Below are 72,089 nucleotides of genomic sequence, written 5' to 3' on the forward strand. Positions count from 1 at the left end.
ATCAGTTTGTAGAATTATTTTTGGAGAAGTTTCTCCCAGTTACTCAGCGAGAGGCTCTTCGTAGGCAGTTCGAGCGTCTCCAGCAGGGCTCTATGACAGTCACCCAGTATGAGACCCGGTTTATCGATCTAGCTCGCCATGCTCTTGTCATACTCCCCACTGAGAGGGAGAGGGTGAGGAGATTTATTGATGGTTTGATTCAACCGATTCGTCTCCAGATGGCTAGGGAGATTGGTAGTGAGATCAGCTTTCAGGAGGCGGCCAATGTGGCCCGCCGAGTTGAGATGGTTCTGGCGCAGGGGGGTAGCCATAGAGTGGACAAAAGACCCCGTCACTCAGGTCGTTTCAGTGGTGCCTCATCTGGAGGCAGGGATTCTTATGATAGGGTTCAGCCCTCCAGGCCTTTCCGGTCAGCCCTCCAGGTTTCTCAGGGTGCCCCGAGTGATCGTGGTTACCGTGGGCATTATTCTGATCAGCAGTCCCTTAGTGTACCGTCAGCTCCCATCAGCGCACCGCCACTTCAGAGTTTCTGCGGAGGTCATACAGGTCGCCAGGGCCAGCCACTGCGTTCAGAGGGGTGTTATGAGTGTGGTGAGTATGGTCACATCAGGAGAGCTTGCCCGATATTGAGGGGTACTCAGTCGCAGCAGCAGGGTCCCCGCCCTATGATTCAGGCACCAGATGTTCCACAGCCAGCCAGAGGTGGAGGTAGAGGCCATAGAGGTGGAGGTAGAGGCCATAGAGGTGGAGCTCAGACCACCAGGGGCGGAGGTCAGCTAGCAGCAGATTGACCTAGGGATTCAGTTCAGGGTGGTGGGGCCCAGCCCCGTTGCTATGCACTCCAGGCTAGGCCCGGGGTAGAGGCCTCAGATGCGGTGATCACAGGTACGATTCTGGTTTGTGATCGAGATGCTTCAGTACTATTTGATCCAGGATCTACGTATTCATATGTTTCATCTTATTTCGCACCATGCTTGGTCATGCCTAGTGATGCCTTGGGTATTCCGGTATATGTGTCTACACCGGTGGGTGAATCTATCGTGGTCGACCGAGTCCATCGTTCATGTGTTGTAGTGATTGGGGGTCTTGAGACCCGTGTAGACTTGTTGCTCTTAGATATGGTTGACTTTGATATCATTTTGGGTATGGATTGGTTATCACCCTATCACGTTATCTTGGACTGCCATGCCAAGACCGTGACTTTAGCCTTACCGGGTATGCCTCGCTTAGAGTGGAGAGGGACTCCAGGTCATTCTACCCGTAGTGTCATATCGTACGTGAAGGCTCGACGTATGGTCGAGAAGGGGTGTCTGGCCTATTTGGCCTATGTTCGTGATTCCAGTGCTGAGGTCCCTCCCATAGATTCTGTGCCTATTGTCTGGGAGTTTCCCGATGTTTTTCCTTCGGACCTACCGGGTATGCCACCCGATAGAGATATCGATTTATGTATTGATTTGGCTCCAGGCACCCAGCCCATTTCTATTCCACCATATCGTATGGCCCCGCCGGAGCTGAAGGAGTTAAAGGACCAATTGCAGGACCTATTAGATAAGGGTTTCATTAGACCCAGGGTTTCGCCTTGGGGCGCGCCAGTGTTATTCGTAAAGAAGAAGGATGGTTCGATGCGGATGTGTATAGATTACCGGCAATTGAACAAGGTAACAATTATGAATAAGTATCCACTGCCGAGGATTGATGATTTGTTCGACCAGCTTCAAGGTGCCAGGGTATTTTCCAAGATTGACTTGAGATCTGGCTACCACCAGTTGAGGATTAGGGCATCCGATGTCCCTAAGACAGCTTTCCGTACTCGGTACGGGCATTACGAGTTCTTGGTCATGTCGTTTGGGTTGACCAACGCCCCAGCAACATTCATGGAGTTGATGAACCGAGTATTCAGGCCATATTTGGACATGTTCGTGATAGTCTTTATTGATGATATTTTGGTGTACTCCCGCAGCCAGGAGGAGCACGAGCAACACCTTAGAGTGGTTCTTCAGACTCTGAGGGATAGTCAGTTATATGCCAAGTTCTCCAAGTGTGAGTTCTGGCTGAGTTCAGTAGCATTTTTGGGTCACGTTGTATCAGCTGAGGGTATTCAGGTGGATCCGAAGAAGATAGAGGCAGTCAAGAACTGGCCTAGACCAGCATCAGCTATGGAGATTCGAAGTTTCTTGGGGTTAGCAGGCTACTACCGTCGGTTTGTGGAGGGGTTTTCATCTATTGCAGCCCCGATGACTAGGTTGACCCAGAAGGGTGCCCAGTTCAGATGGTCGGAGGAGTGTGAGGCGAGCTTTCACAAGCTCAAGACAGCCCTGACTACGGCACCGGTGTTGGTCTTGCCCACAGGATCTGGGCCTTATGATGCTTCCCGTATTGGACTTGGTGCAGTATTGATGCAGGATGGCAAGGTTATAGCCTATGCTTCGAGGCAGTTGAAGGTTCATGAGAAAAACTATCCAGTGCATGATTTAGAGTTGGCGGCTATTGTCCACGCCTTGAAGATTTGGAGGCACTATTTGTATGGCGTGGCATGTGAGGTGTTCACTGACCACAAGAGTCTTCAGTACTTGTTCAAGCAGAAGGAGTTGAATTTGAGGCAGAGGAGGTGGTTGGAGTTGTTGAAGGATTATGATGTCACTATTTTATATCATCCGGGGAACGCCAATGTGGTGGCCAACGCTTTGAGTAGGAAGTTAGCCAGTATGGGCAGTCTTGCTTATATTCCAGTCAGTCAGAGGCCGCTTGCTTTGGATGTTCAGGCTTTAGCCAATCAGTTCGTGAGACTGGATGTTTCCGAGCCCAGTCGTGTGTTAGCTTGCACAGTTGCTCGTTCTTCGTTATTGGAGCGTATCCATGATCGACAGTTTGACGATCCCCATTTATGTGTCCTTAGAGACACGCTGCGGCGAGGAGGTGCCAAGCAGGTTACCTTAGATGCGAATGGAGTTTTAAGATTGCAGGGGCGAGTTTGTGTGCCCAATGTGGATGGGCTTCAAGAGTTGATTTTAGAGGAGGCCCATAGCTCCAGGTACTCTATTCACCCGGGCGCCGCGAAGATGTATCAGGACTTGCGGCAGCATTATTGGTGGCGTAGGATGAAGAGGGATATCGTAGCATATGTGGCTCATTGTTTGAATTGTCAGCAGGTTAAGTATGAGCATCAGAGGCCTGGTGGTTTACATCAGAGGATTGAGCTTCCCGAGTGGAAATGGGAGTGGATTACTATGGACTTCGTTACTGGACTTCCGTTGACCCGGAAGAAGTTCGACGCGATATGGGTTATTGTTGATAGGCTGACCAAGTCAGCGCATTTCATTCATGTGGCAGTCTCCTATTCTTCTCAGAGGTTCGCTGAGATCTATATTCGGGAGATTGTTCGCCTTTATGGTGTGCCCGTGTCTATCATTTCAGTTCGGGGTACGTAGTTTACCTCACGCTTCTGGAGAGCGGTTCAGCGAGAGTTGGGCACACGGGTAGACTTGAGCACAGCATTTCATCCCCAGACGGACGGTCAGTCCGAGCGAACTATTCAGATTTTGGAGGATATGCTCCGAGCTTGTGTTATTGATTTTGGAGGTTCGTGGGACCAGTTCTTGCCTTTGGCGGAGTTTGCTTACAACAACAGCTACCAGTCGAGCATCCAGATGGCTCCTTATGAGGCTTTATATGGTAGGCGATGCCGGTCTCCGGTTGGATGGTTTGAGCCGGAGGAGGCTCGGTTGATAGATACGGATTTGGTTCAGGAGGCCTTGGACAAGGTCAAGATCATTCAGGAGAGGCTTCGTTCAGCTCAGTCTAGGTAGAAGAGTTATGCAGACCGTAAGGTTCGAGATGTAGCTTTCATGGTTGGTGAGCGGGTATTGCTCCGAGTGTCGCCTATGAAGGGCGTGATGAGATTTGGGAAGAAGGGCAAGCTTAGCCCTAGGTACATTGGCCCGTTTGAGATTCTTGATCGAGTGGGAGAGCTGGCTTATAGACTTGCGTTGCCGCCCAGCTTATCAGCCGTGCATCCAGTTTTCCATGTATCCATGCTTCGGAGGTATCACGGCGATCCTGCCCACTTGTTAGATTTCAGTTCTGTCCAGTTGGACAAGGACTTATCCTATGAGGAGGAGCCGGTAGCTATTCTGGACCGGCAGATTCGTCAGTTGAGATCCAAGAGTTTTCCTTCTGTTCGTGTTCAGTGGAGAGGTCAGCCTACTGAGGCATCGACCTGGGAGTCCGACTCTAATATAGGAAGCCGTTATCCCCATCTTTTCCCCGACTCAGGTACTTCTTTCTCTTGTCCGTTCGAGGACGAACGGTTGTTTTAGAGGTGGAGAATGTGACGACCCAAAGGGTCATCACCTGTATTCCTACTCGCTCTGTATTTCTGAGGCCGTAAAAACCTCACTTGGGGGTTGCCTCGAGTTTGTGTGCGCAGTCCGGGCGCGTAGCCGGAACGTTTAAATATGAATTTGTGAGAAAAATAATAATTTCTGAAGTTTTAATTGATTAAGTTTGACTTCGGTCAACGTTTTGGGCAAACGGACCCGGACTCGTGATTCGACAGTCCCGGAGGGTCCGTAGGAAAATACGAGACTTGGGGGTGTGCCCGGAATCAAATTCCGAGGTCCCGAGTCCGAGGAATGAATTTTTGTGTGAAATTATTTTCTGATAATAATTAAAGAATTGGAAAGTGTTATTTGTTTAGAAGACTGTGCTATTGGGCTCGTATTTTGGTTCCGACGCCCGGCACAAGTCTTAAATATGAGTTAAGCAATTGCTGTGAAGTTTGGTTAGATTTGGACGTCATTTGACGTGTTTTGAGCTAGAAGCAGTAAATTTGATGTTTCATGGAAATTGGAAGGAAATCCTGGGTCTTGAGGCCTAATTTGATGCTTATGATGTTGTTTGGGCGATTTGATCGCACGGATGAGTCCGTAGGATATTTTTGAGTTTATATGAATGTTCGGTTGGGAGCCCCGAGGGCTCGGGTGAGTTTTGAGTAGGTCCCGGGAGGTCTTAGGATAGAAAGTTAGCAGATGGTTGCAGGTTCAGGGGTTGCAGGCCCCCAGCGGCCGCGGTCATTTCCGCGCGGTCCGCGCTGGAAGCCGCGCGGTCCGCGCTGCCGCGGTGCATTTCTGCGCGATCGCGTGGCTAGGTTCAGAGGGCCAGTGAATTCTAGGTCGACCAGCGCGGCTGCGCACCAAATCAGTATGGTCCGCGCTGGGTAGGTTCAGAGAGTCATTTTTCTTCCCTTCCTCGGCGCGGCCGCGGTGCATTTTTGTGCGGTCCGCGCCAGTCTTCAGCACAGTATATAAAGTCGGGATTTTCAGTCATTTTTCACTTTTTCAAAACCCAAAACATAAGAGGCGATTTTCCAAACGATTCCACTTCTTCAAAACAATTGGTAAGTGTTTTCTAACTGATTTTCTTTACTCCTTAACATCCTTAAACATAATTTCAACTTCAAAACAAAGATTTTAATGGGGAACTTGGGAATTTAGGGTAGAACCTAGGTTTTCTAAAATTGGGGGTTTTGGACCTCAATTCGGGGTCCGATTCCAAAATAACTTACATATTTGAGTTCATGGGGGAATGGGTAAACGGGTTTTGGTTCGAACCTCGGGTTTTGACCATGTGGGCCGGGGGCATTTTTGACCTTTTGGGGTAAATCGATGAAAAAGCTATAATTAGTCATTGGGTTTGATTTGTTTTGCACATATTGATATCATGAAGTCCATATTGCATAGATTTGGTCGAGTTGGAGCCGAATTCGAGAGGAAAAGCGGTTGTGGAGGATTGTATTGGCCGCGGAAGTTGAGGTAAGTGTTTGGTTTAACCCTAGCTTGAGGGAATAGGAGTCGAGTCTTGTTTGCTAATTGCTAAATGATCGAGTACGATGTATAGGCATGGTGACGAGTTCCTATACATTGGGGTCTAGCATGACCGTGAGTCCTTATATGAAGATTTTTGGATATTTTTATGCCTTCCATGCTTTATAGATGGCTTCTATGCGTTGTAGACACCTTGTGAAAGATATTGTGATTGTGGAACTTCGTGGAGCATTGGCTCGGTCTGAAATACAAATGGTAAGAGCATATGAAATGAGAGATGCCTTAGAGCTTGACACGAGTGCTAATGAGAACTAGGATATGAAAATGAAAGAAGAAGAGAAATAACGATTTACTCTTGCATGGTTGTATTGGTTGTTTGTGTACCCTTGTTGGGATTTCCTTCCAAATACTTGTTTACTCCCTTGCCCTTTATTTGTGACTGTTGTTTGGGCAAGGTTGAGAGGTATACATTACGGATCGGGTTGCGCGCCGCAACAATGTTAATTGTGGATCGGGTTGCACGCCGCAACAGTGATAATTGTGGATCGGGTTGCACGCCGCAACAGTGATAATTGTGGATCGGGTTGCACGCCGCAACAATGTTAATTGTGGATCGGGTTGCACGCTGCAACAGTGATAATTGTGGATCGGGTTGCACGCCGCAACAGTGATAATTGTGGATCGGGTTGCACGCCGCAACAGTGTTGAAATGTATTAGGGTCGGGTTGCGCGCCGTAACAGTTATTGATGCAAATGTGTTTAGTGTTGGTATTAGTTTCTTGTTCGCCTTAAATTTTAAATTGCACCTAGATTGATTACTTTGGATTTACTGTTAACGTTGTTGTTTCCCCACAGCATGTTTCCCTCCCATACTGTTAGTTGCTTTGTACTTCGATTTCTGCTGTATATTTATAATTGCACAGGTTTATGTGAGGTCCAGTCTAGCCTCGTCACTACTTCGCCGGGGTTAGGCTAGGCACTTACCAGCACATGGGGTCGGTTGTGCTGATGCTACACTCTGTGCATTTTTGCACAGGTCCAGGTATTGAGCAGCAGCAGCAGCATTAGCACGGGGGCGAACCTTCAGTCCAGAGAGACCCGAGGTAGCTTGCAGGCGTCCGCAGGCCCGGTGTCCCCCTTCTATCTTTACATTTGGCTGTCATCTCATTGTACCCGAGATAAACAGATTATGTTTCTTTCAGACTTTGTATGTAGTACTCCTTAGATGTTCGTGAGTATGTGACTCCAGTCCCGGGGTAGAGATATATGTGATGGAACTTCTGTATTATTGATCGTCTATCTACATTTAAGTCTTCCGCTTATAATTTTAATTCCGCCACCTTTATTTAATGTCGTTAACTGTTAAAAAGGAACATGTGTTTAAGGAATTTGTTAATTAAGTTGGCTTGCCTAGCTCCGTTAGTAGGCTCCATCACGACTCCCGATGGTGGGAAATTCAGGTCGTGACAATGTTTGACCAACAGGCTTGGTCAGGGGTGTGCCAGTCTACTTTATGGCTGGGCATGACCACTAGCCCGCCTGGATTCCCTACCCCCTTTTTATTGCACTTGCACTCACTCTTAGAACTTAGGTTATGCCCCTCTTGTGTGAGCCTTGCCTTGGGACCCTTGAGCTCCCTCTGAACTTGGACACATAAGGGCTGGCCCTTCCACGCTGCACAATTCAATTTTTATGATTAACATCTTGGGTGTATGCACTGCCTGGGGTTCCTAAAATCCCTTGGATCTCTGAAACACCCTAGATGAGAGAAGGCTTGGAAATCTGAATCTCGAAAGTGGCTCAATCTCATATTATTAGACATTAAGTCTGAATTAGGATGCTCGGATGTAGTTGATGATTCCTGATGTACTTTTTAATTCCAGTTTTTATTTCTTTTGGGCTGTAATAATTTGTATAAACTTTGGGATTTAGTAAAAAAGGGGGGATGGGATCTACTTTTATGCACTAAGGGGTATAAATCATGCCTATAGGGATTTATTTATGATTTGTGCAACTCCACGCGTAGAACACATGTCTATAGGATTCGACACTTGATTTCTGCAATAAAGCATATAGATATCATGCCTATAGAGGTTCATTTCTGATTTCTGCAACTGCATACATAGATATCCTGCCTATAGGGTTTAATTTCTGATTTCTGCAACTTCACACATAGATATCCTGCCTATAGGACTAACTTCCAATCGTTCTGCAAATTCACATATAGAAATATTGTCTATAGACTCCTGCATTTCTGCATATATAAACGTCATCAGGCAAACAGTTCGTAGGTTTAATAATAAAAGTTGCATATAGATACCATGTTCATAGGACTTCTATTAACGTCTGAAAAGGTATTAAAACCAGTAAACGTATAGAAAGCATGCCTATAGGAAATCTCGAATCTGAATTGTCTCATTCGTTAAAAGCAATATCAACTGCTGAACTCGTATTATTTTGTTAAAACTGGTATAACCTTTTTCTATAATCCGTTTTGCATCTTTTTCTAAAATCAGTAGATATCATGCCTAGTTCTATCCAACACTTAGACAAAAGGATTAATTAACCAATCAGATCGGTTTTAGTCAACCGCATTCGAGCGAACCTAATGTAGACTTTCCGTCTAAAAATATGCGTTGAACCAGTCCGCTCGTCGCTTTATTTAATTAAGACCAGATCAGTACGTGTAAGACATGCTAAACTCCATGACTTTTATCTGATTTATGGAGGCGTATTTGAGCCCTATTTGCTTGTCTGCTTCCCCTTTATTTGCATTACGTGTTTTTGATTGACGCCTTAGCATTTTGTCCTTTGAAAAACTTCTAAAAGCCCCAAACCCCTCTCCCTTTAGGATTAGTAGTCCATTTGCCTCTAGTACTGATAGGATTGGGACGGGTAATAGCATGCAATAAGTAACGATACTATTCCGCGCTTTAATACCTTAACGGAGTGGGAAAGGGTAGACATGAAGATGATGATCACACGATAACACTATGCGTACAATCGGGTACCGGTGTTGTGTGGATGATCCATGTGATTTATAAACCTAGGACCCCCTCCCTCTTTATTATTTTACTTTTTTCAGAATTTTAAAAGCTGTTCAGTTTTCAGTTTCTTTAACCTCTTCTTTTACTTCAATTCCTTGCACCTATCATGAAAAAATCTCTCTTTTAATGGTCTGAATTTTGGTATTGTTTCTCCTTAAACTTCCGCCTCTTTCACTTCTTTTTAAGTTACTTGCATCAATTATTTGACCCCTTCCCCTTTACTCGTGTATGTTTTCTTTAATTATAAAACTACTTTCTCCCAAGTTTCAGCATTCTTTAAACCATTTTGTATTTTTTTATTATTTGCAACCATTACGTGAAAGTTTCCTAGTATTTGCAATGCTTGCTTGTCTACTTGTTGTTTGTATTTAAAGTCACAATTGTAGCATGGCCGGGAACCACACTATTGGATCTTGAGGGGTGCCTAACACCTTCCCCTCGAGATAATTTCTAGCCCTTACCCGAACTCTAGTTTTTCATCTCAAATTCTTTCTTAAAGTGTCCTAATGCACTATAATCATTAGGTGGCGACTCTCCAAATCCAAAACCCAATTCCCAAACGGGAATAGAATTGTGTTTCCTAAATGTCGTAAACCCGATTTCTCGCTCTCTAGAGGGAGGGAAAAAGGGGGCGTCGACAGCATGACGACTCTGCTGGGGATTCTTTAGGCTTTTACCATTTCATGCTATATGTGACTTTATTGCTTTCTTTTATTGCTTTTGTTTAATGCCTTTATTTGAAACTGACTTGTTCCTTTTGTTTCTTTTTCATTAATTACTTTCATTTACCGCTTTTCCATCAATGATGTTGTAATTTTGAGCAATTATTGTAAACTTTACTGTATGAACGTGAAAATACATGTCAATTTGTTTCATTCTTGTAAATTGCATCTTCAACATCATATTCCACTAGTGCCAAACAAATACTATAGCAACGCTTATAATGAGTAGTTGCGCTCTTCCAATACTATCACCCCCTAAATTTGGCAAAGGCATATTTGCGGTAAAACCAGTCGATCAGCGGTGCAGTCGACGGTTCCGTGCCTTTCCCTCTTGAGTTGTTCGCTCAAGGGTACCTGTCTAATACCCCAATAGAAACCTTACTCCATTTAAACTGTACATGCATCATGGTCAAACCTAGCCGAGTCAGTTATGTTGTCCACATAATGACTCATTAAGATAGCCTTGTCCAAAGTCCATCGGGTTTCCTTGAAATCCAAACGGACACTTCCATGTTCTGTGCATTTATTTGGAGAACTAAAGTGCTTGCTATGCTAATTATTTGTTTAAATAGTCGAGTCCGTTGGGGGTAAGGGCCTAACGCCTTGTTTTGAAGAAAATGAGGCACGAAGTCCCCAGATTTGGCATGGTAACCAACAATCATCCAAGGCTGCTGAATTGGTGGAAAGACCTCCATTCCAGTGATCAGACACTCGTCCGCAAGTACTTAGGGAATTTTCCTTCTCTTCTAGAAATTCAGCCTAACAACAGAATCATAGAGGCTGCGACATTGTTCTGGGATAGTGACAAGTTCGTGTTCCGCTTCGGGGACCTTGAAATGACTCCTTTGCTTGAAGAAATAGGAGGTTTAGCTGGTATTCCGTGGGAGACTCCGGGTTTGCTTATGCCAGTGAATCGCAAAGGAAGGGGTTTCCTTAAGATGATGGGACTGAAGAAGAACCTAGACTTAACATGCTTGAAAGACTCTTACATCCCATTCGACTATCTGTACGAGAGGTACGGCCATAGCAAGTCATACCGCACCTATTCAGATGAGTGTGATGACCCGACCCGTCGTCTCATGAGTTACCGCTCCGTTTCCCCCATTTTATGCTTCTTCATGTTTCATTATCAGTAGTTGGTGTGTTGTAGTTGATTTGGATTGGTTTTGGTAGAAAATGAGACACTTAGTCTCTTTTACGAAGGCTTAAGTTGGAAAAGTCAACCGGACGTTGGCTTATGAGCTAGAGGACTCGGATGTGATTTCCGGTGATTCGGTTAGCTTCGGGAGATGATTTGTGACTTAGGAGTGTGATCGGAATTGATTTTGGAGGTCCAGTGTAGAATTAGGCTTGAATTGGCGAAGTTAGTATTTTGGCGAATTCCGGTTGATAGGTGAGATTTTGATCTGAGGGTCGAAATGGAATCCCGAGAGTTGCAGTAGCTTCGTTAGGTGATTTTGGATGTGTGTGCAAAATTTCAGGTCATTCGGAGGTGTTTTGGTCGGGTTTTTGATCAAATGCGTGTTTCGGAAGTTTTTGAAGAACTTAGGCTTGAATCCGATGTGAATTGGTGACTTTAGTGTTGTTTGATGTGTTTTGATGATTGGAACAAGTTTGTATGAAGTTTTGGGATATGTTGGTGCTTTTGGTTGAGGTCCTGGGAGCCTCGGGGTGATTTCGGATGGTTGACGGGAAGTTTGAAGTTGATAAATTGCAGCAGAAATTGCAACAGCAGTTGCAGACCAAATTGGTCATCGCGATCGCGTGAAAGGCGTTGCGATCGCAGAGAAGGTTTTCCGGGCAAGGTGAGTTTGTTCTACGTGTTCGCGTTATAGCCTCCGCGATCGCGGAGGGATGGGCCCTGGTGCATCGCGCTCGCATATGTAGATTGCGATCGCGTAGCAGTGGAGTTTAAGGCATTGCGATCGCGTAGAGGTAATTGAGGATCTGGTAATTTTGTTCTTCGCGATCGCGTGCCTCGGGTCGCGATCGCATAGAGGAAAAGCCTGGAGGTGGGCAGTGAGTTCATAAACATTTCATCCGCGAGTTTTAGTCATTTTTCCTCCATTGTTGATCAATTTGAGAGCTCCTTGGGAGATATTGAAGAGGGATTCGAAGAGAATGATTTGGAGGTAAGATTTTTGAACTCCATACTCGTTTTTATTGTGAAATCCACCTAGAAATTCATGGAATTAAGCCAAAAGTGGAAGAACTAGGGCTTGAGTTTTGGGATTTTTAAATTGGAATTTGAAGGGCCAATTGAGGTCGGATTTGGGAGTTCTGGGTATGTATGAACTCGTGGCGAGATGAGGAATCCATTTATGTGAATTTTATAATTTTTCGAGAAGTGGGCCCGGGGCTCGGGTTTTGCTAGTTTCGAGATTTTTGCTTTTTTCGATTGTTTTTGATTGGGTATTGTTCCCTTAGCATATTGTGATGTATTCGCTCTGATTTTTGTTAGATTCGACGCGTGTGGAGGCTGATTTGAGGGGCAAAGGCGTCGCGAGCTAGAGTTTTTACTGGTTCGTGGTGAGTAATGATTGTAAATGATATCCTGAGGGTTTGAAACCCCGGATTTGACCCCATAGTGCATATTGAGGTGACTTGCACGCCGGATAGAGAGCGTGGGGTAGAGCACCGTTGGGGATTGTGACTTGGTCCGTCCCGGTTGTTGATTTTACCGCGTAATTGACTGAAACTTATTTGATATTTCATGATTTGGGCTGATTGTCGTATTTGGGCTTCGTGCCAATTATTTGAATCCTTCAGGGATTGATATCACTGTTTTCGCATCATTTTTTTTGCATATTATTGATCTCAGTCCAAGGTTTTAAATACTGTTTCGCAAAATCAACCATCTTTCTAAGATTTGAAAACTTAAACTATAGTTTCTTGACATTTTGAGCTGAGAACTATTATTTTAACATTGCCCAAGTGGCTTATGTGCATTCTGGACTGAGCATGGATCGGGCTGCGCGCCGCAGCAGTGTTATATGTGCATTTCTGGACTGAGCATGGATCGGGCTGCACGCCGCAACGGTGTTATATTGATATTGAGGCCGAGGGCCTGGATGGTTATATGGATATTGAGGCCGAGGGCCTGGTTGATGTCACGAGATGGCTTGATATTGTGCTTGGACTGTAGGAGCCCCTTCGGAGTCTGTACACACCGCCAGTGAGCGCCGTCGACGTTAAATATATGGATGGCTCGGGCTGCACGCCGCAGTAGGTACCATAGTGTACCGTCATATGCATTGCACTGCACTCATGCTTTTGTCCCTATCTGTATTATTTGTCATGACATTTCAGCACTCTCATTTCATTGGCTTCCATGCTACTTCTTGCACTAATTACCTGATATCCTGGTGTTATTTGTTAACGGAGTGCTGTGCCCGAGGGGCTGACTTTTGTGCTGGCTTGCACTACTTGTTTCGCATTCATTTGCTTAACTGTTGGAAAAAGATATTTTCAAAAGAGGTTTTAAACTGAGCCCAGATATTTCTAAAGATTTCACGGTTTCACTGTTTTCTCAAAGGGTTATATTGTCCTATATAGCATGATGGCTTGCTTTACGTGATTTCTTGCTGCTCAGTTATTATTTACTTTTATTACTCACTAAGTTGGAGTACTCACTTTACTCCCTGCACCTCGCGTGCAGATGCAGGTATTGTTCACCCGGTAGCGGGTTTTGAGCTGATTGAAGGTATTACTATTGTAGCTGAGCAGAGTGACCGCCAGCGTTCGCGGCACCGGATTTCCTCCTTTGATTCTAAATTTTACTCTGTATATTGTTGGCTCTGTAGTTGTATTTAGACTTCTCTAGATGCTCGTGACTTGTGACACCCCGGTCGGGCTGTATTAGGTTGTAATTACATTAATTAATATCATTAATTCATATTCGAACTGTTGTATAACTGATTAGCTGCTTTAAAGTGGTGTTCTGAAATGGTCTGGCTGGCCTTTTCTTCACGAGGGGCGCCATCACGACCGGAGCGGAGTTTGGGTCGTGACAAGTTGGTATTAGAGCCTAGGTTACTAGGTCTCACGAGTCATGAGCAGGTTTAGTAGAGCCTCGCGGATCGGTACAGAGACGTCTGTATTTATCCTCAAGAGGCTGCAGAACCTTTAGGAAAACTTCACATTCTTGAATTCTTATCGTGCGTCCTTGATTCAGCTTGAAAAGAAACTCTTAAAATTCCTTCCACGCGTTTGTATGCGCACATTAGCGCTCAGTATCAGATGTGCCTTGATAGCTTGTGATTCCCCGATCAAGGGACGAGATGTAATCTCCGCGAGTTTGATGTTGGGCCAGTCTGGAGGACTTGAGGCCGGATCTTGCCTATCGCTTGAGCACTGAGGTGCTGATTGTGTGAGCAAGTGTTTTGAACTTATATGTTCGGTATTGTCCCTATTATCCGGAATGGTGGTTGGATATCCACGTGATGAGTATGTTAGTACTGCGAGATGTATCTATATGACTTGGTAGTGACGAAGAAGTCTGCTAGATAATAGATGAATTGTTAAGTGTTCGTTTCCTAATGTGATTTGATGTGTAGCCCGAGTATGGGCGCGTGAAAAATATTTTCGTGTCTCCAAGTTGGGAAATGAAGTGCATTACATGTGGCGGTATGAGTTCAGACCCAGGAAGACTAAATGACTGTGTAATGTGTATGACGATGGAAGGTATGCTGAAATACTAAATTGAGGCGAAGCAGGTGGGATATCTCCTGCGGAGTGTTCTTAAGTGGTATGATCCTTATGTGTATATTAGAAGATCTCATGTGTAATTGAAGGGTACGTGTTGAAATTCGACAATTCGGGTCCCTTAAGAGAGTGGACTTAACTGATGTAGAGATGGATGCGAGATGTGTAGAGGATTACAGTACTAGATGATCTGTGTTTTCACAAACTTGTAAATGATTTGAGTTTAATATCACTATGGTATTGTGGCATCATTAGAGTAAAAGTGTTATGAGTTGTGAGTGTGTCTTGATATATGGATTCGAGCCAAGTTGGGGAGTTTTCCATTGATTAGCTAATTGTACGGTCATGTGCTATGTTGGTTCCGGTTTGAGGCATGCTGGCGAATCAGATCTGGTTGCAAAAATTAAGCCGAGGATGGCACGAGTGAAGCAAAAATTTTGACAAAGGTTATATGGTGCCTCGTAGATGTGTAAGATCAGAGGATGTCTTAAGCTGTTGTTGGTAAGAATGCTCGGTGCATGGAGCAGGAAGATGTTTGTTTGTATTGGGATGAGGATTTCATTTTTGCGTTATCGGAGTGCCAATAAGGCACGAGTAACTCTGTTCGTTGAGTCAGGTAATTTGCAGTTTGAATAAGAGTGAATGACTTTCGAGAATGGTTCTAATGTGTTCAAGATTCTACATGTGACAATTAGGTGTCTTAAGGTTGTGTATGAGGTTAGAGACTGTGTTTTCATTATAAAATGTCAAGACTTGTGGTATTTTAAGCTAATTATGGGATTCTATGTATCAGTATCTGGAAAGTAAAGGTAACGAATTTAGATTCGCAGGAAGTTCTTCAGAGTAAAGTATTCTGGAATGTGGTGTTTCTGGGAATATTTGAGAGAGTGTTCAGTGGCTCATGGGTTTGAGACGGCGTGGTCTTATGCTTGGGTCTCGTGTGGTGAGCCTGGGTAGAGGCATTGTGGTGCTACAGCAAGAGGGAATATCAAGTTGAAAATGAATCAGAAGGAAATCTAGATAAATGAAGTAGCTTGTTAGTGGACCGAATCGGTATGGTAAGGATATGATTAATTCTTCGTATGTGTTCAAGGTAATGAGCCTTTACAGGTATTGTGCAGCAAAGTTCTTGAGTTCTGACAGCTTGCTTAGCTCGGTTTGGATAGAAGGAATTCAGTCCTGCCAGTTTAGCTCGTGCAAATGGAACTGGGAGAGAGTTCTTGTTGGGTTTTATCGCGATTTGGAGATGTATATTTTCTATGGGCATGCGGAGCATGGAATGTGTAATGATTTTTCTTCTAGATGGGATCAATGAGAGTTCTTTACTAGTTGAGTGAGTAGATGTCTGTGGCTTGGAAGGGAGATAAAGGTTTTCTTGCTATCCTTGGATGGTACGGTATACGCGGTATGTTGTGGAGGATTGAGATTTGCGTGTTCGAGGTTTCAGTTCAATTCTGAAAGGAAGTTCATAAAACTCTTAGGCAACGGGTAGCCTCAGATAATCAAGGAAATGATACTGCTAACTAGAAGTGATTTGACGAGAGTATACGTCTCAGGAAAAGGTAATGTGATTAAACTGATGATACTACGGTAGTATTGCGACGCTTTCCTTTTAGATCGACTGCTGATATCTGAGTATGTTTGATGGCACAAGGGAAATTTTAGAATATCTTTCGTGGGATGATTGGGTACTTGAGGTGTGATATGTATTCATACGGCGGAATTCGGGACCAGGTATGGTGATTCGTGTGCTATATGGAGTTGGAGACTGGGAGTTCTCAGGTGCAGACTATGTAGTGGTTGTGGATCGTGTGTATTGGTACCGTTTAGCGGCTATTGGGATTTGGAGGCCGAGTGGATCTTTCTTTGCTTGGTATGTTAGATTTTGGATATGACGTTGGGGTGTGGACTGGCTGTCTCAGTGTTTGGATAGGATCACGCATTGTAGAGAGGCTACGTGAAGTTATGACCTTTCGAGGTAGATTCAGGTGTTCTATTTCTATGATGTGAGACGGGGTCTCAGCCTTGTGTTGTGATGATACTGATGAACTTGAGTTACAGCTCTTTCGTTTGAGTCATTTGTCATGATTTGAGTATGTTCACATCGTTTCATATTGGTGCGTGTATTATGCAAGTCGTGGCTTAGGCCTGTATTGAGGCATCGTATCACCAGAGTGGTGTGTTGGATTCGAGGTGGTCGTTGGAGTCATTAATGAATACGAACAGATTTGATTTCAGCTTGTTAGAAGGATAATATCGAGGTTGGGCTCGGAAATCTGTTGTGGTATTAGTCAAAAGGGAAGTGGCTTCATGAATGGTTGATTTGAGAAATGGTTACGGTTTGCTGCGTGTTTCATTTATCGTTGGCAGTATATGAAAGTGTTGGAATGAGACTTTAGTTAAATAAGAGGTTTTCTATCGGTATTTGGTTGTTGTGGGTAACTACTGTGAATAGAAGTTATCATTTCGAGTGCTTGGATTATGTGGTATATCATATGATTTCACCTGAGGTTGCAGTATGGATTGTTACAGTGGGTTCGGGACTATTCAAAGTATAGGTGTGAGGTTTTGATCGTATTGATGGTTTCAGAAGTGAAAAGGTAGTTCTATGATTTATGGGCAAGACTGGATTGGGTAATTTCAGCTATGTTGTGTTATCGGACCTATATGAGATAGGGTGACGTGGGACCCCCGAGTATATGCTTGGTAAAGTTATTCAGCTGTTGGTTGGCTTCTAGGACAACTCTGGGTACGCTCGAGGACGAGCGATGGTTTAAGTTGGGGAGGATGTGACGACCCGACCCGTCGTCTCATGAGTTACCGCTCCGTTTCCCCCATTTTATGCTTCTTCATGTTTCATTATCAGTAGTTGGTGACTTGTAGTTGATTTGGATTGGTTTTGGTAGAAAATGAGACACTTAGTCTCTTTTAAGATGGCTTAAGTTGAAAAAGTCAACCGGACGTTGACTTATGAGCTAGAGGGCTCGGATGTGAATTCCGGTGATTCGGTTAGCTTCGGGAGATGATTTGCGACTTAGGAGTGTGATCGGAATTGATTTTGGAGGTCCGGTGTAGAATTAGGCTTGAATTGGCGAAGTTAGTATTTTGGCAAATTCCGGTTGATAGGTGAGATTTTGATCTGAGGGTCAGAATGGAATCCCGAGAGTTGCAGTAGCTTCGTTAGGTGATTTTGGATGTGTGTGCAAAATTTCAGGTCATTCGGAGGTGTTTTGGTCGGGTTTTTGATCAAATGCATGTTTCGGAAGTTTTTGAAGAACTTAGGCTTGAATCCGATGTGAATTGGTGACTTTAGTGTTGTTTGATGTGTTTTGATGATTGGAACAAGTTTGTATGGAGTTTTGGGATATGTTGGTGCTTTTGGTTGAGGTCCCGGGGGCCTCGGGGTGATTTCGGATGGTTGACGGGAAGTTTGAAGTTGATAAATTGCAGCAGAAATTGCAACGGCAGTTGCAGACCAAATTGGTCATTGCGATCGCGTGAAACGCCTTGCGATCGCAGAGAAGGTTTTCCGAGCAAGGTGAGTTTGTTCTACGCGTTCGCGTTATAGCCTCCGCGATCGCGGAGGGATGGGCCCTGGTGCTTCGCGTTCGCATATGTTGGATTGCGATCGCGTAGCAGTGGAGTTTAAGGCATCGCGATCGCGTGGCTTGGACCGCGATCGCGTAGAGGTAATTGAGGAGCTGGTAATTTTGTTCTTCGCGATCGCGTGCCTCGGGTCGCGATCGCATAGAGGAAAAGCCTGGAGCTGGGCAGTGAGTTCATAAACATTTCATCCGCGAGTTTTAGTCATTTTTCCTCCATTGTTGATCATTTTGAGAGCTCCTTGGGAGATATTGAAGAGGGATTCGAAGAGAATGATTTGGAGGTAAGATTTTTGAACTCCATACTCGTTTTTATTGTGAAATCCACCTAGAAATTTATGAAATTAAGCCAAAAGTGGAAGAACTAGGGCTTGAGTTTTGGGATTTTTAAATTGGAATTTGAAGGGCCATTTGAGGTCGGATTTGGGAGTTCTTGGTATGTATGAACTCGTGGCGAGATGAGAAATCCATTGATGTGAATTTTATAATTTTTTGAGAAGTGGGCCCGAGGCTCGGGTTTTGCTAGTTTCGAGATTTTTGCTATTTTTCGATTGTTTTCGATTGGGTATTGTTCCCTTACCATATTGTGATGTATTCACTCTGATTTTGGTTAGATTCAACGCGCGTGGAGGCCGATTTGAGGGGCAAAGGCGTCGCGAGCTAGAGTTTTCACCGGTTTGAGGTGAGTAATGATTGTAAATTATATCTAGAGGGTTTGAAACCCCGAATTTGCACCCATAGTGCTATATTGAGGTGACTTGCACGCCGGATAGAGAGCGTGGGGTAGAGCACCGTTGGGGATTGTGACTTGGTCCGTCCCGGTTGTTGATTTTACCGCGTAACTGACTGAAACTTATTTGATATTTCATGATTTGGGCTGATTGTCGTATTTGGGCTTCGTGCCAATTATTTGAATCCTTCAGGGATTGATATCACCGTTTTCGTATCATTTTTTTGCATATTATTGATCTCGGTCCATGGTTTTAAATATTGTTTCGCAAACTCAGCCATTTTTCTAAGATTTGAAAACTTAAACTATATTTTCTTGACGTTTTGAGTTGAGAACTATTATTTTAACATTGCCCAAGTGGCTTATGTGCATTCTGGACTGAGCATGGATCGGGTTGCGTGCCGCAGTAGTGTTATATGTGCATTTCTGGACTGAGCATGGATCGGGCTGCACGCCGCAACGGTGTTATATTGATATTAAGGCCGAGGGCCTGGATGGTTATATGGATATTGAGGCCGAGGGCCTAGTTGATGCCACGAGATGGCTTGATATTTCGCATAGGCTGTAGGAGCCCCTCCAGAGTCTGTACACACCCCCAGTGAGCATCGTCGACGTTAAATATATGGATGGCTCGGGCTGCACGCCGCAGTGGGTACCAGAGTGTATCGTCATATGCATTGCATTGCACTCATGCATTTGTCCCTATCTGTATTATTTGTCATGACATTTCAGCACTCTCATTTCATTGGCTTCCATGCTACTTCTTGCACTAATTACCTGATATCCTGGTGTTATTTGTTAACGGAGTGTTGTGCCCGAGGGGCTGACTTTTGTGTTGGCTTGCACTACTTGTTTCGCATTCATTTGCTTAACTGTTGGAAAAAGATATTTTCAAAAGAGGTTTTAAACTGAGCCCAGATATTTCTAAAGATTTCACGGTTTCACTGTATTCTCAAAGGGTTATATTGTCCTATATAGCATGATGGCTTGCTTTACGTGATTTTTTGCTGCTCAGTTATTATTTACTTTTATTACTCACTAAGTTGGAGTACTCACTTTACTCCCTGCACCTCGCGTGCAGATGCAGGTATTGTTCACCCGGTAGAGGGTTTTGAGCTGATTGAAGGTATTACTATTGTAGCTGAGCAGAGTGACCGCCACCGTTCGCGGCACCGGATTTCCTCCTTTGGTTCTAAATTTTTCTCTGTATATTGTTGGCCCTGTAGTTGCATTTAGACTTCTCTAGATGCTCGTGACTTGTGACACCCCGGTCGGGCTGTATTCGGTTGTAATTACATTAATTAATATCATTAATTCATATTCGAACTGTTGTATAACTGATTAGCTGCTTTAAAGTGGTGTTCTAAAATGGTCTGGCTGGCCTTGTCTTCACGAGAGGCGCCATCATGACCGGGGCAGGGTTTGGGTCGTGACAATGAGTTCGCCATCACCTCATTGGGGCATGTCCATAGAAGGGTCTTCGTTTTTATGTTTTGCTTTTTGGGAATGATGGATTTCCCTATGAAGAAGGCTAGGATCCACACCAGACTGGCCATGGTAACCAAGACTTTAATGGAAGGAATTGGCGGGCAGACTTTCAGCATAGTGCCCATGATCATTGCTGAGATATACCGTGCCTTGGACAACTGTCAGCAACAGGGCAGCCATTTTGAGGGTTGCAACTTATTACTTCAGCTCTGGCTCATGGAACACCTCCAGAAAGGGGAATACCGACAAGAGATCCTACGCAGAGACTGGGATGATCACATCGCCTTCCACCAGCCAAGGTGTATGAAGTATATGCCTAAAATGTTCGCCTCAGCCAGAGGACGCCCGAGGATGGGTAGAATTATTTGAAAATCTGAAAGAAGACCAGGTGCAATGGATGGTCGAATGGTTCCCCACAGATGAGTTCAATGTTCGATCCCGAGATGCACTGTTTCTCATACTAATTGGTCTGAGAGGAACTTATCCTTACGTTCCTCTCCGAGCCATGAGGCAGGCTGGAAGAAAGCAAATCATACCAAGTGTCGACAAAATGAGTCACTTCAGGGCTGATTTCCAGGACGATGATAGCCCTCACAGGTGCCAAGCTCAGCACTTTTGGCACTGCAAACTCGTTTTGGGGAAAGAATCTATTGAGCCAGACAGGTATCACGCCGATTGTGTGCCGCACTATTCATTCCCGATCCACTAAACACCACAAATGACCATCTCCACAACACTCCTATTTACGTGGATATTGTACCCCATTATACTCAACCAATCTCAAATGCACCTGAGTCTGATGACAAAGACTCCCTTATCAGGAACTTAGCAGCAGAACTCGAGAAATTAACCAGCCGAGTCCAGGGCGTGGAAGGTAACAAAGGTATCGAGGGGTTAAATTATGAAGACCTCTACATTCAACCAGATGTTGAACTTCTGGAGGGGTACAAACCTCCCAAGTTCGAAATGTTTGATGGAACAAGAGATCCCAGAGTCCACCTGAGGACATATTGCGATAAACTGGTTGGAGCCGGAAAGGATGAGAAGATCTGTATAAAGCTCTTCATGAGAAGTCTGAAGGGAGATGCTTTATCCTGGTACATCAGCCAGGACCCTAAGAAATGGACAAGCTAGGTAGGCATGGCCTCGGATTTCAAGGATAGATTCCGATTCAATACAGAGAATGCACCGGATGTATTCTACATACAGAATTTGAAGAAGAAGCAACATTCCGCGAGTATGCTACTCGTTGGAGGTCAGAAGCTGCAAAGGTCAGACCGGCCCTAGAAGAAGAGCAGATGAATAGATTCTTCGTCCGGGCCCAGGATCCCCAATATTACGAGAGGTTGATGTTGATCGAGGGTCAGAAGTTCTCCGATATCATCAAACTGGGAAAAATAATCGAAGAGGGCATTAAGAATGGTATGGTTACTAATCTCGAAGCATTACAGGCCACCAATATGGCTTTACAGTCTGGTGGCAAGTCCAAGAAGAAGGATGTAAGTGCCGTAACGGTCGCACAGGGAGCCAAATCACCACCAAAATACCACACCTACCCATCACCTCCACTTACATATCAGCCCATCCCGAATTACCAAGCACCTGCACCCTCCTATCAAAATCCACCTCCCGTTTACCAATCCTCTCCACCTCTCACATATAAACCCACCTCACCCAGATACTCTCAACCAGCACCTGTTTATCAAGCATATAATGCTCAACCCACTCACTACCAATCACCTCCCACCCGTCAGAATTTCCATAGACCCAGGCCAAATTTTGACTGCAGACCTCCCAGACAATACACAGCCATCGCTGAACCAATTGAACAGTTATACGAGAGACTTAAAGTCGCTGGTTACGTCACTCCTATCCCAGCCAAAACTCCAAAAAATCCTTCCCAGTGGGTCAACCCCAATAAGACCTGTGCGTATCATTCCGGCATGAAGGGACACACCCTTGACGAGTGTCACTCATTGAAGGACAAGATTCAAACCCTGATCGACAATAAGGTCATCATAGCAAAGGAGCCTGCTCCTAATGTTCGTAACAACCCTCTGCCTGACCACAAAGGTGGAGACATTCACATGATCGAGATCGAAGATGATTGGGACCCCAAAGGGTCGATAGGTTTGATTGCTGAAGGTGATGAACCAAAGAAACCAGCGGTTACACTTAACCTAATTGTTGTGAAGAATCAGCCCTCCAGGGACGATGAAGTAAACATGTCTATACCCCTCGAATTTGAAGCACCTCCTTCTGCAAAGGCGCCCGAGCCAATCGAGGTTGAATTTGGAGTTCCAAAAGCACCTGCACCCTTTGAAGTTTATGTGCTACCACCAGGGGTACCTATTCCTGTGACAATGTCATACATAACACCGTTCCACTCAAATGCCAAAGAAGGACGGGAAGGTTAGAATCTGTGTCGACTACCGGGATCTTAACCGGGCCAGTCCCAAAGACGACTTCCCCTTGCCAAACATACACATTCTTATCGACAACTGTGCCAAGCATGAGTTGCAGTATTTTGTTGATTGTTTTGTGCAGTATTTTGTTGATTGTTTTGCCGGATATCATCAGATATGGATGGATGAGGAAGATGCAGAGAAAACGGCTTTCATCACGCCGTGGGGGATGTATTGTTACAAAATGATGTTGTTTGGGTTGAAGAATGCCGGTGCCACCTATATGAAAGCCATGACTACTATCTTTCATGACATGATACACAAGGAGATTAAGGTATACGTGGACGACGTCATCGTCAAATCCAAGAAATCCACTGATCATATGGAAGACTTGAGAAAGTTCTTCAACAGATTGAGGAAGTACAATCTGAAACTAAATCCCGCCAAGTGTGCATTCGGGGTTCCTGCTGGAAAATTACTGGGTTTCATCGTGAGTCATCAAGGAATAGAATTGGACCCATCAAAAGTCAAAGCCATTCAAGAATTGCCACCGCCAAAGAACAAGAAGGACGTGATGAGTTTCTTGGGAAGACTCAACTATATCAGCCGGTTCATAGCTCAGTCCACGGTCATTTGTGAACCCATCTTTAAAATGTTGAAGAAAGACGGTGCTACTAAATGGACTGACGATTGTCAGAAAGCTTTTGACAGAATCAAGGAATACCTGTCAACGTCACCAGTCTTGGTTCCGCCCGAGCCAGGAAGGCCCCTATTGCTTTATCTCGCGGTTTTGGATGGAGCATTCGGTTGTGTTCTGGGATAGCATGATGAAACGGGGAGGAAGGAGCAAGCTACATACTATCTCAGTAAGAAGTTCACCCCGTACGAGGCCCGGTATTCTTTATTGGAGCGCACCTGTTGTGCTCTAACTTGGGTAGCTCAGAAATTGAGGCATTATTTCTGTGCCTACACTACTTATCTTATATCAAGGATGGACCCGCTGAAGTACATCTTCCAGAAGCCCATGCCCACTGGCAAGCTCGCCAAGTGGCAAATCTTGCTAAGTGAATTCGACATTGTTTACGTGACTTAGAAAGCAATCAAGGGCCCAGCCATAGCAGATCACCTTGCCGAGAATCCTGTTGGCGGAGAATACGAACCTCTAAAGACGTATTTTTCTTGACGAAGAGGTGTCCTTTGTAGGAGAATATATTGCAGAATCCTACGACGGTTAGAGGTTGTTTTTCGACAGAGCCGAAAATTTCAAAGGAGTTGGCATAGGAGCAGTCCTGGTATCAGAGACCCGCCAGAATTACCCGGTATCCGCAAAGCTCAGGTTCCCTTGCACAAATAATATGGCTGAATATGAAGCTTGCATCCTGGGGCTCAAGATGGCCATCGACATGAACATTCAGGAGTTGCTAGTGATCGGGGATTCAGACTTGCTCATACATCAGGTTCGAGAAGAGTGGGCAACCAAGATTTCTAAGATACTCCCCTACTTGCATCACATCCAGGAGTTGTGGAAAAGATTCACAAAGACAGAATTTCAGCACGTCCCCAGGGTCCAGAACGAGTTCGCTGACACATTAGCTACTCTGTCATCCATGATCCAGCATCAAGACACGAATTTCATTGATCCCATCCCAGTAAAGATCTATGATCAGCCAGCTTACTGTGCTCACGTTGAGGAAGAAGCAGACGGAAAATCGTGGTTCCATGACATCAAGGAGTACTTGACAACTGGAGAATACCCAGAACTTGCCAACGCCACTCAGAAGCGCACACTTCGGTGGTTATCCAACAACTTCTTTCACAGTGTGGGAATCCTGTACAGGAGGACTCCCGATTTGGGTTTACTAAGGTGTGTCGAACAAAAGAAGCATCCAGACTATTGGACGAAGTGCACGCAGGGACCTGCGGGCCGCATATGAATGGTTTTGTCTTACCAAAGAAGATACTCCGAGCAGGGTATTTTTGGATGACTATGGAAACAGACTGTATCCAGTATGTTCGCAAGTGCCATCGCTGTCAGATACATGCAGACATGATAAAGGTGCCTCCTAGCGAGCTTACTGCAACAAGCTCACCTTGGCCATTCGGCGCCTGGGGAATGGATGTCATCGGACCTATCAAGCCTACCGCATCAAACGGGCACATGTTTATCCTGGGGGCAATTAATTATTTTACCAAATGGGTTGAAGCAGCGTTATACAAGGCAGTGACTAAGAAAGTTGTGGCGGATTTCGTACGTGACCGTATTGTTTGGTGTTTTGGAGTTTCGAAATCAATCATCACTGATAATGGTTCCAATCTTAACAGCGATTTAATGAAAGCAATGTGTGAGGCATTCAAGATCAAACACAGGAACTCCACAGCCTACAGGCCTCAGATGAATGGAGCTATAGAGGCAGCCAACAAGAATATCAAGAAGATACTAAGGAAGATGGTCGAAAGTCATAGACAATGGCATGAGAAGTCATCATTCGCTTTGCTGGGATACCGCACCACAGTCCGCAAAACGACCGGAGCAACTCCCTACATGCTGGTTTATGGAACAGAGGCGGTCATCCCTGCCGAGGTAGAAATTCCCTCCTTGAGAATCATACAAGAAGCAGAGCTGGATGATGCCGAATGGGTAAGAGGTCGCTACGAGCAGTTAGACCTTATAGATGGGAAAAGGATGAATGCAGTTTTCCACGGTCAGTTGTATCAGAACGGAATGTCCAGAGCCTTCAACGAAAGAGTTAAACCAAGGAAGTTTACACCGGGGCAGCTGGTGTTGAAGAAAATATTCCCACATCAAGATGAAGCCAAGGGGAAATTCTCTCCCAACTGGCAAGGTCCGTACATGGTTCACCGGGTTCTAACTGGAGGAGCCCTCATTCTTGCAGAGATGGACGGAGAAGTTTGGCCAAAGCCGATCAATTCAGATGCAGTGAAACGATACTATGTGCAACCACTTATGTTTCTCTTTATGATGTAATTTGAACTACGCCTGACCTGATTCTCGTTTAAGAGGGGATACGTAGGCAGCCCTATGGTTCGGTCACAATTTAATAAGAAATTCATTTCCCCATGCTATTGGAAATGGGGCAGAATTTTGAGGAAGGACCCTCAAAATTCCGAAGTTAGTTTTCAGCCACTCATCGCTAGGAATGCCACCTCAGTAAACTGGGGCAGAATTTTGAGAAGGACCCTCAAAATTCCGAAGTTCATTTTTCAGGCGTTCAGCGCAGCCGTCAGAAGTGCCAGCCCAGCAAACTGGGGCAGAATTTTGAGGAGGACCCTCAAAATTCCGAAGCAAGGAAGGTTGCAATGTCTTGAACCACGTCGCAGTCGTTGGTTCATCTAAAGAAAACCATTTTCCTACTTACGCTATATTTAGTAAATCATGCATAATTGTTGTTCGAATTGCTGCTATTTAGCGACGCTATCCCAACGATAAGCAGCGCCGTAAGCCAGAGGAAAACGAACTAGCTTTTCCCCCTTTTTACAAAACTCACGATTTTTCTTTGGATGCAGGCACTCGACTTACAATATTGTTAGGAATATTTACATACGCATGTCGACGCCCCCTTTTTCCTCGCGGAATCGGGTTCACGACATTTAGGAAGACAACTCTTTTCCCACTTTGGGAATTGGGTTTTGAGAGTTTGGAGAGTCGCCACCTAATGATTATAGTGCATTAGGACACTTTTAGAAGAATTAAAGATGAAGACCAAAGTTTTGGGTAAGGGCTTGAAATTATCTCGAGGGGAAGGTGTTAGGCACCCCTCAAGATCCACTAGTGTGGTTCCCGGCCATGCTACAATTGTGACTTTAAATGCAAATGTGAATAAACAAGTACAAGAAACACAAAAGGTTAAAAGAAATACTGAATTTTAGAAAGGAGCAGTTTAGTAAAAAACTGTGCAAGTAGAGGGAAGAAGTCAAGTACTTAGAACAAACCGAAAATCATGTGATAAACAGAAATTGAAAATGCAATAGCTTTTAAGATTCAGAAAAATTTGTTAAACTAATAAAGAGGGAGAAGGGGGTCCTAGGTTTATACATTACATGGATCATTCGCACAACACTGGTACCCAATTGTACGCAAAGTGTTATCGTGTAATCATCATCTCCATGTCTACCCTTCCCACCCCGTTAAGGTATTAAAGCGCGGAACGGTATCGTTTACTTATCGCATGCTACTACCCGTCCCAATCCTATCAGTCCCGGGGCATTAGGACTCCTAATCCTAAAGGGAGAGAAAGGGATGGAGGCCTTTGTGGAGTTTAAAGGATAAAATTCTAGCTCGACATTCAAAACAAGTATCAAGTAAATGGGAAGAACAAACAAGCAAACAAGGCTCAAATTAACCCCAGAAGTCAAATAATCATATAGTTTAGCATGCCTTGACAAATACTGATTTGGTCTTAGATTAAAATTAAGCAGCGAGCGGACTGGTTCAACACATATATTTGGACAGAAAGTCTGCATTAGGAAACTCGGATACAGTTGTTAGGGACTGACTCAACGATTAATTAGCCAACCTTTTGTTTATGAGTTAAAAAAAAACTAGGCATAGGATCTATTAATTTCAGGAAAGATGCAAAAAGAGTTACCAGTTTAACAGAAAGAAATGAATTTCAGACAAGATGCAAATTGATTTTAGGAATAGAGTTACCAGTTGTTTCAGAAAAGATGCAGACTGATTAGAAGGTTTGCGAGTTTCAGAAAAAATGTGGATTGATTATAGGAGAAGGTTTACCAATTTTAGCGGGTTTCAGAAAAAGGGTAGAAAACTACCAGTTTTAGTAAAAATAGATACGAGTTTCAGCAATTGGTACTGTTTTAGAAACGAATGAGGCTGTTGAAAAATCGAGATTTCCTATAGGCATGCTTTCTACACGTTTACTGATTTTAATACCTTTTCCTGACATTAATGGAAATCTTATACGCATGATGTCTATATGCAACCTTATTATTAAACCTACAAACGGTTTGCCTAATGACAGCTGTATATGCAGAAATGCAAGAGCCTATAGACATGATCTCTATATGTGTAATTACAGAACATGAGTGTTAAATCCTATAGACATGCTTTCTAGGTGATTTGCGGTAAATTAAGCGTTAAATCCTATAGGCATGGTCTCTATGTGATTGAATCAGTATTAAGGACCCTATAGGCAGGATTTCTAATTTGATTGAAAATAAAATCCTAAATCATGATTTCTACCCCTTAGATGCAAGAAAGTAAAGACCCCTCCCACACCCTTTTACTATACTCCCCGAGTTTCATACAAGTTATTACAACCCAATAAATCAAACTGGAAATTAAAAGTACATCAAGAACTAACAGCTAGATCCGAGCAGCCTAATTCAACCTTAATGTCTAATAATATGCGATTGAGCCACTTCCGGGATCCAGATTTCCAAAGCCTTCTCTTTATCCAAGGTGTTTCAAAGTTCCAAGGAATCTCAGGGATTCCAGGCATTGCTTACACCCAGGATACCATTAGAATTAGAATAGTGCAGTGTGGAAGAGCCAGCTCTCAGGCATCCAAGTTCAGAGGGAGCTCAGGGGTCCCAAAGCATGGCTTGCAAGAGAGGGGCAGAACTTATAGCTAGGAGTAAGTGCAAAGTGAAAGGGGAATTGGGGAGCCATAAAAGGTGGTGGTCATACCTAGCCACAAAGTAGGCTGGCATACCCCTGACCACTTGTTTGGTTGAACAAGTTAAGAGCATACCTTTTGAAGGTCAGACCAAGGTCTGGATAGTGATTAGGACACTATCAGACCCAAGTCCAGGGCTCAGACACATAAAAGGTGAAAAGGAATGGGGATTGATTGAGTTAGGGATTCAAAGAACCCAGTTCAGAACCATAGACAGCAATATTGGAGTGCTGTTATGCCCTGAACCATAACTCACATACAAAGGGTAAAGGGTAAGGGAATTCATAAAGTATTAAATTCATGACAAACAACCGATTGCATACATAATTTAAATACTGAACTATAAAGGAAAGGGGAAACATGTGACAATATGCTAGAAACAAATGTCAACTAAAGGAAGTAGGCAGAATTAAACACATTGTTGTTGAGGCATGTAAACTAATTGAGACATACCAGTAAAGAGGCAAAAGAGTGCAGAAGAAAGTAAACAAAGTCCACAGCAATGCAAGTATCAGAAATAGAGAGAGTTTAAGTGAGAGTGAATTATAAACTCAGATTGTTCTGTGTTCGTGTGTGTTCAAAGAGAAGGGGGGAGAGTATTTATAGTGTGAAAGTCGTGAGAAATAAGGTAAGAAAATAATTAAAGTCTGATTTTCAATCAACCATATAAGACTCCCTTTAATTAAGGGATTCAAATTCAAACGGGTAAAACAATTAAGGGAAGGAATTTTGAAAGAATATTTTCCCAGAAGTATAATAAAGGGTAAGTACATAGAAGCTATTTAAGGAAACAAACTAATAGTACACGGTTTGTAAAAAAAGGAAAGGGAATCAATCAGTAAAACCAAAATTACATGCTTACTCGAATGAATCAGGTTGAGAAAAGGGTAAAGAAAGGTTCACTTAGGGAAAATCAAGAACAATCAAGTAAACACCATCAAAGGGATTCAGAATCAATTAGTATTTGGCAAAGCCCTTTGAAAGAAGAGTTCTCATATATAAAGTACACAAATATGTGAATCAAGAGGAGACTGTCGAGTTATGTAAAAGAGAGAGGGGTTCAGAATCATAAAAACTCAGAATCATAAGCAAAGAGATACAAGTTCAATTTGCAGACTCATAGTGAGTCTAAGAGTCCAGGGTCCCAAAGCGGAGCCTTAACTCGAACACCAGGAATCAAAATCATCAAAGGAAACACCCAAATCCCAGGGTTTCAAAATTGAATCAGACATGGAAGTGAGAAAGCAAGTCATTTGCTTCAGAGTCTCAACAAGACAGATATGATAGCATGTTAAGTGACAAAGGAAGAAGAATCATGAAGAACATATTTTGAGAAAACTCGGAACCTAAACAAGTTCAGAAGAAGGAGATAATACAGACGTGAACACAAGTAGATGAAGCATGTAAAAACATGAACAGAGTCCAGTAAACAAAAATCAAATAACTTAATAGTAAACACACATAGTAATAAAGTAGAGAAAACATAGCAAAGTTTAACAGGAGTAACATGCATAGTAGAAGTGAAAAGGTAGAAGACAGTACATGCGTAATAAAGAAATCACACGAGCAAAGTATGAACAAACACACATAAAGCAAAGAAGAAAAAAAATATCAGAAAGATTTTTCCCAAAAATTCTTTCAGAAACCCTAGAATTGAAGAGAAACGATTTTGAAAGGAAATTTTTGGGGAAAACACCTTAGATGGCAAGAAAAGCATAGATACCGTATAGATCTAGACAAATAACGATGAAAGAACCTTGAATGGCTTAGGGTTTCGGAGAAATCCTAGAAACGGGAAAGGCTTGGAAACAGGTCCGATCTCGAGTCGGAGAGGTCAAGAGTCAAGTTTCCAATGCTTGAATATGCCGGACCGTGGCCGGAGAACCATAGATTTACGGATCTGAGATGAATCTGAAAAGAGACCATCGAGGTCAAGCCTCCAAACTTTGAGTAACTTAGGCTCAGGGGTGATAGAGGATGAGCACAGGCCATCCATGGCTGGAGACGCCATGGATTCCGGTAGGAATGAGGCGAGATAAGGTGGGAAACGATTAGGGTTAGAGAGGGGTTAGAGAGAGTTTCAGGGACGAGGGGTTTCAAGGGCGGCGCCCTTGTGCAAATGACCTAGGGTTAGAGGGGCTGGGTGATTAAAAAGGAAAGGAAAGATATTGGCCGTTGATCAAAATGATCAACGGCTCAGATTTAAATGAAAATCGGGCGGGTTTAGCAATTGGGTCGTGGGTTGGATATTGGGTTGTTTAATTTGGGCGGAATTGGGCCGAATTGGGGGCTAAAATTGAAAGGGAGAAGGTTTGTTATTGAAATAGCAATAGGCTAAGTGTTAAATAGCCAAATTTCCCCTTTTTTATTTTAAAAAATAGTAATAATGATTTTAAAAGCAAATTAAAAATACTGAGCAAACAAATACTATATAAATGTTAACTTAAAAATACTGGAAATAATTTTATACTTATAAAATGCTATTAATCATAAAATGGGCTATAATTGCAATTACATGCAATTTCGCTTTAAAATACCAAATAAATTTGTAAAAATATTCCAAATTCACCTTAATTATATTTTGTTGAAAATAAGAGACTGGAAATAAATTATTCACCAAACATGATAGTTTGGGAATAATTATTGAATTTTCTACTATTAAAATAGACAATAAATTGGTTTTAAAATCTTTAAAAAATAAGGAAAAAATACCAAAACTCTTGGGCATGCTTATATATGCATGTATATGTTATTTTGAAAGTATTTTGGGTATATAAAATACTCAGGGAAAAATTGGGTATCAACAGCTGCCCCTCTTTACTTGGGAAGGATGAAAGAGTTGTCGGGTAAAGATATGATGGCCAATTTTGACCGGAAGCGCCGATTTGAAAAGAATTTGACCGAGCTCTGGTTTCTGAGCTGCCTACATATCCCTGGTTTTACAGGAATCAGGCCGTATGTAGTTCAGGAACCATTGACGGAACATATCGATGGAGATTTGAAAGGACGGACACGACGCTTGGGGAAAGCAAGAGGTATCTTGAAGTTGATCGGCTGTGAGAACCGGAACGGGGCCGCTCCTGCTGAGACGACCGTTGCTAGGCGGTGTACCTGCAAGTGAGCAATATAGGCGTATATCGTGCATAAACTTAAACGTGATGCAAGTTCCCGTTGGACCATGAATGTTGTCCTTGGACGGTTAGGATGACGTCCTCGGACCATGATGTCCTTGGCCATGAAGTGCAAAATTAAAGGATTCGCAGGCTATGAAATGACGTTCTCGGGCCATGATAATGGTGCCTCCGAACCATGATGCCTTTGAATGATGATGTGCAAGATATAAAGTGGGATCCTCGGGCCATGGCATGGTGTTCTCGGGCTATGAAGATGATGCCTCCGAACGATGACGCCTTTGGACAGTTTGGCGATATTTCAGCCCATGAAATGCAAGATTTGGCGGTATTTCAGCCGATGCAAAAGCGTAAATGGCGATATTTCCGCCGACGGAAATCTAAATAAAACAGGCGATGTTTCAGCCGATGCAATAAATGTAAATGGCGATATTTCAACCGACAGAGAATTTAAATACAGTTTGGCGATATTTCAGCCGATGGCAAGACGTAATAAAAGTGGCGATATTTCAGCCATGCAAGTGGAGGTAGAGCTTAACCTCGGAAGGCAGAAAGGTAGCCTTATGCAGATGATGCAAGATGGAGACAACGCTTAGTCTCGAAAGGCAGAAAGGTAGCCTTATGCAATGCAAGAAATGCAGATGGAGACAACGCTTAGTCTCGGAAGGAAGAAAAGTAGCCTTATGCAATGTAGGAAATGCAGATGGAGACAACGCTTAGTCTCGGAAGGCAGAAAGGTAGCCTTATGTAATGCAGGAAATGCAGATGGAGACAACGGTTAGTCTCGGAAGGCAGAAAGGTAGCCTTATGCAATGCAGGAAATGCAGGTGGAGACAATGCTTAGTCTCGGAAGGCAGAAAAGTAGCCTTATGCAATGCGGAAAATGCAGATGGAGACAACGCTTAGTTTCGGAAGGCAGAAAGGTAGCCTTATGCAATGCAGATAGTGTAGACAGCAATAAAAGATTCTTAGCTGATAGCTGGTGACTTATTGTGATATTGCGGTTGCTGGGGGATATTGCATGCGCATAGCAAATGCGAATAGGCACGGCGGTTCAATGCGAACGCACAATATGCTTGTGACTCGGGTGCCTGCATCCAAAGAAAATCGTGAGTTTTGTAAAGGGGAAAGGTTAGTTTGTTTTCCCATGGCTTCCGGCGTTGCGTGCATCATTGGGGTAGCGTTGCTAAACAGCAGCCATCATAGTTATGCATGATTTAACAAATATAACGTAAGTAGAAAATAGTTTTGTTTAAATGAACCAACGACTGCAACGTGGTTCAAAGCATTGCAACCTCTCTTGCTCCGGAATTTTGAGGGTCCTCCTCAAAATTTTGCCCCAGTTTACTGGGCTGGCACTTCCGACGGCTGCGCTGAACAAATGAAAAATCAACTTCGGAATTTTGAGGGTCCTCCTCAAAATTCTGCCTCAGTTTACTGAGGTGACATCCTTGGTGATGAGCGGCTGAAGACCAACTTTGGAATTTCGAGGGTCCTCCTCAAAATTCTGTCCCAGTCCAATAATAGGGGAAAATGGAATTTTTATTAAATTGCGACCGAACCCATAGGGCTGCCTATGTATCCCCTCTTAAACGGGAATCAGGTCAGGCGTAGTTCAAATTACATCATGAAGAGAAAGCATATGATTACACATAGTATCGTTTCACTGCATCTGAGTTGATTGGCTTTGGCCAGACTTCTCCATCCATTTCTGCAAGGATAAGGGCTCCTCCAGTTAGAACCCGGTGAACCATGTACGGACCTTGCCAGTTGGGAGAGAATTTCCCCTTGGCTTCATCTTGATGCGGGAATATCTTCTTCAACACCAGCTGCCCTGGCGTGAACTTCCTTGGCTTAATTCTTTTGTTGAAGGCTCTGGACATTCTGTTCTGATACAACTGACCGTGGCAAACTGCATTCATCCTTTTCCCATCTATAAGGGCTAACTGCTCGTAGCGACCTTTTACCCATTCTGCGTCGTCCAACTCTGCTTCTTGTATGATCCTCAAGGAAGGAATTTCTACCTCGGCGGGAATGACCGCCTCTGTACTGTAAACTAGTATAAAGGGAGTTGCCCCGGTTGATGTGCGGACCATGGTGCGGTATCCCAGCAAGGCAAATGCTAACTTATCATGCCATTGTTTGTGACTTTCGACCATCTTCCTTAGTATCTTCTTGATATTCTTGTTGGCTGCCTCTACAGCTCCATTCATCTTAGGCCTGTAGGCCGTAGAATTCTTGTGTTTGATCTTGAATGTCTCACACATTTCTTTCATCAAGTCGCTGTTGAGATTGGAACCATTATCAGTGATGATTGATTCTGGAATCCCGAATTGGCAAACAATACGATCACGGACGAAGTCTGCCACAACTTTCTTAGTCACTGCTTTGTATGACGCTGCCTCAACCCATTTGGTAAAATAATCGATTGCCACCAGGATAAATCTGTGCCCATTTGATGTGGCAGGCTCGATAGGTCCAATGGCATCCATTCCCCAGGCGCGAATGGCCACGGCGAGCTTGTTGCAGTAAACTCGTTTGGAGGCATCTTTATCATATCTGCATGTATCTGACAGCGATGGCACTTGCGAACGTACTGGATACAGTGTGTTTCCATAGTCATCCAGAAATACCCTGCTCGGAGTATCTTCTTTGCTAAGACAAAACCATTCATGTGCGGCCCGCAGGTCCCTGCATGCGCTTCGTCCAATAGTCTGGTTGCTTCTTTTGCTTCGACACACCTTAACAAACCCAAATCGGGAGTCCTCCTATACAGGATTCCCCCACTGTGAAAGAAGTTATTGGATAATATCCGAAGTGTGCGTTTCTAAGTAGCGTTGGCGAGTTCTGGATATTCCCCTGCGGTCAAGTATCTTTTGATGTCGTGGAACCATGGTTTTCCGTCTGCTTCTTCCTCAACGTGAGCACAATAAGCTGGCTGATCATAAATCCTTACTGGGATGGGATCAATGAAATTCGTATCTGGATGCTGGATCATGGATGATAAAGTGGCTAATCCGTCGGCGAACTCGTTCTGAACCCTGGGGATATGCTGAAATTCCGTCTTTATGAATCCTTTCCTTAACTCCTGTATGTGATGCAAATAGGGAAGTATCTTGGAGTTTTTGGTGGCCCATTCTTCTCGAACTTGATGTATGAGCAGGTCTGAGTCCCCAATCACTAGCAACTCTTGAATGTTCATGTCAATGGCCATCTTGAGTCCCGGGATGCAAGCTTCGTATTCAGCCATGTTGTTTGTGCAAAGGAACCTGAGCTTGGCAGATACCGGGTAATGTGAGCACGTGATTTTTGCCCTGAGCAATAATTCCCAAATTTCAAACAAAACAATTTTTTTAGGTATTTTACAAATTTTTGTGAATTTTGTGGCATTTTTTGGTAATTGTTGCATTTTTGTTTGTGCATTTTAATCCATATGAAAATACAAAAAATATGCATTTTTGCATTTAGGATTTAATTTCATATTTTTAGCATTAATTAATTTTAGAACAAATGTTAAGAAAATAACAAAAAAGGGGGGTCCATTTTGCATTTTTGGTATTAGTTTGTATTTCTCTTTAGGAATTAATTAGGAAATATAATTGTTAGAGTCAATTTGTTTTAGTCTTATTTTTAGCATTTTTTATAAAGTATGAAAATAAAATACAAAAGCAATTAAAGAAAATACAAAAGAAAACAATTGGGTTTCATTAAAATGCCCGGAATTAGGCCAGATTTTGTTTAACAAATCCCAGCCCAATCAATTTTGCCCAGTTCCAGCCCAAAACACTGGCCCAAACGCCTTGCCCGGTCCGTCTCCCCTGCCCAGCCCAAACGACGTCGTTTGGTCCTAGTCAATCCTGGCCGTCGAGGTTTCATGATCTAACGGCCAGGAAGCCAGGGTCAATTCATATATATATGTCCAAACACACCCCCTACCCCCCTCACCACCCCTCTCTCACCCCCATCCCTCAGAGACACATATAGCCGCCGGTATAACACCACCGCAGCCCCGCCTTCCTCCGCCGTCCTCCGCCCTAGCGCCGCCGGCCGGAAATCGCTGCTGCCGGCGGCGATGCTCCGATCAACCCCAAAATTACACCCCAGATTCCCCTTCTCCTCCTTTACCTGAATCCACTGTCCTTTGCTTTCAAATCTTACTGGAACTCGTCGAATATCCGTTCAAAAGTTTCCGGCCAAGTCGCAAACTCACCCAAACTGGCCCAAATTCGTACCATATGTCCCTCATCCCTCCCTCATCATTAATCCATACCTAGAAACCTTCGAATCTGCCCGGAACATTACAAATTTTAAATCTCAATTTCGGCAGAACCCTAACTCAGAAATCTTGGGAATTTTGGACCGTAATATCCCTAATCACGTGTTTTCTTTTGAAAACACACGATTAGGGATGTTATGTGTCAAGAATCCTGGAGGATTCAAACAACAAATGGCCGGTCAAAGTTCGTCCCATAGTCAGTCGAATGCTCAAAATCAGTAAGTTTTGTTCGATTCTGTCTTTGACTATGTGTGTATTTTCATCTTGTTCTTGTAATTATTTTTAGATTTAGCTTAATTTTGTTGGCTCGATTTAATCCTGTTCTGTTAAACCTTAGGTTTTAGTTTTAATGTTTTTTTTTCGTTTTTAATTTGTCCTGCTAAATGCTTGCTTTCAGTTTATGGTTCATTGTCATAATTCTTCATTAGTCGTCTTAATCAATTCTGTTTAGGATTTGCTGGTTTTAATTTTTGTTCTTGTTTGAGTTAATCTGGTCAGCTAGTCCCGTTTAATCAGTTGTCATCATTAGTAATGCCTTAATTCAGTGTTTAGCATTGTTAGGTTTTTAGTTTAGGATGGTCTGGTTTAGCTCAGTAATTCCAAGAGGGTTCAAGGGGTAGTATAGGCATGGAAAAGGGTAGTTTCATTAAGATTGGTAATTGTTGAAGTAAAGTAAGGATAGAATAGGAATTGTAATGGGCATAGAACCTTCTAGGATGGACCATAGTATAGATTTCAATAGAATAGGTGTAGTTACTTGTGTAACAAGTCAGAAAATAGAGGACTAAGTGATTAAAACTGGAATTTGAAGGAGGGACTAAAATGTAAAGTTGAAAATCTGAAATTCTCTTAGTTTTGCCTATAAAGGCAGTCACTAGTGCCTTCATTGGGGGGCTTTTTGAACATTCTGGAATCTGAGAGGAATTAGAGTTGAAAATCAGAAATAAGAGATGTTCCATTGAAAATCTTTGAAAATTTTTGTGGTACTCATTCTGTGACAAATTCTGAACAACTGAAGGTCAAAAATGAGCTGAATCTGTTTAGTATTCAAGTTTTTTGGTTCACTCTTGGGTGGATTTTGATTCTGAACTTTAAGGATATCATTGTGGGTTCAAAATTGTGAAAGTGGTCTTTTCTCGATCATTTCTGGGCTGATTTTGTGGCTGACTCTTGTTCCTGCTACTGATTCCACTGCTGATCCTTCATTTCTCTGTTCGCTTTTCAATTTCCAGGTATACCCTGACACTTGTGGATATTACTCGAATGTAATGGAGAGCTTGGCTTTTGAATATGAGACTGCTGTTCACTTGCCTTGAATTATTTGCTTCTTTAGTTCCTGTTTAGTTTTAGCGTATTAAAGTCTGCTTGAGATACACAGCCTTGTAGTGGCATTGATTGGTGTTAGATTTAAGTGAGTAGGCTATAACTGATTCATCTTCTGTAATGACTCACTCTTCACTACTGTTTTCTTAGTTGTTTTTTCTATAGCTGAGTATTTGGTTTTGTAATAAAAGAGGCTTTCATTATGGTGTTTATAAGTTGTTCCTGTTGTGTAGTTCAATGACAGTATAATTTGGGTCTGGCGTGGGCTTCATAAAATTGTAGTTGTCCTTGCTGGGATTCGATCCCAGGCTTCGGCATCACAGCTGCCTGAATTGCCCTTTACCTCCACTGGGCCGCCTGCTTTCATTTGGGCCTGGGTGTCTTAATAGAGCCCAGGTCTGCTTTGACAAAACGACAGGCCTGATGACTGTGGCCCTGAAAATTTTAGTGCACAAGGTGCCCGTTTGCAATCTGGGCTCGAGGCCCATTTTCTCTTTACCTATTTCTGGTTATTTAAATTTGGGTTTGAAATTCATAGCCTTAACTAATTAAGACTTTCTCTTCATTTTAGAGACTGAATAAAAATGAAAAATCATAATTGCATGAGGTTTGTCTTCAAAAACTAAATGAGACGATCCTCGCTAAACAAAACAAACAAATTGCGGGGCCCTCGATAAATGCTTCTGGTAAAAATGCCTAGACTTCGGGATGTGTTGTTTAGCGAATTTCACGACCTTCCCCAAATAATAACACGCTAGCTACTGTAGGCGCGCATTTTAAATAAATTCACCTTCCTAAACACGGGTGCACATTTATGTGACCCAAATCCAAATCTCAACGAAGTCGAAATGTGTTGACAATCACGGGTGCACTGGTGCGACGCGGTTCGAAGTAGATTTTCGCGACGTTGCAATTCTTTTTTCAAAAAAAAAATATAAATAAAAGCGGTTTATTAATAAAGGGCACATAGGTTAGTACATGTTTTAAAATCAGGTAAAAGCAAATACAACAGTTGAGCGACCGTGCTATAACCACGGAACCCGGGAATGCCTAACACCTTCTCCCCGATTAACAGAATTCCTTACCCGGATTTCTGGTGCGCGGACTGTTAACAGAGTCATAACTTCCTCGGGTCGGGATTCAACTGGTGACTTGGTACACCCTAATTTCCCAAGTGGCGACTCTGAAATCTTAATACTAAATCCCGTTCCGGTTGTCACTTCAAGTTGGAAATAACTCCCTTTATCACACCCTCTTCTCGCGGGTGTGCGTAAAAAAGGAGGTGTGATAGCTCTGGCGACTCTGCTGGGGATTGAACCCAGAATCTCTGGTTCAGGGTTCAGAATTCGAGCTTAGATATATTGTTGTATTTGGCTTTATCTGATTTTCCTACATGTTTCATGCTAAATGTGCAAAATGTTGCTTTTTACCGCTTTGATATTATCTGAATTGTATATAAACTGTGCCGAAACCCTTCTCTTCTCACCTCCGGGGATGTGCTTACTGGTTGAGACTCCCTATTCTGTTAGTGTCAATACCCTGAAATAAGAAAGAGGCCGGACAAGTTACTAAGCCGGATGGCCTTTTGGTTCCCGGTACGTAGCCCCCTCCTCGACTCGAGTTGTCCGCTCGGGTACACAGTCTAGAACACATACCCAGGTTTTGAACCTAGAAGAACTTGACTTCATGCTGGATCCCTAGTAGGAACGCTTGTCCGCATCACGTGCATTTTGACTTAGGGGACTCAACACAGGGGTTGGGTCCGTCTAGGACAGGTGTACCCCGAATAATGGACCATCCTGATGCATCCTACTTGTGCATTTATCTGTTTTGGACTCGCATGCTGACCGGCTTTGAATATCTGGGAAATATGAAACAAAAAAAAAGGGAGAGAAAAAGAGAAAATAGCAGTGCGAAAAGTTAATTACCTATATTAGAGAAAAAAACCAATGGCCAAGTTGCGCCGGAATGCTGCCGGATTTTTTTTTAGAAATTGAAAGAAAAGAAGAAAAGTAGTTTGTTTTGTTGGCCAATGGAAAAGCGAAAAGAGTTTTGTGTTCCAATTAGTTTAGTTTATTTGCCATGGAAAAAGAAAATATAAAAGGAGTCTTGAATTTGCCAACCAAAAATCAAAAATAGTTTTATTTTTCGAATTAGGAGTGTTTTCAAAAATAGTTAGATTTATTCTGCCCGAACTACACAGGTTTGATTCTCACCAGATGTGAGATACGTAGGCAACCCTCATCGGGTCCAACCACCCTTTTGCAAAAATAGCCAAAAATACCAAAATTTTATTTTTGTCATAAATAAGTCAGGTGACGCCATTCTTGTCAAAAATAGCCAAGTGTCCCCAAAAAGGCGCCGGAAGGCTGTTTTTGCAAAAACAGCCACCCTGAGTCAGTCCCAACGGTTAGCAGGCACAGCCTTAAAATATTCTCCCCGAAGTGTTGAAGGGCCGTAACTGCAAAACAGGCCGTGTGTTTTAAAATTGGAAATCTGAACAAAAATAGTGCCATTTGCTTTTCTTTTTTAGGTCAAATAAGTTATTAAATCACCTTAATAAATGTGCAGGATGAGCACGACTCAAAATGAACCCTTTTCAATCATGCATAAAATCCCTTTGGAGTTGCGTCTGTGGTGGAATGATTTGGGCAAAGAAGGGCAAGATGCGGTCAAGAAACATTTGAAAGGGCTTACCGGTTTGCTTGATATTGTGCCTCGGGGAGATATTATTAGAGCACTGGTTACATGTTGGGACCCAGCACATAATGTGTTCCATTTTTCGGATTTTGAGCTTACCCCGACATTGGAGGAAATAGCTGGCTACATTGGAAAGGATGAGGTTCCGTTGAGGCACAAATACTTGGTTGCTCCCAGAGTTGTAGCTGTACACAAATTTCTAGACTCCTTGAAGATAGTCAGAACCGTTCACAACACGGATTTGGCAAATGGCTTTTGTACTCTGAGCTTCATATATCATCGATATGGCCATATTGGGGGATCCAACAACCCGGAAAGTAGGATATGTAGCAAAGGAAACCGCCAGAAGTGGGAGGAGCATCGACGTTTCGCCTTTATGGTGGCTTTCCTCGGGCTTTTAATATTTCCAAGGAAGGATGGGAACATTGATATAAAAATAGCTGGGGTCGTCAGCATGTTAATTACTCAAGCCAAAAGTACACTTGCACCTATGATATTGGCTAACATCTTCCGTGCTCTTACAGCTTGCAAAGCCGGGGAAACTTGCTTCGAGGGGTGCAACTTGTTATTACAAATGTGGATGATCGAGCATCTGTGTCATCGCCCTCTGTTTTTGAGCTATGGGTCTCCCGAAAAAACATGCATAGAAGAATTCTACACAAGGACTAAAGGGGTCAAATTGCCAGAAGGAATCACGGGTTGGACAACGTATTTTCGGTCCCTCACCGCTAGCCAAATAGAGTGGACACTGGGATGGTTACCCGTTGATGAAGTCGTATATATGCCGGCAGCCCGACCACATTTTCTCCTGATGGGGCTCAGAAGCATTCAGCCTTACACGCCGTATCGGGTGTTGAGGCAGTTGGGGAGATGCCAGATAGTACCCAAGGATGATGATCTTAGTTTGCAAGTGGTTGAGATTGGCCCTGATGGCCAGTTTCCTGAAGCAATAGTTCGCCAGATTTGGAACGAATGCCAATACTTAAAAAGGGATACTTGCATACAGGATCGGGCCAAAGGCGAAGTGTCGCCAGGATACCTTGCTTGGTATAGAAGAGAATGTGAGCATTCGAAAGGCCAGCTAAAAGACCACACATCCAGGAATTTGCTGAAGCATCGCAAGAACAGTGGGCGTGGTTAGCTAAAGAAAGTAAGTACACGGCCCGCATAAGAGCACTGGAAAAACAGGTCCAAGACCTCCGATTTGAAAATAGCTTGCAAGCCGCGGCTGACGAAGGCGAGAAAAAACAATTGGCCCAAGAGAATGAAACCTTACGAGCCCAAATCCAAAGAATGAAGCTGGAGGTCGACAACCCTGTCAGGAGTGCCAAAGATGCAAAGCTTATAGAAAACCTGAGGCGGAAGGTGAATGACTACAGTTTTGACCTCAACAAAGCGGAAAAGGAATTAGCTGGGGTTCGGAAGCAACTAGTTAAAAACGCGAAAGAACGGGCCCGCATGGTTAAACAGTTAAAGGAAGAGTATGACAATGAGGTCACAGGATTAAAGAAAAAGGTCATTGCCGCAGAAAACAGAATGATTAAACAGGCAAAAGAATTCAAAGTTGAAAGAAAACATTGTTACATGGCATTGGCACAATTAGAAATGGACTTGCAACAACTTCAGGAACAAAGCCAGGCGACTGAGCAAACTTTGGAGGCTAGGGCCCAGCAGATAGGGCGGTTGCTCCAAGAGAAAGGAAGAATCCGAGAGAGAATCTTAACCGTTGCTCATTCTATTACTCGGAAATGCCAGATGTGCGAGAACATGACCCGTACCACCTTCTTTGCATCAGTAATGATATTTGTGAAGCAGATAATGAATGACTTAGATAGACTTCAAAGGGAACTCGCATATAGGCCCGCGGCGAGACCGAATGATGTCCCGCGGGCACCAGGAGCTTTAATGTATTCATGATTGTCTTTGAGTCTGCATTTCTTCTTCTACTAGAGTTTGCCTTCTGAGTCTGTAATGGAGTCAGGTCATTTGGGTTTGTATTTCTTTTGTTTACCAGAGTCTGTATTTCCTTTTCAGATAGTCAGTTGATTGAGTCTGTATTTTGTTTGAACTAGGATAGGGATGGTGGAGTCTGTAGCTCTTTTTGCATCAGAGTCTGTTTCGAGTCTTGTAATAGACGTAGTTGCTATCAATAAACTTGAAATTTCCCAAAAATATCCTGCTTCTACTTTACATTTATTCTTCACGAACTATGCCTGGTCTGATTCACGCGGGGTCGTGATACGTAGGCAATCTCCATAGGATTCGACCATTTCTAAATAATAAAAGGGAAAACTAAAAAATGATACAAATAGAGGAGAAACCAAAGGAAAGAGAATCCACAAGAGGGAAAGCAAAACAAAGTGAAGAGGGAAAGATAAGAGTAGGCATTAATGAAAAGCCGGGATGACGCATGTGATTGAACAGCGGCATAATAGCAACATTTGACTGCTTAGGTGCATCCACACATCAATGTGCGGTTATCTATTTGTTAATGCCCTAACCACTAACAAGTTGTTGTTGATGAGTTCAGGCAGGTGATAAGCTGACTGGCATTCTGGCAACCCACCCTTACAACACCCGCTCCAAGGACAAGTCGAAAATGGCCATCTGGTGTCCGCTGTGGGGAAAACTTTCAATGAAGTCGTAAAGATGGGAAGTATGGTAGAAGAGGGTCTCAAATCTAACAAAATTATGAGCTACTCAGCGCTCAAAGCAACCACGCAGGCCATCCAAAGCGGCACCGGAGGAGTATTGGGAAAGAAGAAGAAAGAAGAAGTGGCAGTAGTGGAGTCAAGGGTTTGGTCCAGGGGTCCATCACCATATTATCACCAACCTCGCCCTCACCCCCAAGCTTACCCACATACCCTATATGGCCCACCACAGCACTACTACCCACCTCCTACTCCCCATTTCTCCGTCCATCATGCCCAGACATACCACCAACCGCCTACCCGTGCACAATGGCGCGCACCCACTCCCCAAAACACTTACCCACCCCCAAGAACCAATCGAAATGCCGCTGGAACAAGTTTCCAACCCAATCTTGCATATAAGAATGATAGGTCGCATAAGAAGAGGACTTTTACTCCCTTGGGGAAATCTTATACTAGCCTGTACCACAGACTGAGGCAGTTGGGTATGCTGAACCCTATCGAACCCAAATTACCAAACCCTCCCCCAAGGAACTTGGACCATTCAGTGAACTGTGAGTACTGCTCAGGAGCGCCTGGACACGATACAGAGAAGTGTTGGCATCTAAAAACTGCCATTCAGGAACTAATTGATACACGGAGAATTGAGGTGCAGGCTCCGGAGACTCCCAATATCACGCAGAATCCACTACCTGTTCATCATGAGACTCACATGATCGAGATAGTGCAGAAGGGAGAATGCAAGAAGCCGTCGCAGACTGTGATGATGATTAAAGCAAGTGAAAGTAAAGCAAAAGAGGAATTGGTTGATAAGAAAGCCTTGGTCGCAGTGGGCCAGACAGTCAGTGAGCCAGTGAAGGTAATAAAACCAGGGCCTGTTAAGGTGACAATACCAGGAGCAGTTGTCAAACCTGTGTTGGTTGTAAAAGGCGTTCGAACAGAACCAGTCATCATTAAACCGGTGACCCAATTGCCTGTGATTAGTGAGAAAACTGTTCCGTGGAATTATGAAAGGGTGACTGTGATGTACCAAGGGAAGGAAATTAAAGAAGAAGTGTGTGAAACTCATGGGTTGACGAGATCAGGGAGGTGCTTTGCCCCTGAAGAGTTGAGAAGGGTTAAAGCAGCTAAAGACAATTCGGCACCGATAAAGAGGGCTGTTACTGAAGAAGAAGCTAAAGAGTTCCTGAAAAAGATGAAGGCCCAAGACTACTCGATTGTGGAACAGTTGAGGAAAACCCCAGCACAGATCTCATTATTGTCCTTATTGATCCAATCGGATGAACACCGCCGGGCGTTAATGAAGATTCTAAACGAAGCTCATGTGCCAGATAAGATCACCGTGAATCATCTTGAGAAGATTGCAAACAAGATCTTTAAGGTGAATAGGGTAACATTTTCCGATGACAAGTTACCATTGGAAGGAACTGAACATAATAGAGCCCTTTACCTCACAGTAAAGTGTGAAGATTCCGCGGTGACTCGGGTGTTGATTGATAATGGTCTAGTGCCAACATTTGCCCTCTTTCTACTCTAGAAAAGTTGCAGTTGACAGGGTACGGGGATTTGATGGCGGAGGGAAAGACACAGTGGGAGATATTGTGTTGGAGCTAACAATAGGACCTGTGGAATTCACTATAGAGTTTCAGGTGCTCGATGTCAGTGTTTCCTACAATCTTTTATTGGGACGGCCCTGGATTCATGCCGCAAAGGCAGTACCGTCTACTTTGCATCAAATGGTTAAGTTTGAATGGGATCGGCAGGAGATCGTGGTTCATGGGGAGGAAAATTCTTGTAATGCTATTACATCCTTCGAGGAAGCTGAAAGTGACAAAGGTCAATGGGTGTACCAAGTCATGGACACAGTGCCAGTTGATAAAATCCCGGAAGGGGACTGTGTTCCTATGCCCATGATAGCTGCCGCATCTGTTATGGTAGCCTCGGAGATGATAAGGAATGGATTCTTGCCCGGAAAGGGGTTGGGTGCTTCACTGCAAGGAATCATACACCCGGTGTCTCTCCCCGGAAATCTGGACACCTTTGGGCTAGGTTTCAAACCCATTTCAGCTGACATAAGGAGAGCCAAGAAGATGAAAAAGAGAGTGTGGACCCTTCCAAAACCTATTCCTCGCCTTTCCCGTTCCTTCGTCCGGCCTGGTACTAAACGACGCCCAGCAACAGCAATGCCAAATTCTGTGGTGATAGAACCTGACAAGGAGATGATTGCAAGGTTCGAAAGGGTGTTCGATGAAGTGAATATGGTGGAATCCGGCGAAGGTCCGAGTAAAGTTGATGTGCAGTTCGTGGGATCTCAGGCTAAGCTCAATAACTGGGAAGCTACTCCTCTTCCAATTCGGAAGGAGTCGTGGTAGTTAGTTTTTGATTTTTCTTTGAGTACTAAATCTGGATTATTTCCAGGGTTGTAATTCAGATTTCTATGTTCCGTCCATTTGGATGAGTTAAACCTTGTTATCTTACAATTCTAATGAAATGCAATGTCCTCCTTTCTTCTTTCCTGATCGCCTTTATTTTGTTTTCTTTTCTCTCTTGTACAGTCCCTTTTATGCTGGTTTCAATGATGTGTCATGCATGAGGAATCTCCGGCCTAGTCTTGATAATCAATGTGAAATAGTAATACAGGAAATTGAGTGTGATGGCGAGAGGGAATACGATGACGAGGAAGCTTTGGAAGAAATCAGTAAAGAGTTAAATCAATTTGAGGAAAAACCCAAGCCTAACTTGAATGACACAGAGGCAATCAATCTAGGGGATCGGGAGAATGTTCGGGAAACAAAAATAAGTGTCCATTTGGAAGCCCCGCTCAGGGAGGAGATAATTAAATTGTTGCTTGAATACAAAGACGTTTTTGCATGGTCGTATGATGACATGCCAGGTTTAAGTACCGATTTGGTGGTCCACAAATTGCCCGTTCATTCGGAATGCCCGCCTGTCAAGCAGAAGTTGAGGAAATTTAAAACAGATATCAGTGTGAAAATCAAAGAAGAGGTTACCAAGCAGCTTGAGGCGAAGGTCATACGAGTTACTCGATATCCTACCTGGTTAGCTAATGTGGTGCCTGTACCAAAGAAGGATGGGAAGACCAGAGTGTGTGTTGATTACCGTGATCTCAATAAGGCAAGCCCGAAGGACAACTTCCCACTTCCAAACATCCATATATTGATTGACAATTGTGCCAAACATGAGATTGCTTCCTTTGTGGATTGTTACGCGGGCTATCACCAGATTTTGATGGATGAGGAGGATGCGGAAAAGACAGCATTCATCACGCCTTGGGGAACGTATTGTTACAGGGTCATGCCATTTGGGTTGAAGAATGCAGGGGCAACGTATATGAGGGCAATGACTACCATGTTCCATGACATGATACATCAGGAAATCGAGGTCTATGTGGACGACGTGATCATAAAGTCGAGGAAACAATGTGACCATGTTATGGATTTGAGGAAATTCTTCCAGAGACTCCGCAGGTACAACCTCAAGCTTAATCCAGCAAAATGTGCATTTGGAGTTCCATCAGGGAAGTTATTGGGATTCGTGGTAAGTCGGCGCGGTATCGAATTAGACCCGTCTAAGATCAAAGCCATCCAAGGGCTACCACCGCCAAGGAACAAGAAAGATGTGATGAGTTTGCTTGGCAGGTTGAATTACATCAGCAGGTTCATTGCCCAGCTTACAACTACTTGTGAACCCATTTTCAAGTTGCTAAAGAAAGATGCTGCGGTCAGATGGACGGACGAATGTCAAGCAGCATTTGATAAGATCAAGAAGTATTTGGCTAGTCCACCAGTGTTGGTCCCGCCAGAGCCAGGAAGGCCCTTGATCCTTTACCTGACTGTGTTAGACAATTCGTTTGGTTGTGTACTGGGGCAGCATGACATCACAGGAAGGAAAGAGCAGGCGATTTACTACCTCAGCAAGAAGTTCACATCATATGAGGTAAAATACACTCAACTCGAGAGGACGTGTTGTGCTTTAACCTGGGTAGCGCAAAAGTTGAAGCATTACTTGTCAGCATATACTACCTATCTCATCTCTCGGTTGGACCCATTGAAGTATATTTTTCAAAAGCCCATGCCCACAGGGAGACTGGCGAAATGGCAAATCCTGCTTACGGAGTTTGATATTGTCTACGTGACTCGGACTGCAATGAAAGCACAAGCACTGGCTGATCATCTAGCTGAGAATCCCGTTGATGACGAATATGAGCCTTTGAAAACATACTTCCCGGACGAGGAGGTAATGCATGTTGAAGAATTAGAACAGGTCGAGAAGCCTGGATGGAAACTGTTCTTTGATGGAGCTGCCAATGCCAAGGGTGTCGGAATAGGAGCAGTACTGATTTCTGAGACAGGGCAGCACTACCCTGTCACTGCTCAACTTCGTTTCTATTGCACCAATAACATGGCTGAGTACGAAGCCTGTATCCTGGGACTGAGATTGGCTATAGACATGGGTATCCAGGAAATCTTGGTCATGGGTGACTCGGATCTTCTTGTACACCAGATTCAGGGAGAGTGGGAAACACGAGATTTGAAGCTCATACCATACCGACAGTGTTTGCATGAACTTCGTCAGCGATTTCAGTCAATAGATTTCAAATACATTCCAAGGATGCACAATGAGGTCGCTGACGCTTTGGCCACTTTGGCGTCAATGTTGCATCATCCGGACAAGGCTTACGTGGATCCGTTACATATTCAGGTTCGAGATCAGCATGCCTATTGTAATGTGGTGGAGGAAGAACTCGATGGTAAGCCATGGTTCCATGACATAAAAGAATATCTCCGGATGGGAGTATACCCGACACAGGCTACAGGGGATCAAAAGAGAGCAGTTCGACGCTTGGCAAGCGGATTTTTCTTCAGTGGAGGAGTGTTGTACAAGAGAACTCCAGATCTGGGGTTGTTGAGATGCATAGATGCCAGACAGGCTACAGTTATCATGGCTGAGGTACATGCGGGAGTTTGCGGACCTCATATGAGTGGATATGTATTGGCAAAGAAGATCCTCCGAGCAGGTTATTATTGGCTTACTATGGAATGGGATTGCATCAGTTTCGTGCGCAAATGTCATCAATGTCAGATACATGGAGATTTGATTCATTCTCCGCCTTCTGAATTGCATACAATGTCGGCACCATGGCCTTTCGTCGCCTGGGGAATGGATGTTATTGGACCGATTGAGCCAGCAGCATCAAATGGGCACAGATTCATTTTGGTAGCTATTGATTATTTCACTAAATAGGTGGAAGCAAAAACCTTCAAATCTGTGACTAAGAAGGCCGTTGTCGAGTTTGTGCATTCAAATATCATATGCCGGTTCGGGATCCCGAAGGTAATCATCACAGATAATGGTGCCAATCTCAATAGTCATTTGATGGCCGAGACTTGTCAGCAGTTTAAGATCATGCACCGCAATTCTACCCCATATCGCCCTAAGGCAAATGGGGCAGTCGAAGCAGCTAACAAGAATATCAAGAAAATACTTCGGAAAATGGTCGAAGGGTCAAGGCAGTGGCATGAGAAACTACCTTTTGCCTTGTTAGGCTATCGCACTACTGTCCGCACTTCAGTAGGAGCGACTCCCTATTCATTGGTGTATGGAACCGAAGCAGTAATACCCGCAGAAGTTGAAATCCCGTCCCTCCGGATCATCGCTGAGGCGGAGATTGATGATGATGAATGGGTTAAAGCCCGCCTGGAACAGTTAAGTTTGATTGATAAGAAGAGATTGGCAGCAGTGTGTCACGGTCAGTTATACCAATAGAGAATGGCAAGAGCATTTAACAAGAAGGTGCGTCCGCGGAGGTTCGAAGTAGGGCAGTTGGTGCTGAGACGTATCCTACCTCATTGGGCTGAGGCAAAAGGAAAGTTTGCCCCAAACTGGCAAGGGCCATTTGTTGTAACCAGAGTGTTGTCCAATGGCGCTTTATATCTAACGGACGTAGAAGGGAAATGTGTAGAAATGGCTATCAATTCTGATGCAGTCAAGAGATATTATGTATGATTTCTTTATCTTTATGTACCTGATTGTATTTGGCATATTTTGAAGATTGGAATGACGAAGGCATTTTGTTCTGCTATCTAAACACTTTATCCCTTATTACCCCTTCGAGCCTTAATTACTTTCTTGCATACCCCTCTTTCGGAATCAATAATCAAGCTCGTAAGCCGAGCAGGGAAAGAAAATGGAGAAACAAGAGAAAAGCAGTGAAAAAAGGAAAAAAGAAGAAAATGAAAAAAGGAAAAGAGAAGGAAAAGAAAAAGAAAAAGAAAAAGAAAAAGAAAAGAAAAGGAAGAAAAAAAAAGAAAAGGATAAAGAAAAGAAAAGAAAAGAGAAAGAAAGGAAGTGGAAAGAAAGAAAAGGAAAAGTGGAGAAAGGAAAGATCGCAACAACGGACGTAGTTTTACGGTTTGAACTACGTTTGACTTGATCCCGAAAGGGTACGTAGGCAGCCTCACTGAGGCTCAGTCATACCAAAATAAAAATCCGAAGAATCCCCAAGAAGGGAACTGGAGCAGGAGTTATGGTGATTGCAAGAAATATGATTCCGGAAGTTGTAATATTAAACCCACGTTTGAATTATTTTGAGCTTTTGTACCTTTCTTTCTAAAACCCATCCAAAAGCCACGCTACGGTCCAAAGAAAGACCTTCTGATCGATCTTAAGAAATGTCAATACAAGCAGGTAAAGTGATCCTTGTCGGGGACAACACTCTGGTGCCAGCAGGGAAATGATGAAATGAGAGAGTCTTATTGGTGAAAACCCTCACGGGCACCGTAAGGCGGAGTGAGTTTGAGAGATGTTAAAGATGAGAGAGTCTTATTAGTGAAAACCCTCATGGGCACCATAAGGCGAAAGTGAGTCCTCAGAGGTGCGAATGAAGGAAGTCTGTGGTTGAAAGATGTTTAGAAACATGGCAAAAGAAGCAAAGTTTGGGTTTCGTTAAGAGTCGGGCGTGAAAGTATGGGGCAACAAATGTGGTAAGTAACAATTGATTGGTTGGACAGACTAGGTTGGGATCCAAAATGCATGGCACGATCAATAGAATCAGCCTTTCTGCTCAGATAAGTCTTGTCCTTTTCTCTTCATTACCGCTCATTCATTTTCAGAATTTTTCTATCCTCAAAACCTTTGAGGTCATTGCATTTCATTTTCTTGAAATCTGTCTATAAGACGTTTTAGTGTCAGCTCTATTCAAAACAAAAGAAGAATGTCAAAGCTAACTACCAGCTTCCCAGTTAGGTGGCACAACAGGTTGGGGACGTGTCAAAAGAGAGTACAACATGAAGGACCAATGAAAATCAGTGGAACAATCAGATGTTCGCAAGCAAGAAGCAAGGTTCACAAGAAGGGAACAGAAACACCAAACAGTAATGTGAAGTAAAACATGTGGGTCATCGAGAACAGAGGGTTGAAAGTCAATTTGGAAATCGTGGCAAGCCAAAGCAAGTCCAGGAAGCAAGTCAGGGTGAAGTCGGAAGCGGGAGCATGGCCAACAAGAATGCCAGCAGCTAATCACCATTTTACATTAACAAAGTGTTCTTTGATTGAAACTGGGGCAGAAATTTTCTTTGTTGTTTATTTTGTTAAAGTCAGGCGCCCACCTGGAGAACAAGGGAATACTTTCAAGTTTCAACAATCAGGCGCCCACCTGGAGAACAAGGGAATACATTTCAAGTTTTAGCAATCAGGCGCCCACCTGGAGAACAAGGGAATACTTTTCAAGTTTTAGCAATCAGGCAAATAAGGGAATACGTTTCAAGTTTTAGCAATCAGGCGCCCACCTGGAGAACAAGGGAAGTACAATTCAATTTTAGCTTTAAATTTTTAATTTTGATAACATGCTATACCCGGTTACCAAACTGGGGCAGAAATTTTCTTTGTTGTTAATTTTGTTAAAGTCAGGCGCCCACCTGGAGAACAAGGGAATACATTTCAAGTTTTAGCAATCAGACGCCCACCTGGAGAACAAGGGATGTACAATCCAATTTTAGCTTTTAACTTTTAATTTTGATAACATGCTGTACCCGGTTACCAAACTGGGGCAGAAATTCTTTTTGGTGTTTATTTTGTTGAAGTCAGGCGCCCACCTGGAGAACAAGGGGATACCTTTCAAATTTCAGCAATCAGGCGCCCACCTGGAGAACAAGGGAATACATTTCAAGCGTTGCAGTCAGGAGCCCACCTGGAGAACAAGGGAATATTTTTCAAGCGTCAGCAATCAGGAGCCCGCCTGGAGAATAGAGGCACATATTTCAAATGTCAGCACTCAAGCGTCACTCGGAAGAATGGTGAAACATCTACAATCACAATGCAAGGCAACAACGCAAGAATTCCAGTGGAAGAATACAAGTTCAAGGCAACACAAAGAGCAAGTTAGAAGACATAGATAGGACCTTTTTTGTAACTCATAGTTTAGGCTAGCTTCTTTTATTTTGACACGGTGTAATAAGGAGGTCAGCGAGCAGTAGCAGCAACAACAGCAGCGAGATCACAGCTCTTGGTAGTCCCAGCTACCAAACCTTCCCGAACTACACTGACCTGATTCCTGTTTAGCCCAGGATATGTAGGCAACCTTTGAAGCAGGGTGCGGTCAGACGATTTCAAAAAATGCTTCACACGGAGTATGCGAACGGGCAAAAATCGCTCATTTCCGCTCACTTGTCTTTGCACGAAAACTCTTCGTGTTTCCGGGCAAAGAGGGGCAGCTGTGAGCACGTGAGTTTTGCCCTAAGCAATAATTCCCAAATTTCAAACAAAACAATTTTTTTAGGTATTTTACAAATTTTTGTGAATTTTGTGGCATTTTTTGGTAATTGTTGCATTTTTGTTTGTGCATTTTAATCCATATGAAAATACAAAAAATATGCATTTTTGCATTTAGGATTTAATTTCATATTTTTAGCATTAATTGATTTTAGAACAAATGTTAAGAAAATAACAAAAAAGGGGGGTCCATTTTGCATTTTTGGTATTAGTTTGTATTTCTCTTTAGGAATTAATTAGGAAATATAATTGTTAGAGTCAATTTGTTTTAGTCTTATTTTTAGCATTTTTTATAAAGTATGAAAATAAAATACAAAAGCAATTAAAGAAAATACAAAAGAAAACAATTGGGTTTCATTAAAATGCCCGGAATTAGGCCAGATCTTGTTTAACAAATCCCAGCCCAATCAATTTTGCCCAGTTCCAGCCCAAAACACTGGCCCAAACGCCTTGCCCGGTCCGTCTCCCCTGCCCAGCCCAAACGACGTCGTTTGGTCCTAGTCAATCCTGGCCGTCGAGGTTTCATGATCTAACGGCCAGGAAGCCAGGGTCAATTCATATATATATGTCCAAACACACCCCCTACCCCCCTGACCACCCCTCTCTCACCCCCATCCCTCAGAGACACATATAGCCGCCGGTATAACACCACCGCGGCCCCGCCTTCCTCCGCCGTCCTCCGCCCTAGCGCCGCCGGCCGGCAAATCGCTGCCGCCGCGGCGATGCTCCGATCAACCCCAAAATTACACCCCAGATTTCCCTTCTCCTCCTTTACCTGAATCCACTGTCCTTTGCTTTCAAATCTTACTGGAACTCGTCGAATATCCGTTCAAAAGTTTCCGGCCAAGTCCGCAAACTCAACCAAACTGGCCCAAATTCGTACCATATGTCCCTCATCCCTCCCTCATCATTAATCCATACCTAGAAACCTTCGAATCTGCCCGGAACATTACAAATTTTAAATCTCAATTCCGGCAGAACCCTAACTCAGAAATCTTGGGGATTTTGGACCATAATATCCCTAATCACGTGTTTTCTTTTGAAAACACACGATTAGGGATGTTATGTGTCAAGAATCTGGAGGATTCAAACAACAAATGGCGGTCAAAGTTCGTCCATAGTCAGTCGAATGCTCAAAATCAGTAAGTTTTTGTTCGATTCTGTCTTTGACTATGTGTGTATTTTCATCTTGTTCTTGTAATTGTTTTTAGATTTAGCTTAATTTCTTTGGCTCGATTTAATCCTGTTCTGTTAAACCTTAGGTTTTAGTTTTAATGTTTTTTTTTCGTTTTTAATCTGTCCTGCTAAATGCTTGCTTTCAGTTTATGGTTCATTGTCATAATTCTTCATTAGTCGTCTTAATCAATTCTGTTTAGGATTTGCTGGTTTTAATTTTTGTTCTTGTTTGAGTTAATCTGGTCAGCTAGTCCCGTTTAATCAGTTGTCATCATTAGTAATGCCTTAATTCAGTGTTTAGCATTGTTAGGTTTTTAGTTTAGGATGGTCTGGTTTAGCTCAGTAATTCCAAAAGGGTTCAAGGGGTAGTATAGGCATGGAAAAGGGTAGTTTCATTAAGATTGGTAATTGTTGAAGTAAAGTAAGGATAGAATAGGAATTGTAATGGGCATAGAACCTTCTAGGATGGACCATAGTATAGATTTCAATAGAATAGGTATAGTTACTTGTGTAACAAGTCAGAAAATAGAGGACTAAGTGATTAAAACTGGAATTTGAAGGAGGGACTAAAATGTAAAGTTGAAAATCTGAAATTCTCTTAGTTTTGCCTATAAAAGGCAGTCACTAGTGCCTTCATTGACAAGCTTTGAACATTCTGAAATCTGAGAGGTTTTTAGAAGCTGAAAAATCCAGAGATAAAGGCTGCACAACTTTACTATTTAAGGAAAAAGGATTGAAGAGCTAAGAAATCCTGAAAAATCCAAAAAAACAGCTGTAAACTCTGCAAAAAACACTGTTCCATTGAGTTTTTTTAGTTTGGTAGTTTGAAATCCTCACTTCTTGATTCAATTTCTGATTGTTGGAACATTAAAATGGTTTGAGGTCTAGTCATTGAGGTTGAATTTGGAAATTTGCTGGGTCGGTTGTTTGTTTGAAGTTGTTTTCTGGGCTGCAGTACATCATTTTTTTTGGGTTTAAAAATCATTCTGTTGGTCTGCTCTTTGACTGCTGGGGTTCTGCTGCTGCTGTTTATTAATTCTTTACCTCTCCTTGTTTTCTTTCTAATTCCCAGGTACACACTCTTGGGCTCTATATTGTTTGTGAACTCTGATTTGATGCGTGAAATGAAAGAATGGGATTTAGAGCGTGGCCTCAATTAGTTTTGTATTTCTGTTGTATAACATTATATTTTGATTCACTTCATTTCTAGCTCGTTTCTATGTGATTCGAGGACTGTTTAATATTGCTATAGTAGAGAGGTGTATTGTGTCTATATGAATCATAATCACAATTCCTATGAGCTGGTTTGATAGTATCCATTACTGTAGTTGTTCCTGTTGTGTAGTTCAATGACAGTGTAATTTGGGTCTGGCGTGGGCTTCATAAAATCGTAGTTGTTCCTGCTGGGATTCGATCCCAGGCTTCGGCATCACAGCTGCCTGAATTGCCCTTTACCTCCGCTGGGCCGCCTGCTTTCATTTGGGCCTGGGTGTCTTAATAGAGCCCAGGTCTGCTTTGACAAAACGACAGGCCTGATGACTGTGGCCCTGAAAATTTTAGTGCACAAGGTGCCCGTTTGCAATCTGGGCTCGAGGCCCATTTTCTCTTTACCTATTTCTGGTTATTTGAACTTGGGTTTGAAATTCATAGCTTTAACTAATTAAGACTTTCTCGTCATTTTAGAGACGGAATAAAAATGAAAAGTCATAATTGCATGAGGTTTGTCTTCAAAAACTAAATGAGACGATCCTTGCTAAACAAAACAAACAAATTGCGGGGCCCTCGATAAATGCTTCTGGTAAAAATGCCTAGACTTCGGGATGTGTTGTTTAGCGAATTTCACGACCTTCCCCAAATAATAACACGCTAGCTACTGTAGGCGCGCATTTTAAATAAATTCACCTTCCTAAACACGGGTGCACATTTATGTGACCCAAATCCAAATCTCAACGAAGTCGAAATGTGTTGACAATCACGGGTGCACTGGTGCGACGCGGTTCGAAACACATTTTCGCGACGTTGCAATTCTTTTTTCAAAAAAAAAATAAATAAAATATAAATAAAAGCGGTTTATTAATAAAGGGCACATAGGTTAGTACATGTTTTAAAATCAGGTAAAAGCAAATACAATAGTTGAGCGACCGTGCTATAACCACGGAACCCGGAAATGCCTAACACCTTCTCCCGGATTAACAGAATTCCTTACCCGGATTTCTGGTGCGCGGACTGTTAACAGAGTCATAACTTCCTCGGGTCGGGATTCAACTGGTGACTTGGGACACCCTAATTTCCCAAGTGGCGACTCTGAAATCTTAATACTAAATCACGTTCCGGTTGTCACTTCAAGTTGGAAATAACTCCCTTTATCATACCCTCTTCTCGCAGGTGTGCGGAAAAAAGGAGGTGTGACAGGTAATGCTGGCCGGTTTCTGATACTAGGACTGCCCCTATGCCAACTCCTTTGAATTTTGCGGCTCCGTCGAAAAACAACCTCCAACCATCGTAGGATTCTGCAATATCTTCTCCTACAAAGGACACTTCTTCGTCAGGAAAATACGTTTTCAGTGGTTCGTATTCTCCCAATGAGATTCTCGGCAAGGTGATCTGCTATGGCTTGACCCTTGACTGCTTTCTGAGTCACGTAAATAATGTCGAACTCACTCAACATGATTCTCCATTTGGCGAGCTTGCCGGTGGGAATGGGCTTCTGGAAAATATACTTCAGCGGGTCCATCCTGGATATGAGATAGGTAGTGTAGACACAGAAATAATGTCTTAGTTTCTCAGCTACCCAAGTCAGAGCACAACAGGTGCGCTCTAATATAGCATACCAGGCCTCGTACGCGGCGAACTTCTTGCTGAGATAATAGATGGCCTGCTCCTTTCTTCCCATTTCATCATGTTGTCCTAGAACACAACCGAATGTTCCATCCAATACCGCAAGGTAAAGCAATAGAGGTCTTCCTGGCTTGGGAGGAACCAAGACTGGCGGTGTTGACAGGTATTCCTTGATTCTGTCAAAGGCTTTCTGACAATCGTCGGTCCATCTAGTAGCAGCGTCTTTCTTTAGCATTTTAAAGATGGGTTCACAAATGACTGTGGACTGAACTATAAACCGGCTGATATAGTTGAGTCTCCCCAGGAAACTCATCACGTCCTTCTTGTTCTTTGGCGGTGGCAATTCTTGAATGGCTTTGACCTTTGATGGGTCCAATTCTATCCCTGGACGGCTCACGATGAAACCCAGTAGTTTTCCGGCGGGAACCCCGAATGCACACTTGGCGGGGTTCAGTTTCAGGTTATACCTTCTCAGTCTGTTGAAGAACTTTCTCAGGTCTTCCATATGATCAGTGGCTTTCTTGGATTTGATGATGACGTCGTCCACATATACCTCGATCTCCTTGTGCATCATGTCGTGAAAGATAGTAGTCATGGCTCTCATATAGGTGGCGCCAGCATTCTTCAACCCAAATGGCATCATTTTGTAAGAATACATTCCCCACGGCGTGATGAAAGCCGTTTTCTCTGCATCTTCCTCATCCATCCATATCTGATGATACCCAGCGAAACAATCAACAAAAGACTGCAACTCATGCTTGGTGCAGTTATCAATAAGAATGTGTATGTTTGGCAAGGGGAAGTCATCTTTGGGACTGGCCCGGTTGAGATCCCGGTAGTCGACACAAATTCTAACCTTCCCATCCTTCTTTGGTACTGGCACGATGTTGGCTAACCATGTTGGATACTCGACCACTTTGAGAACCTTAGCTTTGACTTGCTTAGTAATCTCTTCTTTGATTTTCAAACTCATGTCGGGCTTGAATTTCCTGAGCTTCTGCTTTACCGGCGGACAGGCTGGATCTGTTGGCAACTTATGAGCTACAATGGTCGTGCTGAGACCAGTCATATCATCGTACGACCAGGCGAATAAGTCCTCATATTCTTTCAAAAACTTCACATATTCTTCCTTCTCTGATGGCGACAAGTGAACACTGATGCGAGTTTCTTTGACATTCCCTTTATCACCCAAATTAATGACCTCAGTTTCTTCCAGGTTCGACTTAGGTCTATTCTCAAAATTCTCAACCTCTCTGACAACCTCTTCAGGTATTTCATCTTCTTCTGAGTCTATGTCCTTTTGTTGCGTTGTTTCGTTGCAAGTCACAGTCGTTGGTTCATCGTCAAGATAAGTAATAGTAATGCTGTATAAAAATAGAGTAAATGATAGAGAAAATAATAAGCGAGATATATATGATAAACTGAAATGCTTTGATTAAATTCAAAATTGTTTGAAACATCGGAGCTCTTTTCGAAATTAAAGACAATGCGGAAAGAAAATCGACTGGTAAAGTAAACTAAAAATGCGATACATGCTGCTTTTGTTTAGCCTTGCTACCCCGAAGCCCTCCGGGCTCTGAAGGTCCTAATTGACCAGTTGCTGAGGCGGTCTCCTCTGCCTGCGGCTTGTATGGAAGGGCCTTCCTCCCCCTCCTCCTCAAAAAGAACACAACAGTCCATGTCATCATCCTCCAAGAACAAATTCTTCATGGCTGCCAACGTTTCATCTTCTTTTGACCCATATATAGTATCTGCTGGCTGGAAGGTCTGCTCCAGGCTAGGTATCGGAAACTCCAATGGATAGTAAGGGCCGCGCCATGGTGGCGACCAATTCTGGAATTCCTCCCAAGTATAGCCATACCCTAAGCCAAAGGTAGTACCATGCTTCTTCAGTTTGATGGGTTTAGTGATCCCTTGAAGATTTTTACCGAGTCCCTTTCCAGGCTCGTACCTGCACCAATTCAGGATACTTTCGATCTTGTTGTCCCATCATTTATCTTTGTCTACAGCATTGACCCTTTCGATGCGGTGGTATGTCTCTCCGCCTATTCTCCTTCTGCCCCCGACCAATGGGATGGTCTGGCGACTATATATGAGGTTACTACCATCGCCATGAATGATCACTTCTTGGTGATTCCATTCGAACTTTACCGCCTGATGCAGGGTTGATGCTACGGCTCCGGCAGTGTGGATCCAGGGGCGTCCTAACAGCAAGTTGTAGGATGTCGGGACGTCTATCACTTGGAAATCGATATCAAACCATGTTGGCCCCATTTGCAAGCACAGGCTGATTTCTCCAATAGTAGACCTCTGGGACCCATCGAAGGCTTTTACATTGATAGCCCCATCTTTGATCTCGTGTAGGCCCTTTCCTAAAGTTCTGAGAGTTATAAGCGGACAGATGTTGAGGCTTGATCCTCCATCGATCAGCACTCTAGTAATGAAATAATCTTCACATTGCACGGTGATGTGCAGTGCCTTGTTGTGGGCCAAACCTTCTGGCGACAATTCGTCTTCGTAAAAGGTTATTGTGTGGCTCTCCAGCACTTGTCCCACCATATTCGCTATTTCACCCCCGGTTATATTGTTGGCACATAGGCTTCGCTCAGTATCTTCATTAAGGCATTTTTGTGAGCGTCTGAACTCTGCAGAAGGCCCAGGATAGATATCTGTGCTGGTGTTTTGTTCAATTGTTCAGCGACCGAGTACTCCTTAGCCTGTATTTTCCTCCAAAGATCGTCGGGTCCTGTCTCAAGGGAACGTCCCGGGGCTTGCTTATTGGACTCAGCTAGGTGCTCTGGGGTGTAAACCCTTCCTGTTCTAGTCATTCCTTGTGCGGCAATCGTTTCTCCTGTCTTGGTCTTTCCTTTCCTCCTAGCTTCGGCAGTGTAATCCCATGGTATGGCGTTTGAGTGGAATGGCGTTACGTCAGTCATTGCCACTGGAATAGGCACCCTTGGTGGTAACACAGCAACTTCAAAGGGTGTAGGTGCCTTTGGAACCCCAAATGCAACTTTGATTGGCCCGGACGCCTTTGCAGAAGGAGGCACTTCATGTTCAAGAGGTATAGACATATTTACTTCGTCGTCCCTGGAGGGCTGGTTCTGCACAACAATTGGGTTAAGGGTAACTGCCGGCTTCTTTGGTTCATCCCCTTCAGCAATCAAACCTATAGACCCTTTGGGGTCCCAATCATCCTCGATCTCGATCATATGAATGTCTCCTCCTTTGTGGTCAGGCAGGGGATTGTTACGAATATTAGGAGCGGGCTTCTTTGCTACAATGACCTTGTTGTCGATCAGGGTCTGAATCTTATCTTTTAATGAACAGTACTCGTCAAGGGTGTGTCCTTTCATGCCGGAATGATACGCGCAGGTCTTGTTGGGGTTGACCCACTGGGAGGGATTTTCTGGAGCTTTGGCTGGGACAGGAGTGATGTAACCAGCAGCTTTAAGGTTGTGTATTATCTGGGAAGTTTACGGTCAAAATTTGGTCTGGGTCTTGGAAAGTTTTTACGGGTGGGTGGTGATTGGTAGTGAGAGGGTTGAGTGTTATAAGCTTGGTAGACAGGTGCTGGTTGAGAGTATCTGGGTGAGGTGGGTTGATTTGTGAGAGGTGGAGAGGATTGGTAAACGGGGGGTGGATAGGAGGGTGCGGGTGCTTGGTAATTTGGGATAGGCTGATATGTAAGTGGAGGTGATGGGTAAGTGTGGTACTTTGGTGGTGATTTGGCTCCCTGTGCGACCATTACAGCACTCACATCTTTCTTCTTGGATGCGCCACCAGTTTGTAAAGCCTTATTGGTGGCTTGCAATGCTTCAAGATTTGTAACCATACCGTTCTTGATACCCTCTTCGATTCTTTCTTCGAGTTTGATGATATCAGAGAACTTTTGACCCTCGATCAACATCAACCTCTCGTAATATTGGGGATCCTGAGCCCGGACAAAGAATCTATTCATTTGCTCTTCTTCTAGGGCCGGCCTGACTTTTGCAGCTTCTGACCTCCAACGAGTAGCATACTCGCGGAATGTTTCGGTGGGTTTCTTCTTCAAATTCTGTATGTAGAACACATCTGGTGCATTCTCTGTATTGAACCGGAATCTATCCATGAAGTCCGACGCCATACCTACCCAACTCGTCAATTTCTTGGGGTCCTGACTGATGTACCAGGATAGTGCATCTCCCTTTAAGCTCCTCATGAAGAGCTTCATACGGATCTTCTCGTCCCTTCCGACCCCAATTAGCTTATCGCAATAGGTCCTCAGGTGGACTCTGGGATCTCCTGTTCCATCAAACATTTCGAACTTGGGAGGTTTGTACCCCTCCGGAAGTTCAACATCTGGTTGAATGCACAAGTCCTCGTAATTCAATCCTTCAATGCCTTTGTTACCTTCCACGCCCTGAACTCGGCTGGTTAACTTCTTGAGTTCTGCCGCTAAGTTCCTGATAAGGGAGTCCTTGTCATCAGACTCAGGTGCATTTGAGGTTGGTTGGGTGTAGTGGGGTACAGTATCCACGTAAATGGGAGTGTTGTGGAGATGGTCATTTGTGGTGTTCAATGGCTCGGGAATGAGTAGTGGAGTGTTATTTGGAGTGTGGCATGTGTTGCAGTGTTGGGTATGAGTGGGTTGTGGGGTGTTTTGTGGAGGTGCGGGATTTTGGGTGTTGACATCAGGAGCGGTGAGGGAAAATGATAGGTTCACCGAGTTCCGAACCTGATCCAGTTCTTCTCGGAATTTCAACAGCTTCTGTTCCAGTTGTGCAGTAGTTTCCTTAGCAACCGGGGTACCTTGAGGAATCTCAATCTCCTTTCTGGCGCTTGTATCTCCCATTTTGCCTTTGTTCTTGTTCCGGACAGGACTCGGAGGAGGAGGAGGTGGAGGGCCCTTGGATCTTGTGGAGTATGCTGATGGTGCCAGAATGCACGAACTAACCTTTGGGGAGGGGAATAAAAATAAAAGAAAAAACAAAAAGGTAACAAGTTAGTGCGGGTTCTGAGGAAAAAATATTGCAGTATTTAAACACGTTGTGCGAAAAAGAATATAAATCGCGTCCTAGTTTTGGAGAACTTATAATGCTAAATGCCTCATTTTATTGATAAAAATAAGACGAATCCACAACGACACTAAGTAACAGAAAGTAAAATGTCACTAGTGGCCATTGGCCTTATTACATTATTAAAGCAAAATAAAAGACTCCTAACTACTTGGTCCCGGAAGGACCTTCCCCAGATTTGGCATCTTTGTCTCCTTCGAACAGCTCTACCAACTCGCGTAGTCCTAGCAGCAAATAGGCTCGGGCCAGATGTCCGCCTGCATTTCCTTCAGCATTTTGACAGTCTTCAACTGGAGTGGAGGTCTTAGCATCCTTGGGTGAATGTCGGTTACCATGCCAAATCTGGGGATCTCGTGCCTCATTTTCTGTAAAACAGAGTGTTAGGCCCTTACCCCCACCAGACTCGACTATTTAAACCAATAATTAGCATAGCAAGAACTTAAGTTCTCCAAATAAATGCACAAAATATGGAAGCGTCCGTTTGGGTTTCCAGGAAAACCCGATGGACTTTGGACTAGGCTATCTTAATGAGTCATTATGCGGACAACATAACTGATTCGGCTAGGTTTGATCATGATGCATGTACAGTTTAATGGAGTAAGGTTTCTATTTGAAGTGCTAGACTGGTACCCTTGAGCGGACAACTCAAGAGGGAAAGGCGCGGAACCGTCGACTACACCGTTGATCGACTGGTTTTACCGCAAATATGCCTTTGCCAAATTTAGGGGTGATAATATCGGAAGAGCGCAACCACTCATTATAAGTGTTGCTATAGTATTTGTTTTTGGCACGAGTGGAGTATGATGTTGCAGATGCAATTTACAAGAATGAAACAAAATGACATGTATTTTCACGTACATAAGATAAATGATTACAATAAATGCTCGAAATTACAACGGTATTGAAATAATAAAGCAGTAAAGGAAAGCAGTTAAAGGAAAGGAAAGACATGAAGAGCCAAGTTAGTTTTCACGATGAAATAAATAAAAGGCAAGAAATAAAGGCAATTAAGTCACAAATAGCATGTAATGGTAAAAGCCTAAAGAATTTCCCAGCAGAATCGCCATGCTGTCGACGCCCCCTTTTTCCTCGCGGAATCGGGTTCACGACATTTGGGAAGACAACTCTTTTCCCACTTTGGGAATTGGGTTTTGAGAGTTTGGAGAGTCGCCACCTAATGATTATAGTGCATTAGGACACTTTTAGAAGAATTAAAGATGAAGACCAGAGTTTTGGGTAAGGGCTTGAAATTATCTCGAGGGGAAGGTGTTTGGCACCCCTCAAGATCCACTAGTGTGGTTCCCGGCCATGCTACAATTGTGACTTTAAATGCAAATGTGAATAAACAAGTACAAGAAACACAAAAGGTTAAAAGAAATGCTGAATTTTAGAAAGGAGCAGTTTAGTAAAAAAATGTGCAAGTAGAGGGAAGAAGTCAAGTACTTAGAACAAACCAAAAATCATGTGAGAAACAGAAATTGAAAATGCAATAGCTTTTAAGATTCAGAAAAATTTGTTAAACTAATAAAGAGGGAGAAGGGGGTCCTAGGTTTATACATTACATGGATCATTCGCACAACACTGGTACCCAATTGTACGCAAAGTGTTATCGTGTAATNATATGATAAACTGAAATGCCTTAGATAAATTCAAAATGTTTGAAACATCGGAGCACTTTCGAAATTAAAGACAACGCGGAAGAAAATCAACTAGTAAAGTAAACTAAAAAATGCGATGCATGCTGCTTTTGTTTAGCCTTGCTACCCTGAAGCCCTCCGGGCTCTGACGGTCCTAATTCACCCGTTGCTGAGGCGGTCTCCCCTGCTTACAGCTTGTATGGAAGGGTCTTCCTCCCCTTCCTCCTCAAAAAAACACAGCAGTCCATGTCATCATCCTCCAGGAACAAATTCTTCATGGCTGCCAATGCCTCATCTTCTTCTGACCCATATATAATATCTGCCGGTTGGAAGGTCTGCTCCAAGCTAGGTATCGGAAACTCCAAAGGATAGTAGGGGCCGCGCCATGGTGGCGACCAGTTCTGGAATTCCTCCCAAGTATAGCCATACCCTAAGCCAAAGGTAGTGCCATGCTTTTTCCGTTTGATAGGTTTAGTGATCCCCTGAAGATTTTTACCGAATCCTTTTCCGGGCTCGTACCCACACCAATTCAGGATACTTTCGATCTTGTTGTCCCACCACTTGTCTTTGTCTACAGCATTGACCCTTTCGATGCAGTGGTCTGTCTCTCCGCCTATTCTCCTTCTGCCCCCGATCATTGGGAAGGTCTGGCGACTATATATGGGGTTACTACCATCGCCATGGATGATCATTTCTTGGTGATTCCATTCGAACTTTACCGCCTGATGCAGGTTTGATTCTACGGCTCTGGTAGCGTGGATCCAGAGGCGTCCTAATAGCAAGTTATAGGATGCCGGGACGTCTATCACTTGGAAGTCGACGTCGAACCATGTTGGCCCCATTTGCAAGCACAGGCTGATTTCTCCATTAGTAGATATCTGGGACCCATCGAAGGCTTTGATATTGATAGCCCCGTCTTTGATCTCGTGTAGGCCTTTCCCCAAAGTTCTGAGAGTTACAAGCGAACAGATGTTGAGGCTCGATCCCCCATCGATCAGAACCCTGGTGATGAAATAATCTTCGCATTGCACGGTGATGTGTAGTGCCTTGTTGTGGCCCAAACCTTCTGGCGGCAATTCGTCTTCGTGGAAGGTTATTTTGTGGCTCTCCAGCACTTGTCCCACCATATTCGCCATTTTACCCCCGGTTATATTGCTGGGCACATAGGCTTCACTTAGTATCTTCATTAAGGCATTCTTGTGAGCGTCTGAACTCTTCAGAAGGGCCAGGATAGATATCTGTGCCGGTGTTTTGTTCAACTGTTCAGCGACCGAGTACTCCTTAGCCTGTATTTTCCTCCAAAGATCGTTTGGTCCTGTCTCAATGGGACGTCCCATGGCTTGCTTACCGGATTTGGCTAGGTGCTCTAGGGTGTAGACCCTCCCTGTTCTAGTCATTCCTTGCGCGGCAATTGTTTCTCCTGTCCTGGTCTTTCCTTTCCTCCTGGCTGCGGTAGTGTAATCCCATGGTACGGCATTTGAGTGGAATGGCGCTATGTCAGTCATTGCCACTGGAATAGGCACCCTTGGTGGTAACACAGCAACTTTAAAGGGTGTAGGTGCCTTTGGGACTCCAAATTCAACCTCGATTGTCCCGGACGCCTTTGCAGAAGGAGGCACTTCAAGTTCAAGAGGTATAGACATATTTACTTCGTCGTCCCTGGAGGGCTGGTTCTGCACAATAATTGGGTTAAGGGTAACTGCCGGTTTCATTGGTTCATCCCCTTCGTCAATCAAACCTATTGACCTTTGGGGTCCCAATCATCCTCGATCTCGATCATATGAATGTCTCCACCTTTGTGGTCAGGCAGGGGGTTGTTACGAACATTAGGAGCGGGCTCCTTTGCTACAATGACCTTGTTGTCGATCAGGGACCGAATCTTATCTTTCAATGAACGGCACTCGTCAAGGGTGCATCCTTTCATGCCGGAATGATACGCACAGGTCTTGTTGGGGTTGACCCACTTGGAGGGATTTTCTGGAGCTTTGGCTGGGATGGGAGTGACGTAACCAGCAGCTTTAAGTCTTTTATATAGCTGGTCAATTGGTTCAGCGATGGCTGTGTATTGTCTGGGAGGTTTACGGTCAAGATTTGTTCTGGGTCTTGGAAAATTTTGACGGGTGGGTGGTGATTGGTAGTGAGAGGGTTGAGCGTTATAAGCTTGGTAAACAGGTGCTGGTGGGTTGATATGTGAGAGGTGGAGAGGACTGGTAAACGGGAGGTGGATAGGAGGGTGCAGGTGCTTGGTAATTTGGGATAGGCTGATATGTAAGTGGAGCTGATGGGTAAGTGTGGTACTTTGGTGGTGATTTGGCTCCCTGTGCGACCATCACGGCGCTCACATCTTTCTTCTTGGATGCGCCACCAGTTTGTAAAGCCTTATTGGTGGCTTGCAATGCTTCAAGATTTGTAACCATACCATTCTTAATGCCCTCTTTGATTCTTTCTCCGAGTTTGATGATATCAGAGAACTTTTGACCCTCGATCAACATCAACCTCTCGTAATATTGGGGATCCTGATCCCGGATAAAGAATCTATTCATTTGCTCTTCATCTAGGGCTGGCCTGACCTTTGCAGCTTCTGACCTCCAACGAGTGGTGGGTTTATTTTCAAATTCTGTATGTAGAATACATCCGGTGCATTCTCTGTATTGAATCGGAATCTATCCATGAAGTCTGATGCCATACCTACCCAACTCGTCCACTTCTTGGGGTCCTGACTGATGTACCAGGATAGTGCATCTCCCTTTAAGCTCCTCATGAAGAGCTTCATACGGATCTTCTCATCTCTTCCAACCTCAACTAGCTTATCACAATAGGTCCTCAGGTGGACTCTGGGATCTCCTGTTCCATCAAACATTTCGAACTTGGGAGGTTTGTACCCCTCCGGAAGTTCAACATCTGGTTCAATGCACAAGTCCTCGTAATTCAACCCTTCAATGCCTTTGTTACCTTCTACGCCCTGAACTCAGCTGGTTAACTTCTTGAGTTCTGCCGCTAAGTTCCTGATAAGGGAGTCCTTGTCATCAGACTCAGGTGCATTTGAGATTGGTTGGGTGTAGTGGGGTATAGTATCCATGTAAATAGGAGTGTTGTGGAGATGGTCATTTGTGGTGTTCAGTGGCTCGGGAATGAGTAGTGGAGCGCTATTTGGAGTGTGGCATATGTTGCAGTGTAGGGTATGAGTGGGTTGTATCTGTGGTTGTGGGGTATTTTGTGGAGGTGCGGGATTTTGGGTGTTGACATCAGGAGCGGTGAGGGAAAATGATAGGTTCGCCAAATTCCGAACCTGATCCAGTTCTTCTCGGAATTTCAACAGCTTTTGTTCCAGTTGTGCAGTAGTTTCCTTAGCAACCGGGGTACCCTGAGGAATCTCAATCTCCTTTCTGGCACTTGTATCTCCCATTTTACCTTTGTTCTTGTTCCGGACAGGACTCGGAGGAGGAGGAGGTGGAGGGCCCTTGGATCTTGTGGAGTATGCTGATGGTGCCAGAATGCACGAACTAACCTTTGGGGAGGGGAACAAAAAATAAAAAGAAAAACAAAAAGGTGACAAGTTAGTGCGGATCATGAGGAAAAAATATTGCGGTATTTAAACACGTTGTGCGGAAAGATATAAATCGCGTCCTAGTTTAGGTGCCTCGTTGTGCCCGAGGTAGGCCTAACGACAAATAGTTTTGGAGAACTTATAATGCTAAATGCCTCATTTTATTGATAAAAATAAGACGAATCCAAAACGACTCTAAATAACAGAAAGTAAACGTCACTAGTGGCCATTGGCCTTATTACATCATTAAAGCAAAATGAAGGACTCCCAACTACTTGGTCCCAGAAGGACCTTCCCCAGATTTGGCATCCTTGTCTCCCTCGAACAGCTCCACCAACTTGCATAGTCCTAGCAGTAAGTAGGCTCGGGGCAGATGTCCGCCTGCATTTCCTTCAGCGTTTTGGCAGTCCTCAATCCTCTTGATGAACTTTCCTTCCAGCTCCACTAGACCCCGCTCCAAATACCCTAGCCGGTTGTTGGCGCTGACAGCCATTTTTTTCCACTCCTCGATCAATTTCTGATGGGCTTCTTGTATTTCCCGATCCTCACTTTCACACTCTCGAATTCTCTTGCGTAGTTGATTATACTTAACCCGTGCTTCAGCGTGCTTGTCAATAATTCTGTGACCTCAAACGAACCCCGTCTGACCCATGCCATTGTCTTCTAACCAACCCGAATAATGCGGCACACAACCGGCGTGGTACCTGTCTGGCTCAATGGATTCTTTCCCCAAAACGATTTTGCAATGCCACAAATGCTGAGCTTGGCACCTGTGAGGGCTATCATCGTCCTGGAAATCGGCCCTGAGGTGACTCGTTTTATCGACCCTTGGTATGATTTGTTTTCTTCCAGCTTGCCTCATGGCTCAGAGAGGAACGTAAGGATAAGTCCCTCTCAAACCAATCAGTATGAGAAATGGTGCGTCTCGAGATCGAACAATGAATTCATCTGTGGGGAACCACTGAAACATCCATTGCACCTGGTCTTCTTTCAGATTTTCGAACAATTCTACCCATCCTCTGGCGTCCTCCGGCTGAGCAAACATTTTAGGCATATAATTCATACGCCTTGGCTAGTGGAAGGCGATATGATCATCCCAATCTCTGCGTAGGATCTCTTGTCGGTATTCTCCTTTCTGGAGGTGTTCCATGAGCCAAAGCTGAAGCAATAAGTTGCAACCCTCAAAATGACTGCCTTGTTGTTGACACTTGTTCAAGGCGCGGTATATCTCGGCGACGATCATGGGCACTATGCTGAAAGTTTGCCCACCAATCCCTTCCATCAGAGTTTTGGTTACCATGGCTAGTCTGGTGTGGATCCTAGCCTTCTTCATAGGGAACACGATCATCCCCAAGAAGCAAAACATGAAAACAAAGACCCTTCTATGGACATGCCCTAATGAGGTAATAGCAAATTCTTCTGAATAGGTACGGTATGACTTGCTATGGCCGTACCTTTCGTATAGATAGTCAAATGGGATCTAGGAGTCTTTCAAACATGTTAAGTCAGGGTTTTTCTTCAGTCCCATCATCTTAAAAAAAACCCTTCCTTTGCGATTTTCTGGCATAAGAAAACCCGGAGTCTCCCAAGGAATTCCAGCTAAACCCCCTATCTCTTCAAGTAAAGGAGTCATTTCAAGATCACCAAAGCGGAACACAGATTTGTCACTATCCCAGAACAATGTTGCAGCCTCTATGATTCTGTTGTTAGGCTGAATCTCTAGGAGAGAAGGCAGATTCCCTAAGTACTTGCGGACGAGTGTTTGATCACTAGAATGGAGATCGTTCCACCAATTCAGCAGCCTTGGATGAATGTTGGTTACCATGCCAAATCTGGGGATCTCGTGCCTCATTTTCTGCAAAACAGAGTGTTAGGCCCTTACCCCCACCGGACTCGACTATTTAAATCAATAATTAGCATAGCAAGTACTTAAGTTCTCCAAATAAATGCACAGAACATGGAGGCGTCCGTTTGGGTTCCAAGGAAACCCAGTGAACATTGGACAAGGCTATCTTAATGAGCCATTATGTGGACAACATAACTGACTCGGCTATGTTTGACCATGATGCATGTACGATTTAAAAGGAATAAGGTTTCTATTTTGAAGTGCTAGACTGGTACCCTTGAGCGGACAACTCAAGAGGGAAAGGCACGGAACCGTCGACTACACCGTTGATCGACTGGTTTTACCGCAAATATGCCTTTGCCAAATTTAGGGGGTGATAGTATTGGAAGTGCGCAACTAATCATTATAAGCGTTGCTATAGTATTTGTTTAGCACGACTGGAATATGATGTTGAAAAATGCAGTTTACAAGAATGAAAAATATTGTCATGTATTTTCACGTTCATACAATAAAGTTTACAATGATTGCTCGGAAATTACAACAGCATTGATGGAAAAGCAGTAAATGAAAGTAATTAAAGGAAAAAAGAAACAAAAGAAACAGGTCAGTTTCAAATAAAGGCATTAAACAAAAGCAATAAAGAAAGCGGTAAAGTCACATATAGCATGCAATGGTAAAAGACTAAAGAATCCCCAGCAGAGTCGCTACGCCGTCGACGCCCCCTTTTTCCTCGCGGAATCAGGTCCACGACATTCGGGAAGACAACTCTTTTCCCACTTTGGGAATTGGGTTTTGAGAGTTTGGAGAGTCGCCACCTAATGATTATAGTGCATTAGGACACTTCTAGAAAAATTAAAGATGAAGACCAGAGTTTTGGGTAAGGGCTTGAAATTATCTCGAGGGGAAGGTGTTAGGCACCCCTCAAGATCCACTAGTGTGGTTCCCGGCCATGCTACAATTGTGACTTTAAATGCAAATGCAAATAAACAAGTACAAGAAACACAAAAGATTAAAAGAAATACTGAATTTTAGAAAGGAGCAGTTTAATAAAAAAATGTGCAAGTAGAGGGAAGAAGTCAAGTACTTAGAACAAACCGAAAATCATGTGAGAAACAGAAATCAAAATGCAATAGCTTTTAAGATTCAAAAAATTGTTAAACTAATAAAGAGGGAGAAGGGGGTCCTAGGCTTATACATTACATGGATCATTCGCACAACACTGGTACCCAATTGTACGCAAAGTGTTATCGTGTAATCATCATCTCCATGTCTACCCTTCCCACCCATTAAGGTATTAAAGCGCGGAACGGTATCGTTTACTTATCGCATGCTACTACCCGTCCCAATCCTATCAGTCCCGGGGCATTAGGACTCCTAATCCTAAAGGGAAAGAAAAGGATGGAGGCCTTTGTGGAGTTTAAAGGATAAAATTCTAGCTCGACATTCAAAACAAGTATCAAGTAAATGGGAAGAACAAACAAGCAAACAAGGCTCAAATTAACCCCAGAAGTCAAATAATCATATAGTTTAGCATGCCTTGACAAATACTGATTTGGTCTTAGATTAAAATTAAGCAGCGAGCGGACTGGTTCAACACATATATTTAGACAGAAAGTCTGCATTAGGAAACTCGGATACAGTTGTCAGGGACTGACCCAATGATTAATTAACCAACCTTTTGTTTATGAGTTAAAAAAAAACTAGGCATAGGATCTATTGATTTCAGGAAAAAGATGCAAAAGAGTTACCAGTAGTTTCAGAAAAGATGCAGACTGATTAAAAGGTTTGCGAGTTTCAGAAAAATGCAGATTGATTATAGGAAAAGGTTTACCAATCTTAGCGGGTTTCAGAAAAGGGTAAAAAACTACCAGTTTTAGTAAAATAGACACGAATTTCAGCAATTGATACTGTTTTAGAAACGAAAGAGGCTGTTAAAAACGAGATTTCCTATAGGCATGCTTTCTACACGTTTACTGATTTTAATACCTTTTCAGACATTAATAGAAATCTTATACACATGATGTCTATATGCAACCTTATTATTAAACCTACAAACGGTTTGCCTAATGACAGCTGTATATGCAGAAATGCAAGAGCCTATAAACATGATCTCTATATGCGTAATTACAGAACATGAGTGTTAAATCCTATAGACATGCTTTCTAGGTGATTTGCGGTAAATTAAGCGTTAAATCCTATAGGCATGGTCTCTATATGATTGAATCAGTATTAAAGACCCTATAGGCAGGATTTCTAATTTGATAAAAAATAAAATCCTAAATCATGATTTCTACCCCTTAGATGCAAGAAAGTAAAGACCCCTCCCACACCCTTTTACTATACTCCCCGAGTTTCATACAAGTTATTACAACCCAATAAATCAAACTGGAAATTAAAAGTACATCAAGAACTAACAGCTAGATCCGAGCAGCCTAATTCAACCTTAATGTCTAATAATATGCGATTGAGCCACTTCCGGGATCCAGATTTCCAAAGCCTTCTCTTTATCCAAGGTGTTTCAAAGTTCCAAGGAATCTCAGGGATTCCAGGCATTGCTTACACCCAGGATACCATTAGAATTAGAATAGTGCAGTGTGGAAGAGCCAGCTCTCAGGCATCCAAGTTCAGAGGGAGCTCAGGGGTCCCAAAGCATGGCTTGCAAGAGAGGGGCAGAACTTATAGCTAAGAGTAAGTGCAAAATGAAAGGGGAATTGGGGAGCCATGACAGGTGGTGGTCATACCTAGCCACAAAGTAGGCTGGCACACCCCTGACCACTTGTTTGGTTGAACAAGTTAAGAGCAGACCTTTGAAGGTCAGACCAAGGTCTGGATAGTGATTAGGACACTATTAGACCCAAGCCCAAGGCTCAGACACATAAAAGGGGAAAAGGAATGGGCATTGATTGAATTAGGGATTCAAAGAACCCAGTTCAGAACCATAGACAGCAATATTGGAGTGCTGTTATGCCCTGAACCATAACTCACATACAAAGGGTAAAGGGTAAGGGAATTCATAAAGTATCAAATTCATAACAAACAACTGATTGCATACATAATTTAAATACTGAACTATAAAGGAAAGGGGAAACATGTGACAATATGCTAGAAACAAATGTCAACTAAAAGAAGTAGGCAAAATTAAACACATTGTTGTTGAGGCATGTAAACTAATTGAGACATACCAGTAAAGAAGCAAAAGAGTGCAGAAGAAAGTAAACAAAGTCCACAGCAGTGCAAGTATCAGAAATTGAGAGAGTTTAAGTGAGAGTGAATTGTGAACTCAGATTGTTCTGTGTTCGTGTGTGTTCAAAGAGAAGGGAGGAGAGTATTTATAGTGTGAAAGTCGTGAGAAATAAGGTAAGAAAATAATTAAAGTCTGATTTTCAATCAACCATATAAGACTCCCTTTAATTAAGGGATTCAAATTCAAACGGGTAAAACAATTAAGGGAAGGGATTTTGAAAGAATATTTTCCCAGCAGTATAATAAAGGGTAAGTACATAGAAGCTATTTAAGGAAACAAACTAATAGTACACGGTTTGTAAAAAAAGGAAAGGGAATCAATCAGTAAAACCAAAATTACATGCTTACTCGAATGAATCAGGTCGAGAAAAAGGATAAAGAAAGGTTCACTTAGGGAAAATCAAGAACAATCAAGTAAACACCATCAAAGGGATTCAGAATCAATTAGTAGTTGGCAAAACCTTTCGAAAGAAGAGTTCTCATATATAAAGTACACAAACATGTGAATCAAGAAGAGACTGTCGAGTTATGTAAAAGAGAGAGGGGTTCAGAATCATAAAAACTCAGAATCATAAGCAAAAAGATACAAGTTCAATTTGCAGACTCATAGTGAGTCTAAGAGTCCAGGGTCCCAAAGCGGAGCCTTAACTCGAACACCAGGAATCAAAATCATCAAAGAAAACCCCCAAATCCCAGGGTTTCAAAATTGAATCAAACATGGAAGTGAGAAAGCAAGCCATTTGCTTCAGAGTCTCCACAAGACAGATATGATAGCATGTTGAATGACAAAGGAAGAAGAATCATGAAGAACATATTTTGAGAAAACTCGGAACCTAAACAAGTTCAGAAGAAGGAGATAATACAGACGTGAACACAAGTAGATGAAGCATGTAAAAACATGAACAGAGTCCAGTAAACAAAAATCAAATAACTTAATAGTAAACACACATAGTAACAGAGTAGAGAAAACATAGCAAAGTTTAACAGGAGTGACATGCATAGTAGAAGAGAAAAGGTAGAAGAAAGTACATGCGTAATAAAGAAATCACACGAGCAGAGTATGAACAAACACACATAAAGCAAAGAAGAAAAAAAATATCAGAAAGATTTTTCCCAAAAATTCTTTCAGAAACCCTAGAATTGAAGATAAACAATTTTGAAAGGAAACTTTTGGGGAAAACACCTTAGATGGCAAGAAAAGCATAGATACCGTATAGATCTAGACAAATAACGATGAAAGAACCTTGAATGGCTTAGGGTTTCGGAGAAACCCTAGAAACGATAAAGGCTTGGAAACAGGTCTGATCTCGAGTCGGAGAGGTCAAGAGTCAAGTTTCCAATGCTTGAATATGCCGGAGCGTGGCCGGAGAACCATAGATTTACGGATCTGAGATGAATCTGAAAAGAGACCATCGAGGTCAAGCCTCCAAACTTTGAGTAGCTTAGGCTCAGGGGTGATAGAGGGTGAGCACAGGCCATCCAGGGCTGGAGACGCCATAGATTCTGGTGGGAATGAGGCGAGATAAGGTGGGAAACGATTAGGGTTAGAGAGGGGTTAGAGAGCGTTTCAGGGACGAGGGGTTTCAAGGGCGGCGCCCTTGTACAAATGACCTAGGGTTAGAGGGGCTGGGTGATTAAAAAGGAAAGGAAGGATATTGGTCGTTGATCAAAATGATCAACGGCTCAGATTTAAAAGA

The 72,089-nt window shown here is 43.4% G+C and overlaps 1 protein-coding gene across 1 annotated transcript; it reads left to right on the top strand.

The window, feature by feature from the left end:
* LOC109224610 (RNA-directed DNA polymerase homolog) lies at positions 1,629–2,048 on the top strand (the record flags this gene model as incomplete). The annotated part of the gene is made up of 1 exon (XM_019389155.1): positions 1,629–2,048. A coding segment is annotated over exon 1 (420 nt), but the record flags the coding sequence as incomplete, so codon positions are not given.

The sequence above is a fragment of the Nicotiana attenuata genome, chromosome 3, assembly GCF_001879085.1.
Source record: "Nicotiana attenuata strain UT chromosome 3, NIATTr2, whole genome shotgun sequence".
Taxonomy (NCBI): Eukaryota; Viridiplantae; Streptophyta; class Magnoliopsida; order Solanales; family Solanaceae; genus Nicotiana; species Nicotiana attenuata.